This window comes from Engystomops pustulosus, chromosome 1 (genome assembly GCF_040894005.1).
Source record: "Engystomops pustulosus chromosome 1, aEngPut4.maternal, whole genome shotgun sequence".
Lineage (NCBI taxonomy): Eukaryota > Metazoa > Chordata > Amphibia > Anura > Leptodactylidae > Engystomops > Engystomops pustulosus.
In genome coordinates this window covers 110,217,423-110,277,682 of record NC_092411.1, presented here as the reverse complement: position 1 = coordinate 110,277,682, position 60,260 = coordinate 110,217,423, and the positions used below count along the sequence as shown (strand labels likewise).

The 60,260-nt window shown below is 41.8% G+C and overlaps 1 protein-coding gene across 1 annotated transcript; it reads right to left on the bottom strand.

The window, feature by feature from the left end:
- Positions 1 to 49,897: 49,897 nt before the first annotated feature.
- On the bottom strand, positions 49,898 to 59,190 carry ISCA1 (iron-sulfur cluster assembly 1). Its single transcript, XM_072150856.1, has 4 exons — positions 58,965 to 59,190; positions 58,116 to 58,169; positions 56,732 to 56,837; positions 49,898 to 51,133 (listed from the first exon to the last, which is right to left on the bottom strand). Exons 1-4 carry the CDS (start codon positions 59,043 to 59,045, stop codon positions 50,985 to 50,987), a joined length of 390 nt encoding a protein of 129 aa, XP_072006957.1. The 5' UTR covers positions 59,046 to 59,190; the 3' UTR covers positions 49,898 to 50,984.
- Positions 59,191 to 60,260: the final 1,070 nt, after the last annotated feature.

Sequence of the window (60,260 nt, the reverse complement as noted above, 5' to 3'; positions counted from 1 at the left end):
GGTGAGTGAAAAATGGAAGTGAAAAAACTAAAAAAGGCCAAGTCGTTAAGGGGTTAATACTTGTTAAAAGTTGAGCAATCCTGGTTTTCAGTTTTTGTATTTTGCAGCCTAGTTAAATAACGGAACAGCAAGTGCATTTGATAATATACACCACATATTGTGTATCACAATTAATGAACGTTTTTATCTTGTTGCTTTTTCTGCCTTCCTCCCCGAACTCAGACATTTTATTCGCTGCAAATATACAAACGTTACATCTATTGCCTCCACACTTGTAGAAACACTTCACTGATAACCATGTTTTCGTTTTAACCTGGGTATTAAAATTGCTAGGTGATAAAATGTTTCCCAAAGTTTCACCACATTTCACGCTTCTGTGACCAACCCTCATGACTTCACACAATATGGTATCTTGATTCAATACAGGAATATATTTTCGAATAAAGTTTTTATTTGTATTGAATTGTGCACTATAGGGGGTACTAAAGGTTGGAACATTGCTGCTTGTTTTATTGGAATTCATTGTATCCTTACTTTTTAACAGATTTTTTCTGTTCACTGTTTTAGCTCTTTCTTTTGCATTTTTTAATATTGATGGAGAATAGCCTCTTTTAATTAATTTTCTCTCTATCATGTCGGACTGTTTTCGAAATTCATTATCATCTGAACAAATGCCTCTAGCACGTAGGAACTCACCATAAAGGATTGCATATGTAGGGGTGGCAGCTAGAGGCAGAAAGGATAGAGTTACCTGCGAGGGGTTTGGAGAACATAGTGGTAATGACAGTACTGTGGAGTGATGACACCACCAAAAAATGTATACCTTTTTGGATTAATTCTTTTATTGTCCTTATATAACAAGATCCAATAAAAATAGATATATCTCCATTATTCACTTCCATTTTCAAACATCAGTGCAGTTATTATCCCATGGTTCATTATTGTAAATATTGGACAAATTGTCATTTTGCTAATGGGGCAGGGACTATTATAAGAATACAGCGTAAAAAATCCATAAACCAAGCCACTGAGATAACGAAGGTGACTTTTAGATGGGTGCAATACATGCGCATTATGTTTTGCTTTTTTTTTTTTTTTTTCAATTTCAAAAACTTTATTAACATTGCTTCATAAAACAATACATAATAAGAACAAACTTGATAATAGAAAAACATAATCAGCACATTCCATAGGCTGATTCCACATTCCATGATTGCTTACTAATACATATACCTTATGCATAAACAGCTGCAATCAATCTTACAAATCTCCCCCCCCCACACACACACACACACACACACACACTACCACCCTCCTACCCACCCCGCTGGAGATGGGGTAAGAAAAGAAAAAAAATAAATAAATAATACATGCACGTTACGTTCACAGTGCAATAACTGAACCTTCCGTAGTTCATAAGAAGTTGAGAATATCATAGGTACAGTATATATAATAAGGAGATAGTGTGAAATAAAACTTTTTTTCAATAATGTGTATGTGTTTTACTTGTTACATGCAACTTCTAATATAAACACCGAATGATCATCTTCTCCATCCTTACTTAAAAATAAACAATCAGGCTGCGTTCACACGTTGCAGTTAAAACAGCATCGCAATCAGCTTTGAGGTGGTTTTAGGTGCAGTTTTGTCAATTGAACAGGTGAAAGACATGAACTGAACGGGTGAATGACATTTGAGGAGCAGGTTTCCCCTTCAAAATCAAATTCATTCGTTCAGTTCATGCTTTTCATCTGTCGCTGCTGCGCTGAAGACCATCGGAATGCACTGAAGTTCACCGTCCTATCGTGGGTGAAGGTAAGCGCGTGTCGAGCGACACTTTTTTTAAAAAAAAATGTGGTGGTTTTTCCGAATCCGTCCTTTTTTATTTTATTTTTGCCGATGCGCCACAATCCGATCGCGTGCACCAAAATCCCGAGGCAATACAGGAAAAATCGGCGTAAACCGCAAATATTCGGGTAACACATCGGGAAAACGTGAATCGGACCCTTAGTAAATGACCCCCCAAAATGTTATCACAGCAAAGGGGGTTAATACACACATAGCGATGTCACAGTACAGGGGCTTAATTTAGAACAGTTAGACATGTCTTCTCCTTTAGGGCCAGAATCACCATAACATATGGCTGAAGAATTTTCCACCACATGCCTTTGGGTCCTGGCAGCACATGTCCCACACTTTGCAACTAAAAATACCACAGTTACTCACAGTATAATGTTACCCTGTGCTCATAAATTATATACATAACAAAACTGACAACAATGTGCCCCCCAGATATACCTTATAACAAAATCTCTCTGTGCCCCTTGCATATATGAAAGAATATATTGTGACTCCAACATATTACTTTACGGTTCCTGAGTAAATAATACTGTACCCCTAATTATATATGGTTTCCCCATGAAGTATTTTATAGTTTACCTACTAAGGTAGATCCAGTGGTAGGTTTCTTAAATCCAGTGTAGCCCAATCCTTGTTTTATTAAAAACTTTTGTCCCCTTGATTGTTCCAAAACTTTTCTCTAACATTTATGCAAATTTTCTTAAGAGGCTACTGGGGGTGGGGTGGCTGCCCTGTGGAGCGGGAGCTACAGCTTCTCCATGCCCCAGTAGCCTCTTTAGCTCCCCCTACCCACCTGTCTTTAGCATGCAGCAGCTGCACACACTCGTCTGAGAAGCAGAGTTCTGTGCATGCAGAGTATGTATTAATATGTATATTAACCCCTACTATGCTCCCACATATACCACCAGTAAAACAACTGGCACCATTGTACTTTATGCGTTGTATGTCCCCCAGCCACTCTTGACAATGAGCATGTCCCCCAGCCCCCTTGGCAACAAGCATGTCCTTCACATCCCCTTGGCAACAAGCATGTCCCCAACATCCCCTTGGCAACAAGCCTTTGTTTTTGTGTGTATGTTTGTATTTTTGTCTTCCAATCCTGTGTCTGCTGTGGATTCAGATTTGATGGACTCCATCGATAAGTGTACAAACGAGCACCTGACCATCTATGGATTATAGGCCCCTCGAAGGTACAATTTAGAGATGGCCTTAGCACCACCGATCAAAGAGTTCCGTGATCAAGGACAGCAGATACTGGTTCTTTACATTACTTTATTGAGCCCCCTGTAGTCAATGCAGCGGCAGAGAGATCCATCTTTCTTGACCACATAGTATAGGCCGACATGGCCGCAGTTTCAGGCAGGGACAGCGGGTAAACTCGACCTGATGGAGGTGATGTGCCCGGCAGAAGCTCTATAGGGCAATCGTATGGACGATGCGGTGGTAGGGTCTCCCATTGCTTTTCAGAGAAGACATCAGCATAGTCCAGATAAGCAGCGGGAAGACCCACCAGAAACTTGAGAGAAGAGGAAGAGGGCATAGTAGAGACTAGATGGAGAGCCATGAGACAGTGAGACTTCCATTCAGGACCCCAGCAAAGAACCTTCCCAATCTGCCAATTGAGGACAGGTGTATGTCACTGCAACCACAGAAGTCCCAATAGGATGGAGAATGTGGAATGGGGAAGTACATAGAAGGAAAGTCTCTCCTTATGCAAGGGACCAACTTGCAAACATAGTGGTTCAGTGCGATACTGGATTGGGTCAGAGAGAATCTGGCCACTGACTGAAGAGATGACCAGGGGCTTCTCGAGGGGGATCACTGGGATGTGATTTTGTGAGACCAGGGCAAAATCCAGAAAGTTTCCTGCATACCCAGAGTCCAAGAAGGCACACACTTGAAACTGGCTACCGGTGCCAACACTGAGGAACACGGGAATGACCAGACGTGGAGAAGCTTTGCACACACCTAGGGATGCTTCTCTCAAGAACCCTGCTGGCGTTTCCCAAACATTGGGGGAAAACAGGACATGACCCAATGAAGTGCTCCAGACTGGCGCAATACAGGCAGAGGTTCCCCTGACTTCATTTGCAGCGATCTTGTGAGGAGAGTCTGGTTCTGTCCACCTGCATAGGCTCCTCCGCAGACGGTATGGCCGGAGGCTGGAGCAGCCTTTGGAAAGCATGAGCCAGGCGAGGTAGACGTCGTGGGCGGCCTTGAGGTTGCTCGTAACTCTCCATAAAACAGTGGCCAAGGTGATGAGACCACTCAGGGTAGACAGCAGTTCAGGAGCAGACAAAGCTTCCTTAACTTGAGGAGGTAGACCTTTCCTGAAGGTTGCAGACAGGGCTGCATCTTTCCAGGAGAGTTCAGAGGCCAGGGTAAGGAACTGGTTCTTCAAACACGGACTGGAATTCCGCCAGGAATGTCGTGTGAGTAGCCTTGACCGGGTTGTCTCTGCTCCACAGAGGAATAGCCCAGGCCGGAGATGCAAGGTCAAGTCCAATCCGGGGTCAGCAACGGGAGGTCCGGGCAGATGGGAATGGGAACACAGGAACGGACTGGAACACACAGGAGCATGGGAACAGGAATGCAGGAACATGGGATGAGGAACGCAGGAACACAGGAACAGGAACGCAGGAACACACAGAAGCACAGGAACAGGAACGCGGGAACACGAGAGCAGGAATACACAGGAACGCTGGAATACTCAGGAATATCGCAGGGGAGCTTTCTCAATGGCATAGGCTCAAAGATCCGGCAAGGGACACAAGAAGGGGCTGGAAATTTATCTGGGAAGGCGACAGGGCAGCACCAATTATCGGCGTGCTGGCCCCTTAAACCTTTGCGAGCTGCCGCACGCGCCTCCTATCAGACGGGGGCACGCGTGCCGAACTGCGGGAGCCGCAGAGACCCCTGCTGAAGTCATAAGAGGTGAGTTCTCCAGCGGACAGGCTTCAGGGGCACACGGAGGTACACGGGTGCGCCTGTGACACGGGATACCGGTTGCAGGGGCACCCGTGACACGGCTTAAGTGACACGGCTTAAAATGTACTTTTAAAAAAAATTTAAATAAAAATGCAGGCACACCCTGGTTAACCATTTTATATCTAAAAAAAATGCTGGTCATCGAATCCATTGAATCCGAAGTAGTCCACAGCAGGCACGGTCCTGGAAGACAAAAATACACACACAGAAAAACAAGTACCCTTTGCCAAGGGGATGTTGGGGACATATATGCAGAATCCATAAAATACATTGGTGGCAGTGGTTTCATTGGTTGTATATGTGGGAGCATAGCAGGGATTAATTTTTATATATATAGAATCCAATAAAATACATTGGTGGCAGTGGTTTCATTGGTGCTATATGTGCAAAGTACATAGCAGAAGTACATACTCACCTGTCCCGATCAAAGAATGCACTTACTATCGTTTCGTTTTATTGTTTTAACATGTATAATTTAACAAATTTAAATCGCACATTGTAAGGCTGTGGAAAATCCCCATGAGTGAAAAGATTGTGGGGTTCATATACTAAGGGCCCGAATCACATTTTTCAGGTGGCTTAACCGAATATTTCTGATTTGCGCCTATTTTCCCTGAATTGCCCCGGGGTTTTGGCGCACACGAGCGGATTGTGGCGCATCGGTGCCTGCAAGCACGCAACAGAAATCGGGGGACGTGGCCGTAAGAAATCCCGACGGATTCGGAAAAACCTCCGTATTTATAAAAAAAAGTGTGCTTACCTGCACCCAGCCTAGCTTGGTGAACTTCAGTGAACTACGACAGACTTAAGTGCAGCAGCGACACCTGGTGGACATCGGGCGCACTACCTTGAGTGAATCGCCGGAAGACCCGAATCCTCGACAGAGAACGCGCCGCTGGATCGCGACAGGACCGGGTAAGTAAATCTGCCCCTGTATATTTAAATTACGATAAGGTTAATGAAAATACATTGACAGGCATGTCATTATACTTTAAAGCTATTATATGGGCTTTTAATTGAGAACTAAATAAAGAATATGTTAAATTCAATTCAATGCATGTAAATATAGAATATTAATATAACAAATAGGATAAGCATAATTATAAATAAAATAGATGTTCCCCTAAAGAAGGGTAGAACATATTAAAAGCACACAATAAATTTAATTCAAGACAATGGGAGAACGTAAATTTAAAAAAAAAACATTTTTTAATATATATCCCTACATACAGATTTGTTAAGCTTAGTGTAAATTTACACCCTACACCCACACCCCTCTCCATTGCAAATATAAACCATTCGTCCTGTCCCTGCAGCTGAAAAACAACCCCATAGCAAGATGCTGCCACCACCATGTTTCACTGTTGGGTTTGTTTTTTTCAGGTAATGAGCAGTGAGTGGTTTTCTCCACACATACCGTTTAAAATTAACATAAAAAAGTTAAATCTTTGTCTTTTTAGACCATAGAATCATATTTTTCATAGTCGGGGAGTCCTTCATGTTTTTTTGGAAACTGCTTTCATATGTCTAACACTGAGGAGAGGTTTCTGTTGGCAGACTCTCCCATAATTTCAACAAATGGATATCTAACACTATAGGAGAAGAATTAGAAGAACTCTGGAGCTCCGGCTAGAAGAAAAATCATTTTCTTAAAAAATTGTTTTATCACTGAGACTTTGTGGACTGGTCTTGTTCCCTGAGTAGCTCCGTAGGGGCAAATCGTGCACCGCAACAACAATTGTTTTTCTTAATTAAAAAGTGAAGTGAGTAGAAACATTTCTAGGAGGATCCAAAGGAAGTGGGGGACATATGAGTTAATACTTAGGGTCTAAATACTTATGAACATAGGATATTTCAGTTTTTCTTGTATATTTTATTACCAAAAATATCTACATTTCTCCCTTTTTTTCTTCCAAGATGGGGTGCAGAGATTGCATTAATGACCCAAAAAAACTTTTTTTGATCTTGCCAATTGCCTGAAATGAATAAAAAAGTGTGAAGGATTTAAAGGATACTTTCTGTACCCACTTAATCATTCCTATTTAAGATGATAATCCCCCTTTATCTGCTGATTTTTTTATTCCTATTTAGAGGCCAAACTCTTTAATACAACTCTTTTAAATTATGAGTCACATTGCTTTTAAGAACAGCTGTAGTTATGTAATTTGCTTTTTCTGTGGGTGTAAATTACAGAAATCATAATGAGTATAGTAATTTTATGTTTTCCCCAAAAAGAAAATTCTCAAATCTCAATCCCCTAGTAATGTTTATACAATAAAGACAATTTTTAACCCTTTACTTTACAATTTTATTCAGTTTTATTGCTGATTTAGCTCCTATCATTCAGTGATGGTCAGTGCAAAATCCCAGAGTGTGGGGAGGGACTCTCTATGCAGACACATTGGGGCCGCAATTCCGTCTGGTTTTCCAAAGTTTTCGGGGATCGCGCCGTTGGGACAGGTATTTAGTAGGCGATTATGTGGCACGCAATTGGATTTAGCCGCAATCGTACCGATTTACATGCGACACAAATGGGGGGGGGGGGTCGGACGATCCGACGGATTCAGACAAACCGCGGGATTCAACTTAAAAATTGTGTAGCAAGCCACGAATTTCATGCACCGGGAGGAAGATGGTGAACTCCGCGGGATCTGAGCAGGGAAGCGACACATGCAGGATATCTGGCGCACGATCTTCTTGAATCGCGGCACAGTGAATTTTCGTCAGACAATGCACTTTCGGGATCTCTTCCGGACCAGGTAAGTAAATGTGCCCCATTAAGATCCATCTAGTTATGGGTGTTGACAATGTGGTTAGATTATCAGGGTAAAAGTTTATATACACTTTCATTTACCTTCTGAACATTGTACTAGTATCTGACACATAGAAAGAGAGATGAGACAGATCAGAGATGATGAGATCCATGCATCCATGCATATTACACACTGTCAGATCTGCTACATATGTGCTCTCACACTATGAAATCTCCTGTGCCTGCCTCCCCATTCCCCCGGATAACTTATTTGCCTGTAGCTTGCAGCTTCTCTCTCCTCATGATGTGTTGTTTGCTGGTAGTAAGTGAGTGTCTGTGTCAGTGAGTGTGCTGGATATTTGACTGAAGGGGGTGGGGCTAGAGTGCAGAGAGAGACAAATCTCAGCTGCACGGCCGTCACACAGAAATTCAAGATGGACTCCCTGACCATAAGTCAGAAGTTACAGGGTTGTGTCTACAGGCAACTGAAATTATGTACACCAGGACTGATAGAGACAAGTTTGACTTATATCTGTTAAATGTATTTTTGTTATATAACACATTCTCTTATTCATTTGTTATTATTTAAAACACTTGTCTTTGTGGGAAAACCCCTTTAAGGTTTGTATGTATTGTTGATATGTCAGGAATAGCATCCATGTCTGATTCAAACCCAGTGATTGGTATTCTAGTATTTTCCCAAATTTTTGTTTTCAGATGAGACAATGGGGCTTATTTACTAAGGGTCCGTTGGACGCATTTTCGTTGGGTTTCCCGACGATTTCCGTTTTGTGCCGAATCGCCCCGGAATTTTGGCACACGTGATCAGATTGTGCTGCATCGGCTTGCACGCAACAGAAATCGGGGGACGGGCTGTCGGGCAGCCCGACGGATTCAAACAAACCACAGAATTTAAAAAAGGAATTGTGTCGCAAGATTGAGCAATCACATGCACCAGGAAGAAGCAGGTGGACTCCAGCGGACCTCAGGGCGGAAGCGACGGATGCAGGAACTCGGGCGCACGAGCTTAGTGAATCGCGGCAGACCCGAGTCCTCGTCGGACAGCGCACCGTGGGACAGAGACAGGACCGGGTTAGTAAATGTGCCCCAATGTATGCTTAAGATTAAAAATCTTAACCAGGTTACTATTTTCTTTATTAACAATAGGCTGCCCATCTATGTAGGATGTTTCCAGGACTACTGTGTTTTCTTGTATTTGGGCGTCTTTGTTAGGGAGTCCTCTTGAGAGGAGTTTGCCCCTGGATCTGTGTTTACCTCCTGTACATCTTCTCTGTCTATTTCTTTTTTACCCCAATAGTAAACCATTTCTTTTATGTGTTGTCCTGAAAAAATAAATCAAATTATTGAATGATGGTTCAGTTGGAGTCTAGTCAGTTAAAATTATTTCTGATGAATGGACACTCAATTCTGTGCTGTTAGTACCCCATTAGTGCCCATTTTTTCCTTCCATTCTATTACGAAGAATTATTTATAACCGGACCCACTGTGGTTTACCGTTTATTTGGAGCTTTGGCAGCTGCAATATATCCACCACCAACCAGTGAACCAACAGGATCCTAGGCTACACCTAAGTGTGTTTGAAGTGTGTTACAAGTGGCAAGCAGGTGAGTAGACCCTTTTATGGTGTTTTGGGAAACATTCCATTAGTCCAACATTATCACCAGAGGTGCCGTCATCTGTTGTGGTTTTATTTTATACTACCTGGAAGGTGTTAATCTGCTTCACAACAAGCTAAAGGTGGTTTATTTAGTCAATTTCGGCTGACAGATTCACATCAATAAAGGATGTTTGAAATTCTATGATGTAGTCACTAGAAACCGGCTACCTTTTTACTCCATCGATATACACCAGAAGTTTATCTCAGTATGCATGTCCAAAACAAGTGACACATCTTTTGGCATTTTTGCTGTTTACCATCAGTTTAACATAATCAATATGGTGGAGGGTTCACTGCTGCCACTCAGCTTCCTCTTCTGGGTGCATGGAGTAAGTAGAAAATAAAATCGAGGGTTAGTGGATTAGTTTTCTTTCTTCTTTTATTATGAGAACGTAAATTCCCATAGCAAGGATGTTTTTTGGATGACACACAACCTTTCTCAAGTGGCCAATAGTATCTACCTTATTTAAATACATTTCCATATGTGTGACCCTTCTCTGGATTCCAATCACTTGATTCATCACATAATTTCATAGCATTGTTTACAGGTTATATTGAAGAATCAAACATAACTGTGTACCATAAAGCAAACACAAAATCAAATAAGTATATTGTTAGTATGCCAACGATATAATTAGTGATTTCAATATTGGTGGCATTCACGGAAGGGCCAAGGACTAACATTGATCTATTTATGGTATGTGATCGATCTGTGGAAATAACAGTAAATAACATTTTATTCAAATATCATCAAATATTGGTTGATTGGTATATATTACCCCTTTAACCTCTTAAATTCTAATGTTTGCAAAGTATGGATCCAGTATGCCTTATGGCGACGCAATATTTTCTTAATATCTCCAATCTTGGAGGTTATATTTCCTCAATTATTTGCAATTCTAACTGGGTGGTTGCCCTTTCTAAAATGAAAGGGAAAAGGAAACAATAGATTTTGACACCTAATAGTCAATTTGTTCCTGCTCATGTGATCTGGAACCATTAAATAATTCACATTTCTTGATTTACATATGAGGTAACCCTTTATGGTACAGGTTTTGCCTCTATCAGGATGATATTAAAAATTACAACATTGTGTAGCAACTTTAATCAAGTTGCTGCACTGTTCACAACTGGGGCATGGGATGTCCAGTTGTTTGGTCTGATAAAAATGGTTGGCATTGTACTCTTTTTTCCATTAATGGGTCAGCTTTTACAATTCTATTTACAAGTTTATGCCAATGTTTCCTTACTATTGTAATGAGGATACTGAATTCAAGGATGACAGGTAGGTCAGTGAACCCTAAAACTCTAGCCAACCCTTCCCCCAACAGCCCTCTGTGTGTCCCATGTGATATGCAACAATCACAGTTCCTTCCTGTACCAAAGTGAGGACACATAGCAAGACAAACAAACAAATAACACAAAAGGGAGGTTGACAATCCAGGTCACAAATGAGATGGTAAAGTAAGGAATTGAATACACAGGAGAATAGCCGAAGAAAGTAAGCTAAATATCAGAAAATACAGAAGTACAAACAAATAGCAAGCGAGTATAGACAACGAGCTAGCAGGAAAAGCTTTAAACAAGCAATGGGGGATAGTACACACAGGTTTTTCTATTTATAAGGGTACAATGTATGGTCTAGGTGAGAGGGGAAGGGCTCTTGAGTGAAAACCTTGAAAACCTTAACCTTTGCTAGCTCAGAGCAAAGATTGCAAAGAGCCTGCAGTCCATCAAATAGAGCAGTTCAGATGGCTGACTGAAAAGCACCAGATAGAATTCAGTGTCTTCCCAGCCTGACAGTATGAACTGCATAAGACACAGATGTTACAACTATATAATCATATTATCAGTGATACTGTGGTAGAAATGGAATGCTTTTCTCATTTTGCCCACCTTGACTCTAGATAGCCTCACTTTTTAAATCTTTCTGTCATTTCTTGTACTCCTAAATCACATAGCTAATTATCCGAGACTATCCTTTTGATGCATTAGATTTAGGGATTGTTTCTGTTATGATATGTTTCTGTTCCGGTTCATAGTTGGGGTTTGGCAAGACGACCTTTATGTATTGCTAGATTGCCAACCGAAAAACCGAAACGGAAACCTTAGGCCCACTCATCTCATCAAGGTGGATATGCATCAAAGTACAGAATGCTATTCCTATCAGTTTGATTTCTATATAAATTAGATGACAGGCTACCATCCTCTTTCTTCACAATGTTTGTATCTAGGCCCTTACGCTATGAAGTCCCGTTGTCACGACAATGCCGGGCCGAAAGTAGAAGACAAAGCCGCGGGGCTGGGCAGAAGAAGCCGAAGGAGAGTATAGACGTTTTTATTTTTTCATGCGGACATTGCTGTGAACATTACATTAAAGGGGGCCATCTGGGGTGGACATTTTATTAATGGGGGCCATCTGGGGTGGACATTTCATTAAAGAGGTGCATCTGTGGTGGACATTTCATTAAAAGGGGACATCTGCTGTGGACATTTCATTAAAAGGGAGCATCTGGAGTAGACATTTTATTAAAGGGGGCATCTGGAGTGGACATTTCATTAAAGGAGGCATCTGGGGTGGACATTCTATTAAAAGGGGCATGTACGGTGGACAGTTTATTTAAAGGGGCATGTGCGGTGTACATTTCATTAAAGGGTGCATGTGCCTCTGGGGGGGGGGGGGTCATTTGCAGGATATAGAGGCCAGGTCAGGGGTATCATTAAAATGTCTCCTTGACAAAGATTAATGGTGAATAGAAACATTGCTGCTTTTTTCATGTTTATGTGAATAAAGACCTTCCTCATTACATCGGATGCTGTGGCTTTTTCATATCTTATTAAAACATCTCCTACACTGTCTGGGAGATCTAGTCTGGACGGTTGTAGGGTGGAGGATTTCATGCAGTTAGGGAATGTGATTGGCTTTTCTAGATAGATGGGTTATAACAGCATGATTGAAGTTCATCACTTAAAGGACACCTGTCATCAGGTTTCTGTTACTATTTCTGCCACTACCTGTTGGAGCAGATCACAAGGATTCCATCCCAGCCTTCATCTAGTCAATGCATACATTAATCATTGCAAAATAATATTTTCTGTATTAGGTAAATGAGGCTACGCTCATGGAGAGACAAAGTGATGTTACCCTGTTACTACTCCTCTCTCCTCCCTCTGCTCATGTCTGTGTGTAATGTATAGTAAAGCATTGACAAGAATCTGACATGTTCTGCTAGAACATGGCTGCCTGGAGCAGTTGTATCTCCCCTATACACACAGAGGCTGCAGGGGGCATGGCCACCAGCACCAGGAAGCACATGGAGGAGACATTACACCATTATACCTCACATCATTATACAGGCTGTCAGTCATGTGTACAGGAGTATCTCATACACACACAGGCTGAAGGGGGAACCAGCACCAGGAAGCACATGGAGGAGACATTACACCATTATACCTCACATCATTATACAGGCTGTCAGTCATGTGTATAGTAGTATCTCTCACACACACAGGCTGCAGGAGGCACCAGCACCAGGAAGCACATGGAGGAGACATTACACCATTATACCTCACATCATTATACAGGCTGTCAGTCATGTGTATAGGAGTATCTCATACACAAACCGGCTTCAGGGGGCACCAGCACCAGGAAGCACATGGAGGAGCCATTACACCGTTATACCTCACATCATTATACAGGTCGTCAGTCAAGCACTGGGGGTGTGGCTGTGCCTCCCACTCATGAATAAGCTGGACAGCTGAATATGATAATGACTAATTGGACATCTCTCACATCATTTGCATACAGCTTTAGGACCTCATTGCTTAAGTTTACAGGCATGTAGAGGGACAATAAAGGGATGGAGACAATGCTTTCTAATGGCAGTTTATGAAAATATATTTAGTTTAGGGGGTTAATTTGCCTGACATTTTCTCTTTAATTACGTTTATGAACAGTACAAGATTAAGGATATAGAGGATAAAGAGTATATAGAGTAGTACTTAAGTCCTAACATCTGGGCACATGTTGGCTTGGACGCTGGGGGGGCCTTAGTCGTGTGAACAGCCTGGGGCCCATAGGACACTTAATCTGCCACTGTTACCATGGAATGTAGCTCGTGATGGAAATGGCCCCTCTCACATGCAAAATATGCAGAGTTGTGATACATAAACAATTTTTCAAAATATGACATGTATTCATTCACATATGAGGAGGCCACATTCGACCCCATTGCAGCGCTTCTGCAAGTTAAAGGAATTCTGAAGAAGGAAAAAATAATTTACAGAACTATTTGTAATGTTTCCAAAATTTGTTTTGCCACTCCAATGGATAAGTGCTATCTTGTAATAGCCATTTTATGGCTTTAATTCATTGGCGATTCTCAATGTGTACAGACTAACCACATTAATTGTTAGCTAGGTGTCAAAGGTGTCAGAAGCAGAAGACCCCTGAGGAAGCCACAGCAGGTGGCGATACGCATGGGGTGGTTATCCCCAGCTCCCTCTTGTGTGTATGTTTGCCGCACAGGTAATACTTGCTTATCTCTTGATTTAGGTTAGCAGTGTGGTACCATCTATTTATTTACTTTTGCTTGCATACACTCATGCTCTATACAAAAAATACCCCCTTTTTTGTGACTTTTTTTGCAATCCGCTTACATTATATACTGGTACCGCATTTTCCCTAGCCCAATGTGTAATCCCTTATAGGATAATATTGTTGTATCTTTTTGTGTTACATAAGGCTTTAGTCTCCAGGGGGAGCTGGTGGTCCCAGGATCACTAACACTATCACATGTTTGGTTTTCCTGTGGTAGATTATTCTGTGATTGTTCACATTTTTTAATGTTTTCTATTCTCTTCTTGTGTTGTGATGTTTTTTTTATATATATGAATAAAGAATGTATTGTCTTGGTCACTTGGCATGTATCCTTTCTTTGCCTTGAGGTGTCAGAAGCTGTTCTAATAATATTACCAAACTAAGTTTACTGAAGGCATATTGGCCTTTGTGGATTAAATAATGTCTTGTACACCTGTAGCAATATATAAAAGACAGGTGTGATTGGTGTGTGTTTTTGTTTTTAAGTTAACCACTTATTTATCAATTACTTTTGCAGTAAGACATTTACTTACAAATATATCAATAATCTTAGTTACTTCAGGGGTTGGGTCTTGTTTAATTAATTCAAATGTTTCATTGTCAAATAACTGTTGTACTATTTCCTTCTTAGATGCAGGTTTGTCCATAATGATAATTGAACGCATTGTACATTAACCACGTAACTTGTCGCTTTCCCATTAAAGATGACAGTACTATAAACCATACATTATAGTTGGCCCCATACAGGCAAAGACTTCAACATAAAGGGTTATTTAACATGTAAATCAAGAAATGTTAATTATTTAATAAAGTGCCCTTGTAGACAACTTTATGTTGGAGAGACAATCTAGCATGTAGTTGATCTCATGAACAGGCACATATCGACTATTAGGTCTATAATTTCCTAGCCCCTTCCATTATAAAAAAAAAAGTGCAACCATTCAATAGCTCAGTTCAAATTTCAAGTAATAGAGGAAATAGAACTTCCAAGATTAGGGTGATATTAAGAAAATATTGTCACCGTGATATACATATGCCTCCCAACCCTCCCGGATTTAGTTGGACAGTCCCATTTCATGTGGAATGAAAGTAACTCATGTGACTCAATGTCACATGAAACTAATAAGATATCATTGTCAATATGCAAACCATCAATCTTAATAATAGATTAGTGGCATCTTGGACATATGATGGAACGGATTTAACAATCATCTTGAGATAGTGATCAATTAGCTTACTGATAATTCTTTTACCAAATAGTCATATGTGATTTTCCTTCTTAAAACAATCAGAGCAATCCCCATATTTTACTGCTCATCCTTTTTTGTCTGTTCTGAAGCTGATTCAAGACCTGGGGAGTGGGGTGAATGGCCACCTGAGTCTCACTTAGTGCTAGGACCTTGGAGTGGGCAGATTCTAAATGGAAGCATAGAAGTAGAGCCATGTATGTGGTCTAAACATGCTGCAGGCCCAGGTCAAATTCAATGGCACCAGAAAAGTTCTGATCAATCCTAAGTTTGGAAAAGTCTAGAGATTTGACCCAGGAGAGAAACTCTAGGAACCTCCCAGGGGAAAGCAGAGTATTTTAAACAAAGGGGTTAAGTGCCCAGGTGAGACATGTGGGTATTTGTTTTCTTCTGGGTACACTCAACATCCTATTGGAGAAAATTTTTCTGTTTTGCGCCGATTTTCCCTGAATTGCCCCGGGTTTTTGGCGCACGTGATCGGATTGTGGCGCATCAGCGCCGGCGTGCACGTGACGGAAATCGGGGGCGTGGCCGAACGAAAACCCGACGGATTCAGAGAAACCGGTGCATTTTTTAAAAAAAAGTGTAGTTGGACACGCACTTACCTGCACTCGGCCCGGTTTGGTGTACTTCAGTGCATTCCGATGAACTTCAGCGCATCAGCGACACCTGGTGGACGTCGGAGGAACTGCCTTAGTGAATTGCTGGAAGACCCGAATCCTCCACACAGAATGCGCCGCTGGATCACGAATGGACCGCGTAAGTAAATCCGCCCCTATGTCTTCGTAGAATATTGGGTGTAGCACTAAATGCCATCTACTTGTAGACCTGTTATCCGAAAAACACCAGATACCAAGCTACAGGCTTCTCTGCAGTCCCATTGATGTTGTTCAAGTCCTGTAAGACAATTTTCAGGCAGCCTGGAAAGACACACTTAGTGTGTGAGTATATATTTTACATAAAAAGGAGATAGTTGTTTTCCTAAGTTTGTTCTGATTCGGACATGTCTGAATTCCTCAATGTATGATCATAGAGCAATGGTATTGTTGCCATCAAACATGGTCTGAGTCCCCAGCATGTTTGGACACCAAATATGTCTGCAGTTTTATGCTTCCATTTGTAGTTGTGTGTATCTCCCCACCCCAAGGCCCTAGGATTAATTAATTACCAAGATTTGTTGGTAGAGAGGATAATAATTATGAGGATTATCTACATACTTTTAGTCTCTGTATATCTCTGTCTATAGTGTATCACTATCTATAAGGAAAAACTATAGACATTAAAAGTGGCTATTGAACTCCTGAAACCTCTCACATGATGGTGCATTACTTTTGAGATCTCATTAAAGATAATAAAGACATAAAAATAGTTTCGGTACTTGTAATGGAGAGAATTGTGGAACACTTCATTGCAACGCACTGAATAGTGGGTAGAGACAATAAAGATTCCATTTTGTGGTTTTCGCTTTCCCTGAAGTATTAATGCACAACAAGTAATCTAAAAACACTTCATGTCCACTTCACCCTCTGTGCCAAGCATTAAAAGCATCATTAGTAAAATGTGAAGGTTGAACATTCGATTAGAAGCCCCATACTCTCTGCTGTAAACAGGATCTGGAGGATCAATCATTACTTGTTAGTCGGGAAGTATTGTGCCATGAATACTTGTCTGACCACTCATTAGTAGTGGGCAAATTTTAAATTTCTTCATATGTTTATAGGTCTAAGACAGAAAAATAATGATCCATCAAGAGAAATGCAACATGAGATATTATTTTCTGCTAGCAAACTTCACTTTACATAATATAATGTTTGATTATTCATGTGATATGCTTACCAATTCACAATTGTTGAAAGTGGTTTTATTGTTAATGCATTACTGTTCACATGCCCTGGGTTCTTCAGTGTAGGGCTCCAGGGTAAGTGATTTTATTGTTAAAATTTTTGTTTCTGTAAATAAACCCACAACATAATTCCACTATGTTAAATACATATGCAAACTGTCATGCCTTCTCAGGCATATATCTAAGTGGTTTTGCCAGCAGCTCTACCTACTGATAGGTTCTTGTATTGCAGCCTCATTTATTCTGCCTCATGTTTCTGTGCAGACTAACCTTTTCCTACTTAGGCTTCCTTACTTTCCCATCATGCCTTTCTCTAGCCTGGCGCCATGCCTCTTCAGCAGCCATCTTGCTCCATAGAAGCTGCACATACCAGGGGCGTCACTAGATCAAAAGATCCGAGGCTCGTGCCCCGGATCTTTTGGCTGGTGCCCTGGATCTCCCTGGGCCAGCAGGACATTTGTCCCACTGCCCGGGCATCCTCCTCTCTCTTATCATGATCCGTGTCCTGTGGACATCGATCGTACTGAGAACGAGTGCACAGTGTACACTGCTTTCCCTACAGGACCTGTGATGATGTCAGACCTGCAGGGGGAAGCAGTGCACAGAGCTGCACGAGTCAGGTGAGAGGGAGAACACAGGGGGATCTGTATGGGCTCATTACAGGAGGGCTTTGTGTGGGGAAATTAACCACTTCGCGACCGCCCGCCGTGTATTTACGGCGGCGGTCGGGTCACGCTGGATGGAGAGGGGTTTACGGGCTGAGCCCTCTCCATAGCCGGTAAGTCTTTGCTGCATATTGCCAGGTGTTTTCACAGCGATGGCTGCCGGCAACGCTGCCGGCAGCCTCAAAAAGATAGCGTCTCCATGGTAGCCTTGTGTCTTCCGAAGACACGAGGCTATTTAGTTTTAACCCCTTCATTACAATGTGCTGAATGAGGAGCACATTGTAATGAATGAGGAGGAAAATCCCCATATACTGCCATACTGTAGTATGGCAGTATATGATAGGATCGATCAGACAACCTAGGGTTAAAGTACCCTAGGGAGTCTGAAAAATAGTAAAAATAAAAATAAAAAAAAGTTTAAAAAAAAAAATTATAATAAAAAAACCTAAAATTTCAAATCACCCCCCTTTCCCTAGAACTGACATAAATATAAATAAACAGTAAAAATCATAAACACATTAGGTATCGACGCATCCGAAAATGTCCTATCTATCAAAATATGATAACGGTTTTTCAATGTGTTTAACCCCGTAACGGAAAATAGTGCCCAAAGTCGAAAATGGCACTTTTTTGCCATTTTGGAAAATATAAAAAAATCTATAAAAAGTGATCAAAAGGTCGTACAGTCCTAAAAATGATATCCTTGAAAATATTATCAAATTTCGCAAAAAATGACACCACCCACATCTCCGTACACCAAAGTATAAAAAAGCTATTAGCGCCAGAAGTTGGCTAAATAATTTTTGTACAGGAGGTTTTAATTTTTGTAAATGTATGAAATGTATTTGGTATCCCCTTAATCGTACCGACCCAAAGAATAAAGTAGACATGTCATGTTGGGCGCTCAGTGAAAGACGTAATATCCAAGCCCACAAGAAAATGGCGCAAATGTGTTTTTTCACCATTTTCACTGCATTTGGAATTTTTTTCCCGCTTCCGAGTACATGGCGTGGAATATTTAATACCATCACTATGAAGTGCAATTTGTTACGCAGAAAACAAGCCATCACACAGCTCTTTACGTGTAAAAATAAAAAAGTTATAGATTTTTGAAGGTGGGGAGTGAAAAATGGACATGAAAAAACAGGAAAGGTCCCGGTCCTTAACCGGTTAAAGGAGGGCTGTGTGTGGGGAAATTACAGGAGGATTATATGTGGGGAAATTACAGGAGGATTGTGTGTGGGGAAATTACAGGATGACATTACAGGGTTGCCGTGTGTGGGGACATTACAAGGGGGATGTGTGTGGGGACCTTACTGGGGGACATTACTGGAGGACATTACAGGGGTGTTGTGTGTGGGGACATTACTGGGGAAATTACAGGGGTGCTGTGTGTGGGGACATTACTGGGGGACATTACAGGGGTGCTGTGTGTGGGGACATTAATGGGGACATTACTGGGGGTCATTACAGGGTTGCTGTGTGTGGGGACATTACTGGGGACGTAGTAGACCGGCACAGCATGAAGACCGTCACATGGGTACGATGCAAAAATGTCTTCTTTATTGGTTTAAAACGTCACACAACACGGGAAACAAATGGGTTAACGCGTTTCGACGGACACCGTCTTAATCATAACCTATCTAACATGTCAAACCAGCCGCCTTTTATATTGATCAGCTGAGTGGTGGAAGAGAGGTAACTCCCTCTTTACCTGACGTCACTCGGTCCGGGTCGCGCCTCGGAATCACATAATCAAGACTCCTCCTCCTAAGTCACATGATCGGGAGCGCGGCTCGGAACCGTGCGATGGAGGTAAGTGAACAATCAATTAAAACACTTAGAAATATATAAAATAGACACTATACAAGTACCTAATACTGTTTTTGTGTACAACAATTGTATTGATTAGGCACAAAAGTGGAAATGTACTATTGGGAACAGAACTAGAACTAGACTGAAACTAGAACACCGTGATGCGTCTCAACATTGGACATGTACTTCATGACACATCATGTACACAATGGGGGTCATTTACTAAGGGCCCGATTCGCGTTTTCCCGACGTGTTACCCGAATATTTCCGATTTGCGCCGCTTGTACATGAATTGCCCGGGGTTTTTGGCGCACGCGATCGGATTGTGGCGCATCGGGGCCGGCATGCGCGCGACAGAAATCGGGGGGGCGTGGCCGAGCGAAAACCCGACGTATTCGGAAAAACCGCCGCATTTAAAAACCGAAAATGTGTCGCTTGGGGAGCGCTCACCTTCACCTTCTATGGGATGGTGCATTCCGGGGCGTTAAGATTATTTTCGGCGCTGCAGCGCCACCTGGTGGACGGCGGAGGAACTACCATCTTAAATCCCAGCCGGACCCGAATCCTGTGCAGAGAACGCGCCGCTGGATCGCGAATGGGCCGGGTAAGTAAATGTGCCCCAATGCCTGTTATAGTGCTGATACTTGGTGAAAAAAGAGGGAGATTCAAAATGCAACAACAATTAGTGACGTGTAACTTATTACGCAAATAGAATGTCATATGGAATAGGAAGTAGTATAATATATAATGTGTAATGTACAATGCGTATGACATGGAGTATCTTAATACGTTAGTATAATATCTTTTAATGTCTTTTATTCATGCCTTGTGGAGTTCTAGTTTCCATTACAAAAATCCAATAACTCTCTCTATTTATTAGTTTCCTCTTAATATTACCCCCTCTTATTGGATATGAAACCTTCTCAAAAACAGTCCATGAAAAATGACACGTAGATTTGTTATGTGTTTCTCTAAAGTGTCTAGAAGCCGCTGATATACCAACTGATTCGTTGGTGATGTCTGACAAATGGCAGCGTATCCTGACTTTGAGAGGACCTGTGGTATGTCCTATAATATATTGAATATTACAACTTGTGCATTTGATAGAATAAATGGCATTGCATGTGTTGCAGTTAAGATATGATTGAATGGGATAACTTCTATTGGTGGTACTAGATGTTATATTTGTGTCTACCGTAACAAATCTACATGCCTTACATTGTGTGTGACCACATTTGTAGCAGCCTTTAGTATTAAGCCATGTCCCACCAGAATTCTGGCTTTTGAACAGGCTAGGTGAGAGAGCACTACCTAAAGTAGGAGCTCTCTTGGCTACACATTTGATGCCACTATCCAATATTGTGTATAAGCTCGGATCTTGTAATAAGATCGGAACAAATTTTTGGACTATTTTTGTAATTTCTTTATATTGTCTACTGTAGGCTGTAGAAAAGATAATAGGGGTCTTGGGCTTTTGTGTTGTGAGGATATCCTCTTCTCTCCTGTCCTTACCCTTATGTCCTTTATGTTTGTGTCTTTCTTGTCTAATAATAGATCCTGTTGTGATATATTCGAAATCTTATTCTCAGCATTCTCAATATTACCCTTTTGGTAACCTCTCTGATGGAGTCTAGCCCTAAGACTGTTTTTTTCTTTTTGAAAGTCATCATTATCAGAACAGTTTCTTCTTAAACGTATCAATTCCCCATATGGTATGTTCTGTATTACATGGGGGGGGGGGATGACAGGAGGATGCTAACAGGGTGGTGTTTCTCTCCATCTCCTTCCTATATGGTATACTTCTAACCCTATTGTCTTCTCCTATTAAAGTTACGTCTAAAAATGGGATAGAATTTCCCCCAAACATAGACGTAAATTTTAAATTCATGGGATTGTCATTAAGGTAACTTACAAAGTTAGCAAAGGATGTCTCTGACCCTTTCCATACCCACACCAGGTCGTCTATGTACCGACCAAACCATACTATGGACGCCTGGTGTGGGTTGGAAGATGAAAAAATGTATGCCTCTTCCCATTTTGACATATATATGTTTGCAAGGGAGGGGGAGAATTTGGCCCCCATAGGGGCCCCCTCCACTTGCAAATAGTATCTGCCATCGAAGTAAAAGAAATAGTTTTGTAGTAAAAAAAACAGTAGCAAGAACTATGTACTCTTTCAGTGTTGTACTGTAAGTACTGTATCTATCAAAATGCCTACGTAGGAACAACAAACCTAATTCGTGTGGTATAGATGAGTACAATGCGGTAACGTCACACGACTCCCAGTTGTATTCCTTTTGCCATTTGAAATTTTTTCATGATCTGTAATAGATGTTTTGTATCTCGTAAGAAAGATGGGGTGACTCTGGTGATGGGCTGAAGGAAATGATCTAACCATTCGCCCAGTCTCTCACCCACCCCCCGATCCCAGCCACAATAGGTCTTAAAGGTGGCGGGAAAACATTTTTATGAACTTTAGGGAGTGAATGAAAGACCGGCGTAATGGGGTCCTCTACATACAGGTAGTCTTTCTCTTTCTGTGTGATGACACCCAGTGTTAAACCCTCTTCCAGTATCTTGGATAAGCGTTTTTGCCTAAACTAGTTGGGTTGGACTCTAGGGTGCGATAGGTGTTACTGTCTTTCAAAATGTCCTCATTGAGGAGTTTGTAAAGGGCGGCATCCATAACTACTCTGGCCCCCCCTTTGTCCGCCGACCTGATGATCAAATCTGGCTCCTCTTTGAGTTGTTGTAGGGCCTCTCTCTCACCTTTAGTTAAATTCTGGTGCATGTGGTGTGGACCTTTCTCTTTAACCCTCTTATGTAGTGCTACAAGTTCTTTCTCCACTATATCTTGGAAATTATCCAGGACAGGAACCCGTGAGTTAATAGGATAGAAATCTGTATTAGAAATGTGATATTCACTATTAACTGAATTAACTTCACACTGTTCACAATTAAGAGACCTTAATGTTAATACATTGCCCTGTTCTTGAAAATTGCTCATATTTACATCAGATCTCATCAGGTCTGCTATATAATCATTGTATTTATTTTCAACGGATGCTGGATTCTCCGTTGACTCTTCTGTATTTACATATGGCACAATTAAATCACTAAAATGTCTCTTGACAGTAATGTTACGTGCTAATTTGTTAATTTGTTAATAGAGTATTAAATAAATTGAAGTCCACTGTGGGAGAGAACTTGAGACCTTTAGCCAATACTCTTAGTTGGTTATCAGAAAGGATCCTACTGGACAAATTTATGACAGACTCTGTTATTTGTCCTTCTTGGCCCGAGTTTTCACACCCATGTTTCCTGTGTTTACGTCCCGACCGTCTGATCCGTTTTTTGACGGTTTATTATATGATTTTTGGTTTTCTGCAGACTTAGACTTGTTTGTATTATCTCTGGTTTTCTGTCTTGCTCCGCTCAATTCTGCCTCCTTGTGAGAAGACATTTGGCTTGAGGACAGACTATCCATGGAGTCTTCTGTGTCTGAGAAACTCACTCGAGGATTATAATTTCTCTTATTGCTTCTTTTGTTACGTTTTTTTTTAGGATAGATCTTGGCGTGCTTGTATTGGCATATGCCCCTTGCTCCCGTCGTTTCCATACATAAACTTCATTGTTACGATAATCTATGATGTCACGTTCCAATTTTTTCCTTTTTATTGCAGTAATATTGTCCTCCAACATTTTAACTTTTTCCGCAATTGCTGATGTTTGTTGCAAATATGTTTGCTCCGGTAAACTTTTTTGAAGTGATTCACTCAAGTCGTTGATCTCCGTTTTGACATCTGACAGGATTATTTGTTCCTGTTCCACTATAAGTCGCATCCGTTTTAACGAACATTCACTCAAGGCTTCATGCCAATTCTCCAGAAAAGTTTTAGAGTACTCTGTGGTGGGTATTTTTTTTGATTCTTAACCCTCTGGGTATTATGTATTAAGTCTCGGCATCCCACCAAACACGAGCCTCCTTTTCACTTAGTTTCAAAAGTTTGTCCCAATGTACAAAATCAATGGACACAGAATCAGACTCTGTGGAGCCTGTATTAAAAATGGCTGCTGCTCTATTCCTCCTGGTATCGTTAGAGGAGGTATTCTGGCTCGCAGATTCTGTGTCCAATTCCTCGTGTTGTGACATCTTGTTATGCTTGAAAATATATGATCTGGGTGTTTACGGGGAGACTACGGCTCTCGGCTCAAATTTCACACACAAACATATAACACCTTCACTACAGCGTAGAAGAAAGTGAAGAAAAGCCGGCTCACCCAACCTTAGGATCATCAGGGCTGTACACTTTCAGTGGTGATCTTCTGGTGCACGGAGAGACTAATCTATAGCCGTATAGCACATGCAGGAAAAAGACGTAGTAGACCGGCACAGCATGAAGACCGTCACATGGGTACGATGCAAAAATGTGTTCTTTATTGGTTTAAAACGTCACACAACACGGGAAACAAATGGGTTAACGCGTTTCGACGGACACCGTCTTAATCATAACCTATCTAACATGTCAAACCATTACTGGGGACATTACAGGAGGGCTGTGTGTGTGGACATTACTTGGGACATTACAGGAGGGCTGTGTGTGGGGACATTACTGTGGACATTACAGGAGGGCTGTGTGTGGGGACAATACTGGAGGATATTACAGGGGTGCTGTGTGTGGGGCCATTAATGGGGACATTACATGGGTGCTGTGTGTGGGGACATTACTGGGGGACAATACAGGGGTGCTGTGTGTGGGGACATTACTGGGGGACTGTGTGTGGACATTAATGGGGACATTACTGGGGGACATTACAGGGGTGCTGTGTGTGGGGACATTACTGGGGGACTGTGTGTGGGGACATAACAGGGGGGGGGGGGCTGTCTGTGGGGACATTAATGGAGACATTACTGGGGGACATTACAGGAGGATTGTGTGTGGGGACATTACAGGATGACACTAGAAGGGGGCTAAGTTTGGGGACATTACAGGTGGACATTACAGGAGCGCTGTGTGTGGGGACATTACAGGGGTGCTGTGTGTGGGGACATTACTGGGGTACATTACAGGAGGGCTCCAGCTAATAAATAAATAAATAAAATCATGGGGAACATAAACTAATTAAATAAGACATTACAGAGTTAAAACATAAAGTCATACGGAACAATAGGAGTGAGGGCCCTGTTCACAAGAGCTTATAGTCTATGAGGATGAGGGGGTGACACAAGAGGTATAAGAGCTTGTATAATAAAGGATTATGCAGGACCATCAATTACTGTGAATGGGACATTATAAGACAGGGAGACTGTCTTATGTTAAACTCTCTACCTCCTTGACTTCATAAAACGATTTTACATCTAACTTCAAAGTTGGTTTTCTGGATGATGCCACCATGCCAAGCAGTGAAAGAAATATCAGCAAAATACAGTAAAATCGAGGCAGTGATATAGAGTTACAGTTAGGTCCATACATACTTTAACACTCACACAAATTTATTTTTTTACCTATATAGGAAAACATATTTACGTTATAGTGATATAGATATAACAGACATGGATATGAAGTCCAGACTTTCAGCTTTCATTTGACGGTATCCACTTTAAATTGGATGAAGGGTTTAAGAGGTTAAACTCCTTAAAAAGAACCTGCCATGCAAATTAACCAACCCCAAATAAATACTTAATTAATAACGATGGTTAAAAAGCATTGCTCATTTCCATGGCTGCTCTGTTAAATAATCAGTGTGTAAAAGTATATGCAATTCACCTGCCTGGTTGTCATCTGTAAAATTCAAGAAGACATTACATGTGTAAAATGTTATATGCTTGTTTTCAGAGGCAATGTTCACAATAATGTACATCTCTATGTTTATTTTATGGTTTTATAAATTGCATAATAACTGCAACATATTTCTGCTATTCTTTAGTTTTTAATCCCAGTAAAATCACAGTTAGGTGTTATGGTGCATGTCACAGGACTGAGTTCTGAGTTGTATTATATTAAATTAAACTGTCAAGCAGTAACCATATTTAGTAGCCTAACACAAATATTTTATAAAAAAATGATTCCTGCTTCATTGTTACTTAATTCATTTGTAGTACAGTCATGGCCATAAGTTTTGAGAATGACACAAATATTATATTTTCACATGATCTGTTGCCCTCTGGTTTTTATGTGTGTTTGTCAGATGTTTTTTATCACATACAGAAATACAAGTGCAATCATATTATGAGTAACAAAAGCTTTTATTGACAGTTAGAATGAGTTAATGCAGCAAGTCAGTATTTGCAGTGTTGACCCTTCTTCTTCAGGACCTCTGCAATTCTCCCTGGCAGCTCTCAATCAACTTCTGGACCAAATCCTGACTGACAGCAGTCCATTCTTGAACAATCAATGCTTGCATTTTGTCACAATTTGTTGGTTTTCGTTTGTCCACACGTCTATTGATGATTGACCACAAGTTCTCAATGGGATTAAGATCTGGGTAGTTTCCAGGCCATAGACCCAAAATCTCTATGTTTTGTTCCCTGAGCCATTTAGTTATCACCTTTGCTTTATGGCAAGGTGCTCCATCATGCTGGAAAAGGCATTGTTGATCACCAAACTGCTCCTGGATGGTTGGGAGAAGTTGCTCTTGGAGGCCATTCTGGTACCATTCTTTATTCATGGATGTGTTTTTAGGCAAGACTGTGAGAAAGCTGATTCCCTTGGCTGAGAAGCCGCCCCACACATGAATGGTTGCAGGATGCTTTACAGTTGGCATGAGACAAGACTGCCTCAGAAGCAATGCTGTTCTCATTCCTGCCAGGAGATCGGAGATAAGAGCTGTCTGATGTTTTGTGATTTGTGCCCATCACAGTTAAAACACACACCTCCCTACATACTTGTTAACCCTTTATGTTTCCCAGTTAACCCCTTCTGGCAGTTGTTACCTGCTGCTTTCTTCTAATGTTTTACTACAAAGCACATAAAGGGTTGACAAACAACCTAAAAGTTGTTTTGCATAATTTAAGGGGATAATTTGACAAAATAGGGGGATTTAAGCAGGTTTCTAATATATAAGCCTTTTCAAATCTCCTTGAAACATTATATGTAAATGTTCCTGAAAATTTATAAATGTACTATTCAATTTGTTAACCTTCTAACATCCGAAAATAATAAAACAATGTTAAAAAAAAAATTATACCAACATAAAGGGAACATATAGTAAATGTTATTTAGTAATTAATTTGGATGCCTCGACTTATTGTCTGCAAGGCAGAATTTTTTTTTTAAAAAGGCAAATTTTTCTAAATTTTTGGTAAATTTCTAATTTTTTCATATATAAACAAATTTCATTTACTTATCAAAATGGTGTTGCCCTCCTTGTTAAATGTACCTTGTGCCTTATTGTCCCAATCTAGGTGAATGAATTAGAAGTGATAGTGAGAAACAATAGTGTATAATTTGTACAATGCATCCCTCGTCAGATTACCAAGCCTGTTTGGTAGGTAAAAAGTAAACAAAAAGGGACATGCATCGCAAACTTTGAGTTTGAACCAACCAAACAAAAAAATACAACAACTCTTTATTATAGGACCATGGATATGTTGCCAATCCTGTACTTGGCCATTGAAAACAAGGAGATTGCTGCAAGACACTGCAGACGGAGGCAAAGGAGGTGAGCGAGGATCTTCCGAGCCAATTTTACGGATGAGGAGGTGTAACAGCAGTTTTGGCTAGATTGAGCTTCAATCCTAAGCCACTATGCGAAGCTTGAAGCTGCAATTCGGGCCAGAACAGGATGCTCACATGCTATGTCTAGACTCACCAAGATGATCATGGCCATCTATTGCATCCTTCCAGCACTGTATCGCTGAGCGTTTTGGTTTTTCTCAACTGAGCTTCAGCAGTTATTTCCATGTGGTAGTGGATAAGTTGTTTAAGGTATGTACTCAGTAAATCAACAATAAACAAATTAGTGGCTTCTATGGGAATTAAGTTTTTCTTAGTAAGTGTATCCAAAGTTGATAGAACATAAACTCACCGGCCACTTTATTAGGTACACCATGCTAGTAACGGGTTGGACCCCCTTTTGCCTTCAGAACTGCCTCAATTCTTCGTGGCATAGATTCAACAAGGTGCTGGAAGCATTCCTCAGAGATTTTGGTCCATATTGACATGATGACATCACACAGTTGCCGCAGATTTGTCGGCTGCACATCCATGATGCGAATCTCCCGTTCCACCACTTCCCAAAGATGCTCTATTGGATTGAGATCTGGTGACTGTGGAGGCCATTTGAGTACAGTGAACTCATTGTCATGTTCAAGAAACCAGTCTGAGATGATTCCAGCTTTATGACATGGCGCATTATCCTGCTGAAAGTAGCCATCAGATGTTGGGTACATTGTGGTCATAAAGGGATGGACATGGTCAGCAACAATACTCAGGAAGGCTGTGGCGTTGCAACGATGCTCAATTGGTACCAAGGGGCCCAGAGAGTGCCAAGAAAATATTCCCCACACCATGACACCACCACCAGCCTGAACCGTTAATACAAGGCAGGATGGATCCATGCTTTCATGTTGTTGACGCCAAATTCTGACCCTACCATCCGAATGTCGCAGCAGAAATCGAGACTCATCAGACCAGGCAACGTTTTTCCAATCTTCTTCTGTCCAATTTTGATGAGCTTGTGCAAATTGTAGCCTCAGTTTTCTGTTCTTAGCTGAAAGGAGTGGCACCCGGTGTGGTCTTCTGCTGCTGTAGCCCATCTGCCTCAAAGTTCGACGTACTGTGCGTTCAGAGATGCTCTTCTGCCTACCTTGGTTGTAACGGGTGGCAATTTGAGTCACTGTTGCCTTTCTATCAGCTCCAACCAGTCTGCCCATTCTCCTCTGACAAGGCATTTCCGCCCACAGAACTGCCGCTCACTGGATGTTTTTTCTTTTTTTGGACCACTCTCTGTAAACCCTAGAGATGGTTGTGCATGAAAATCCCAGTAGATCAGCAGTTTCTGAAATACTCAAACCATCCCTTCTGGCACCAACAACCATGTCACGTTCAAAGGCACTCAAATCACCTTTCTTCCCCATACTGATGTTTGGTTTGAACTGCAGGAGATTGTCTTGACCATGTGATTAGAAATTAAGTGTTAACGAGCAGTTGGACAGGTGTACCTAATAAAGTGGCCGGTGAGTGTACATGTTGAAACATGCCTTCAGTACATACTAGTGTTACATTTGTGTCAGTTTAACAAACAAAAAGGAACATTAAATTTGTACTTGTACTTGCTGGGGGATAAGTAACTTGTACACTTGCCAAAATATTTCTGTCGGTTTTTGAAAGTCAATATATCTACTCTCTGGACTACCCCTATGCAAAATACATTAGGCTATATTTTCGTCATATAGACAACATTTTTATAGTCTGGTCTAGCATTGAAACTGATTTCAGGAATTTTGTAAAGTATCTCAATGATGTAAATACAATGAACACATCCTTCACGTCACTATTTGGTGGAAAAGGGCTAGAATTTCTCAATGTTACACTTGAAATATATAGAACTCTAAGAACATCAGCATTTAGAAAAACAATAGCTACAAACTCATTGCTACATTATGGTAGCTTTTATCCCTCGTATACAAAAGAGGAGTCATCCTTCAGTAAATTCTTGTGCCTATAAAAGATTTAATAACAATGAAGTGATATTTAGAAGTTAGGCAGAAGAACACAAGACAAGATTAAAAGAGTGAGGTTACCCCTTTTGGGTTTTTGATGTGGCCTTTAACCCCTTAAGGACGCAGAGTTTTTTCGCTCATTTCTCGCTCTCCACCTTCAAAAATCCATAACTTTTTCATTTTTATGTGTACAGACCTGTGTGAGGGCTTATTTTGTGCGTAACAAATTTTACTTTCCTGTAATGTTATTTATTTTAACATGCCGTGTACTGCGAAGCTGGAAAAAAATTCCAAATGTGGAAAATTGAAAAAAACCTGCACGTGCGTCACGTCCTTGTGGGCTCAGTTTTTACGACTTTGACTGTGCGCTCCAAATAACACCTCTACTTTATTCTTTGGTTCGGTACGATTGCGGTGATAACAAATTTATACAGGTTTTATTGCGTTTTAATACATTTTCAAAAATTAAACGAATGTGTACAAATAAGAAAAATTTTTTTGCCATCTTCTGACGCTAAAAACTTTTTCATACGTTGGGGTACAGAGCTGTGTGAGGTGTTTTGTAAAATGAGCCAACATTTTCATTGCTACCATTTTGAGGACTGTGCGACATTTTGATAATTTTTTATTCAATTTTTTATGTGATGTAAAAAGGTGTAAAAGTCGCATTTCGGACATTTGGGCGCCATTTCCCATCTCGGAGGTCACTGTCGGCCATAACCGTTTTTATATTTTGATAGATCGGGCAGGGGGGTGATTTGAACTTTTAATATTTTATTAATTTTTTTCTTTTTACTATTTCTTAGACCATCTAGGGTACATTAACCCTAGCTGGTCATATTGATCCTACCATATACTGCAATACTTCTGTATTGCAATATATGGCATTTTTGCATGTTATTCGTTACAATGAGCCACTGGCTCATTGTAACGAATCTGCAGAAGCCATTTAGCCTCGGGTCAAACGAGGACCCGAGGCTACCGTGGCAACCGTTCGCCCCACGTTGATGTTCGGGGTAGTGACAATCGGAATAAAGATGGCGGCGCCTATGCGCCGCCGTCTTTTAAGTGCCGCCAGCGACTTTGCCGGCGGCAACGGAAGGGTTAATAGCCGTGGTTATTAGCGGTGGGGGTTTGCTGCAATATGCAATAACCCCCACCCTTGTATGAAGAGGACTCAGCCCGTAAGCCCTCTTCATACACTCCCTGCACCTCTGCGCCGTAGAGCTACGGCACAGAGCGTTAAGGGGTTAATAATGTATTAGAGACCCCTGTTATGGACGCCAAGAAAAATGCTCCAACAGTCAGGAAAAAAGAGAGGAGTATCTTGGGCTATGTCAGGCTTACTGTGTAATTGATCTTCTGTTTGTGAACACTTCAGCTGTTTAATTCTTTCAATTTAGAATCCAGCCCATTGGGTCTGCAGACTGAGAGCAGTAGGTAAGTCATATCTGTTTTTTGTTTTTTATCACTTACCTGATATGGTTCACCCTCCACCTGTCCATGATCCAAGCAGTAAGAGAAGGTTTTTCCAGAAAGTGTTATGAAAGGAGTCAAGAGGCCTTTAACCACTTAAGGACATGGACCTTTTTCGTTTTTGTGTTTTCATTTTTCACTCCCCACTTTCAAAAATCTATAATTTTTTTTTTCCATGTAAAGAGTTGTGTTAGGGCTTGTTTTCTGTGTAACAAATTGCAATTCATAGTGATGGTATTTATTATTCCATGCCATGTACTGGGAAGCAGAAAAGAAATTCTCAATGCGGTGAAAATTAAGAAAAAAAGCATTTACCCCATATTCTGGTGGGCTTGGATTTTACAGCTTTCACCAAGTGCCCCAAATGACATGTCTATTTTATTCTTTGTCTCGGTGTGATCACAGGGATACCAAATTTGTATACGTTTTATAAGGTGTGAGAAAGTGAGAGGTGTCATTTGGGAGAACCACTATCTTTCATACAGGCAGATGAAGGGTGTGTGGTAAAAGCCCTGGATTTGTCTGCAGTAACCCAATATACCTGCTGTGTATGGAGAGAGCTCAGATTGTGACCTCTCTCCATACACCATTCGCAGCACCAAGACGATATACTCAGTCCTGGGTCGCGAAGGTGTTAAATCTCTGCTTTGCCGCCAGTATGGTGCTCTCAGCCACCTGCACAGACCTCTGCTCACTACTGTGTGTATTGCTCTTTGTGTATTAGGACCGGATAATGACTGCTGCTGTTTGCCTTTATCCCTCTTATCTATTGGCTCTCCGACCTCCTTGCAATATGTGTATTAGGAACGGGTAATGGCTGCTCCTATTTGCCTTTATCCCTCCTATCTATCGGCTCTCTGGCCTCCTTGCTCTGTGTGTATTAGGACTGGGTAATGGCTGGTCCTGTTTTGCCTTTATCCCTCCTATCTATTGTGTCTCTGGCCTCCTTGCTCGGGTAATGGCTGCTCCTGTTTTGCTTTTATTCCTCCCTTTTCTTCTGATAAAAAGATGTCTATTGATAGCCCTGGGGATCATTATCTCTTCAATAAAGATAATCTAATGGAGCTTATTAAAGCTGTTAAAAAGACAGTAGAATTAGATAAAGATGCTGAGCACAAAACAAAAGGTGAAAGGCTGTATTACTTTCCTACTTACAAGGAGAGGGTGTTTCCTAGTCATGCAGTCCTACAAGATTGGCTGCAGAAATATTGGAATAAACCTGAAAGAAAGCCTGATCTGGGCTCCAGGTTCAGGTATACAAATACAAACTGGATCAGTCCTTCTCTAAGGATTGGGACTCAGTCCCTAAAGTGGACCTCCCAGTAATTAAGCTAGCTGGTAAAGCAGTCTTTCCATCTGAAGACACCTCTTTGCTTAAAGACCATTTGGATCGCAAGATGGACTCACTCTTGAAGAAGATATATATCTGTAGCATCATGCAAGACAATTTTATCATCACTTCCGGTGGACAGTGCTCTACACATTTGGCTAAGCCAGTTATCCAGAGACCTGGAAGAAGGGACCTCCAGAGACCAAATCTTGGCATCTCTCCCCATTATAAAGTCAGCCACTGAATTCCCTGCAGACTCTGATCTAGACTCTCTGAACTTTCTGGCCCTGTCAAACGCTTCCAGTAGAGCGTTGAAGTTGTGGGAAGGAGACCAGCAGTCTAAAAATAACTTCTGTGCTTTACCATTTCAACCAGAATCTCTGTTTGGACCCCAGTTGACAGGTATCCTGGAATCCTTGGGTGAAGAAAAGGGTGCAAATTTCACAGATCCTGAGAAGAAAGCATCTGGGTCACCCCAAATATCCAGAGGGGTTATGCCCTGGTGTTCAAAGAATTTACTACCAATCATTTTCTAGTCAATTCACAGGTCAATCAAGTGGTCTCTACAAGTAAGAAGAAAGCTCTAGAGCCAGTACCACTGCATCAGAAATGTCTAGGAGTATATTCTCTGGTTTTTCCGATGCCCAAAACGAGGGGGCAAGTGTAAACTAGTGGTCGATCTCACCTTTCTAAACAGGTTCTTGGCAAAAAAAGACCTTAAATATAAAAAGCATTTGCTCGGTAATGAACATTCTAGAAAAAAAGGACTTTCTAGTGACAATCGATCTTTCAGCATAACAGTTTCCTGGTAAGCTACAAAAAATCTCATCTAACACCAACTCAGAACTTAGAGTTTCTGGGGTTTATGATAGATGCCCAGTCTCTTCAAATGAAGCTGTCTCCAGAGAGGATTGCCTACATACGGAGATCGGTCACTCATCTAATGGCTCACCCAAAAGTTTCCATCAGGTTGGCTATGAGAACCCTGGGTTTATTCACCTCCTAAATAGGCCAAGGTTCACAAGAGGATCCTGCAGTACAATTTTCTTCAAGCCTGGGATCGCAATCTCCAGAATCTCGGTAAAATGTTCAGGATTTCTTCTCTCACTGTTCAAGACCTACGCTGGTGGAAAGCTCCTCGAGTTCTTCAGAGAGGAGTGAATCTGACACCTCTTCCCATAAAGATCCTCACTTGCCTCGTCTTGGGGCTGGTTTACGCATGTAGAAAACAAGTGCTTCCAAGTGAACTCCACAAGATCCGTCTCTCTTTTCAGACTTCAGGGAATTGAAAGCCGTCAGGCTTGTACTATTTCATTTTCAGCCAAGTCTCCAAGATTGCAAGATGCAGGTTCAGTCAGACAACCTGGCCACAGTATTCTTTGTGAACAAACAACGTGGAACCAGGAGCAGGGCTATGTCCTCAGAATGCAGGCACCTGATGAACTGAGTGGAAAGTTGTGCCCTTGGCCAATCAGAAGTTCACATAAGGGGTCCTTAAATCTGGCAGTAGATGTTCTCAGCATTAACAAACTTCATCCGGCAGACTGGGCCCTGAATACCAATGTTTTCTAAAAAAAAAAACTGTGAGATGGGGAGTTCCAGACTTAGATGGGAAAACAACAGAGGAGAACACGAAAGTTTCTCACTTCTGCTCAATTTACAGTTCCAGAAAGGCTCTGGTGGTCGACGGTCCATCTGTGAGCTGGAAACACAGGTTAATCTGTGTCTTTCCCCCTCTTCCACTTTTATACCCCGGATCCTGAAGAAGATTCAAGAGGAAGGAATAGAAGTGATGGCAATCCTTCCGTTTTGGCCCCGCAGGGCTTAGTTCACATGTGCATTCTCTCTTTCGAAAGGCAGATATTGGAGACTAACTCGCTTTCCAGATCTTCTCCAGCAGAAGGGACTGTTCCATCCCAACCTGAAAATGTTACACCTCATGGCCTGGAGGCTGACAGGCAGATCTTCAGGATTGTCTCAAGAGGTCAATAATACTCATGCTGTGGCCAAACGACCAACAAGAATATATAACAGAGTATGGTCTACCTTCACTTCCTGATGCGACAAGAACTCTTTTTCTATGGATACCATTTCATCAATTCTACGCAGGTGGACATGCCGGTGGGCGGGCAGGGAATCGTGGAGGGAGGCAGGGGATCGAGGAGCGGGTGGTTGGATAGGTGGATGTGGAGGCAGGTGGGCGTCAGGATATGGCAGCAGGCGGGCAGACATGTCGGTGGGCGGGAAGGGGATTGTGGAGGGGGCGGGCGGGCAGGAAGACTTGCTGGTGGGTGGGCAAAGGATTGTGGAGGCGGGCAGGCGTTCGGTAGGATGATATGCCGGCAGGTGGGCAAGGGCACGTGCCATCGGGGAGGATTTGTTGTTGACTGTCGGAGGGGGGGTGGAGAGTGGGTTAGGGCGTTACTGCTGTGCTGTTCACAGGCAGGGGAGGGGAGAACAGCACTAAATTTTGGGTTCACGGCCATTCTCGGCCCCCTAGCAGCATGGGCCCCGTAACAACCGCTATGGCTGCTACGGCTGCTGTTAAGCGAGGTGATTGCCTGGCTTTCCGCACCATGCCAGGATTCTTACCTAAGGTATCTTCTTCACGAATCACAGGCTCACAGGCTGAGCCTTCTCCATAGCCGCTAGCAACGTTTGCGGGTGTTATCCCATCAATTGTTGCCGGAAAGCCGGTAGGTTCTTGGTGGAGATTGACGCTCCCCGTGACTTCATTGTGGGCGGCGATCGTTTGCCATGACTTCCGAAGACCCGAGGCTGTCTCATTTTAACCATGTAGTATGGCAATATATGGTAGGATCGATCAGACAACCTAGGGTTAAAGTACCCTAGGGGGTCTGAAAAGTAGTAAAAATAAAAAAAAGTAAAAAGAAAATTTTATAATAAAAAAACCTGAAAATTCAAATCCCCCCTTTCCCTAGAACTGATAAAAATATAAAAAAAAAAGTAAAAATCATAAACACATTAGGCTTCGCTGCGTCCAAAAATGCCAGATATATCACAATATAATGATGGTTTTTCACTGCGTTTAACCTCATAACACAAAATAGCACTCAAAGTCGAAAATGGCACTTTTTTGCCTTTTTGAAAAATATAAAAAATTCTATAAAAACTGATGAAAAGGCCGTAAAGTCCCAAAAACTGAAGCATTCAAAACATCATCAAAAGTCGGAAAAAAATGACACCACCTACAGCTCTGCACACTGAAGTATGAAAAAGTTATTAGCGCCAGAAGATGGCAAAATAAAACAAAACATTTTTATACAAGAGGTTTTTATTTTTGTAAATGTATGAAAACATTATAAAACCTATACAAATTTGTTATCTCCGTGATTGTACCGACCAAAAGAATAAAGAAGGCATGTCCTTTGGGGCACACAGTAAAGCCATAAAATCCAAGCCCACAAGAAAACATTCTTGCGTTTTTTCACCATTTTCACTGAATTAGGAATTTTTTTCCCGCTTCCCAGTGCATAGCATAAAATATTAAATGCCATCACTAGGAATTGCAATTTGTGACACAGAAAACAAGCCCTCACACAGCCCTTTACATGTAAAAATAAAAAAGTTATAGATTTTTTAAGGTGGGAAGTGAAAAATGGAAATGAAAAAACATCGGAGGTTTCCGATAACACTAGCAATGTAACACTGCTGCATCTGTTTTAGCACTAGGAGCTGCTTACTGTAGTACTTGAGAAAGCTACGTCAAAATGTGGATACAGTCATGGCCAAGTTTTAAGAATGATAATTTTTACTAAATCTACTGCAGGTTTTATAATGGTAATTTGCATATTCTCCAGAATGTTATAATGTCAATATTTGCCCAGAAAAATTTATTTTATTTTGATGTCACGCCGCTTATATCGATTTTCCGTATTTTCAGAATTGACTATTTTGGGGATAAATACCGTTTTGAATGAAATTTTACATATTTAGCATCAAAACCCCCCTATATAATCAACCCATTTTCAAATCTGAACCAAACTATCAGAAACAGCTTTTAGGAAGATCGTTAACCCCTTGAGATCTTCATAGTAAATGAATAAAAATGGAGGTGAAATTTAGAATGGTCAAATTGTGCCGGTTATACGTTCATTTAACCCTAAAATTTACACATTTCCGAAAGATAAAAAGAGAACCCACCATAGAATTTGTTCTGCAATTTCTCCCAAGTACAGAGACCCCCCACATGTGGCCATTACTTGTTTTATGGGTGCACATCGAGGCGCAAAAGGGAAGAAGCTATAAAATGTAGGCTATAAAATTTTCGCTTTTTCATTATTGGGGCGATGTGACGGCATTATTTTGTGCAGGATGATATGCTTTTTCCAGTGTTGCCATTTTGGGGTTGGTATCACCTATTGTTGAAAATTTAGGAACTCGTTTTTAAGGGCAGGAGTAGAAAAGCATCAATTCTGTACTGGATTTTTTACTTTTTTTTTTTTCGTGTTCACCGTTTAGCCTAATAATCATTTAGTTTTACTAAATTTGTCAAATAAAACCCTAATGTGGGAAAAAATCTATAATTTTTGCATTGCCGTCTTCCAAGTGGCATAACATTTTTACTTTTTGGCTAGGGAGCTGGTTGATGGCTTGTTTTTTTGTGGGACATGTTGTATTTTGCACCAGTATCATTCTGGAGTACATATGTTTCTTTTGATCACTTTTTATAACAGTTTTTTTTAACGGTGCTCATCGTACGGGTTCAGTAATGATTTACTTTTATTCTATAGGTTGTTAAGGACGGAATGATACAATATATTGTGTTATATGTCTCTTTATATGTTATGGGGCTTATGGGCATTTTTATTGATTTATTACTTTATTTTTTATTGAATAACATTTTTTTTTTACTTTTTCACTTTTTACACCATGGGACATGAACAAGCAATCATCTGATTGCTTGTTCATGAGAATAATCTGCAATACTGATGTATTGCAGAGTATTAGCAGTGTCAGCCTATGCACATGCATTGGCTGCCACTGTGCCTTTAAGATGACGTCACTGACGTCTTCTTTCAGGCACTGCCAGCAGGCACCTCTGGGGTCCTGATCGGACCCCAGAGTTGCCATAGCAGCGATCGGTGCCCCCGTAAACGGTGCGGGTACGCCGATCATGGGGGAAAGACTCCCCAAGGGCATGTTAAATGCTGCGGTCGCGCTGACCGCGGAATTTAACAGGTTACATATAGCCGACACCCCATATGTAACACTCGCGGTCGGAGTGGGCTCCGATCACGGGTGTTACACTGGGGTGCCAGCTATATGTTACAACCAGCACCCCTTGTTTGCCGATGCCGGTTCGGCTCAGATCTAGAGCCGAGCTGGCATCATCTCAGCTGCGGATATATCCACCGTTGAGCTCTAAGTCACTGCACTTAGCGGGTTAACACAGTGTTGTGGATGTTGACGAGGACAGGGCTGGAGATAAATCTGTCATGATTAAGTAAGAATCACACCACTGGACACTTTAAAAGGAGGCTGGTGCTTGGCATCATTGTTTCTCTTCTGTTAACCATGGTCATCTCTAAAGAACCTCCTGCAGTAATCATTGCACTGCACAAAACTGGCCTAACAGGGAAGAGTATCGCAGCTAGAAAGATTGCACCTCAGTCAGCAATTTATCGCATCATCAAGGAATTCAAGGAGAGAGGCTACATTGTTGCCAAAAAGGCTCCAGGGCTCCCAAAAAGGACCAGCAAGCGCCAGGACGGTCTCTTTCACTGTTTCAGCTTTGGGATTGGCCTACCGGCAGTGCAGAGCTTGCTCAGGAATGGCAGCAGGCAGGTGTGAGTGCATCTGCACGCACTGTGAGGCTCAGACTCTTAGAGCAAGGCCTGGTATCAAGGAGGGCAGCAAAGAAGCCACTTCTCTCCAGAAAAAACATCAGGGACAGACTGATATTCTGCAAAAGGTACAGGGAGTGGTCTGCTGAGGACTGGGGTAAAGTAATTTTCTCTGATGAATCCCCTTTCCAATTGTTTGGAACATCTGCAACCATTCATGTGTGGGGTTGCTTCTCAGCCAAGGGAATTGGCTCTCACACAGTTTTGCCTAAAAACACATCCATGAATAAAGAATGGTACCAGAATGTCCTCCAAGAGCAACTTCTCCCAACCGTCCAAGAGCAGTTTGGTGATCAACAATGCCTTTTCCAGCATGATGGAGCACCTTGGGATAAAGCAAAGGTGATAACTAAATGGCTCAGGGAACAAAACATAGAGTTTTTGGGTCCATGGCCTGGAAACTTTCCAGATCTTAATCCCATTGAGAACTTGTGGTCAATCACCAAGAGACGTGTGGACAAACAAAAACCAACAAATTGTGACAAAATGCAAGCATTGATTGTAAGAGAATGGACTGCTATCAGTCAGGATTTGGTCCAGAAGTTGATTGAAAGCATGCCATGGAGAATTGCAGAGGTCCTGAAGAAGAAGGGTCAACACTGCAAATATTGACTGCAAGCTAATTGTCAATAAAAGTTTTTGTTACTCATAATATGATTGCACTTGTATTTCTGTATGTGATAAATTCACTTGCACTTTTTCAACTACAAGTCTCATTGGATTTTTTATGAGTAGAGCACAACCCCTGAAGCCCCCAGTCTAAAGGGTTTAACTAATGTGTTTTTGGTCATTGCTCTCCAGAGCCATTAAGCAGTGCCGTCCATGTGTTTTTCTTGCATACAGCCTATTATAACTTTTCTTGATTTTCAGCTTAAGAATGTATATTTTGTTCATGTTTTTATTTGGAATTGTAAAGGCAGTGCTCCCAGTGGCTTTGAGTATATGGAAATGAATGCCATTATAAGAAATAAGCAATATTAGAGCCTGTTTTTAAGATAACAGCTTAATTGATGCTATTATGCCGTACATCTTTATTTTTGATCGCTTCTGCTTCCCTTTTTTATGCCCTTCATTACAGATAATGCCATAATGGCCTCTTAGACAAGGTTGTTAGAGATGTTGTGTGGGTTTTTTTTACACAATAATTAAGTACATGAGGGAAAGATGATTTTTTTGCGTTTTTATATTTTCAGACATTACTTAACTTTTTTAATATATGTGAACATGCTTCTGTAATGCAGTGCCTTATAACAGATTGATTTTAGTTCCAAAATAGTTTTATTAGGAATATAAAAGTAAACAAATTGGTACAACATGTCAGAATTCCCCTCATGTGGGGTATTACTATGAAGAGTATTTGTATTAGAGCTTTACCTGGGGGCAAACCATTAGGTTTATAAAGCAAAGCATTAGGTTAACTGTAATGAAAAGTACAATGGCAAAAGACCAATGAAACAAAGGCAGCGGTGGGGAGGGGGAGGGTTTGGAGTTCCAACTGTCAGTAGGCTGGCAAAATACAGGCAGTAAAAGGTGCATGCCTTTCCAGGTACTGGGTAATTGGTTGATGCCAGAAATATTAATGCAACGGTATTCCAGAGTTGCAGACACAGCAAGGATCACAATATCAGAGCACATGACATACTTGGCAATTTAAAGGAGATCTACCACTTAATTTAACCCTTACAAAGTGCCACCAGTGCTTTATAGAGGTTAAAATGGTCAATATCTGTATTGTCCCGGGTGCTCCTACGACCCATGCCCCGGGTCGCAGGCGCACCTGTGTGCCTTCCTGTGCCCCTGGAGCCCGGCTGCAGCCTCACTTATCTTCCCTCAATCCAGCGGCAGTCTCCACGTTTTGGTGAGTGTGTTCCCACCTCCTATAGTGCGCAAGCCCACTCTGTGAGATTTAAAGGGCAGCGCACCAGTGATTGGCGCTGGCCGGCCGCCTCCCCTGATAAATTGCCAGCCCCTTCCTGTGTCCCCTACCTTCTGCTTTCTCCCTGACTCCGATCCCCTGCCACCTGTCCAAACCATCTGCTTGACCACAACTCAGTCTCTGCTTTACGATTCTGTACCTCCCCTGGGCCATCACCACTAGCAAGGTTATGTCTGTGGAGTGACATGGCAATATCCTGTCGCAGCAAGTCCAACCCGCTCTGGTGAAAACCGGGTGCCATTTAGACTCCACTCCCAGGTTTCGGCCTACGTCATCGCTCGCAGAGGTTCAGTGGGTCCACTACCCCCAATCCTGACAGTAAGATCCGGCCATGGATTCCACCAAGGTTTCACTACCTGGACTGGCTGATCTCACTACCATTGTCACACAGCAGTGTCAGCAGATTGCCGTGCAGGGCCAGCAACTTGGTCAGCTCACCACCATCCTGCAGCAAATGTTGGCTACCCAGCAGCAGCGCGAGCTCCCACTATCTACTGCTGAACCCAGACTGTGACTATCCATGCCCTCCAAGTATGATGGAAATGCCAAGTTATGCAGGGGATTCATAACACAATGCTCCTTGCACATTGAATTGATGTCTACGCAATTCGCCACAGAATGGTCTAAGATGGCTTTCATCATCAGTCTTCTCTCTTTGAAAGCCCTGGCATGGGCCACTGCCCTCTGGGACAGAAACGACCTGGTCACAGCTATTCTCACCGCATTCCTTGCTGAATTCCAGTCTGTCTTTGAGGGACCAGCTCGGGTGTCATCTGCAGAAACCACCCTGCTGAACTTGCGCCAATGGGACTTGTCTGTTGGTGGCTATGCGGTTCAATTTCCGGGGTTGCAGCACCTCACACACGTGCTCAACTGGCAGATGGGGAAGGTTCTTCGCTGGAGACAGGAATGCCAGTCAAGCTGTTTGTTCGTAACTCATCCTGTATCCACCACAACTTCTCCAGTTTCTTCCAAGACTCTGGTAGGTCTTCCGGCATCTTACTTGGACTCTGCTGACGTCTTCTTGGAGAAGCAAGCAGACTCTGCCACTACACTGTCCCTAGTGTTAAGGTAAACCTAGCTGATAGATCAAATCCTGTAATTTTACTTGTCTTATTTTCCTAAAGGTACTGTAACACAGAATACATTTTAAGATGGTAACAGCATCGTGGACCGCACCTAAAACTTCGAGGCTGAGGAATTTCAGGAATTCCCTATGGAGACGCAAGAGTGAGACAGCAGGAAAACTCTCCAATCCAGAGACTACACAATCTAGAAAGCCTGATATGTTATGATTCTACTTTTTATCCTGCTTTTCTATATAGACTTGTGAAACCAAATAAACTTGCACAGTGCTGATTTTGCCCAGGGCAGTAGCACGAGTGAGACTTGAACCAGCAGTTGTCTGAGTCATTCCTTACAATGTGCTTGCTTTAACTGATTTGAAACACACGACCAACGCACACTAAAAGAGGATATCATAAATGCTCCCCTAATACTACGACTGCACAATAAACCTGTTGCCGGGCACGTCTCCTCCTTGAGTGTATCCACTGTCAGTGCCTGAAACCGCGGCTATGTCGGCTTATGTGAAGGAGAATCTGCAAAAGGGGGTCATACGCAAGTCCTCTTTCCCTGCCAGTGCTGGATTCTTCTTTGTGGCCAAGAAGAATGGTTCACTCCATCCATGAATTGACTATTGTTGCTAGTATCTGGTCATGCCCTTTGGACTCTGTAATGCACCAGCCGTATTTCAAGAGTTCGTCGACTTGCTTTATACCTGTTGTTTACTACGGATCTTGAGTCCCACCAAGTCCATGTTCAACAAGTTCTCAGGCACCAAAAGAGTCTTCCTTTCCTCAGGTATATGATCTCTGACAAGGGACTACAGATGGATCCCACAAAGTTGTCTGTGGTACTTCAGTGGCCTCGTCCAGTAGGACTTTGTGCTATCTAGAGATTTCTGGGCTTTGCAGTTCATTCCACATTTTTGGTCAGAGGGAAACGGTTCTTTCTCGTCGACTGGAAGGGGTTTAGGCTGGAAGAGAGGTCTTGGGAGCCCAAGGACAACATCCTGGATCGTGGTCTTCTGCAGATGTTCACTCAGACCAATAAGTGGGGGAGGTGAAGGGGGGTTTCAGTTACAGGTGCTCCTGCGACTCATGTCCAGGGTCGCAGGCGCACTCATGTGCCTTCCTGTGCTCCTGGAGCCCGGCTGCAGCCTCACTTATTTTCCCTAACTCCAGAGGCGGTCCCCACGCTCCTGCGCACACGTTCCTGCCACCTGGGGCATGGACGCCAACTCTGTAAGATTTAAAGGGCCAACGTGCAGATGAATGGCGCTGGCCGTCCACCTGTTCTCATAATTAACCGGCCCCTTCCTGTGTCATTCCCCCCGGATCTTTATGCCTCTGAAAAAGTGTTCCTGACTTTTCCTGAAGTTATTCTGATTATCCGTTGTGACCCCGATTCCTGACTCCGATCCTGTGCCGTCTGTCCAGACCATCCACCTGACTACAACTCTGTCTGTCTTACGATTTTGTACCTCAACATGGCCACCACAGCAAGCAAGTTTGCGCCTGAGAAACGACCTGGTGGTATCTCGCCGCAGCAAGTTCAACCCGTTTTGCGGTGGGTTCTGGTGAAAACCTGGTGCCACTTAGACTCCGCTCCCAAGTGTTGTTTTACATTATTGCTCCAGGTGGTTCCGTGGGTCCAATACACCTGAGAGGTATACCTTCATCATAGTTAATAGTAAGCTGATTTCTTTAAAAAAAAAAAAAAAAAGTTTATGAGCAATATGTCTGCAAAATAAGTCAACTGAATGTCAGTCGCTAGCTTGTCCAAGCCCCTTTTGAGTGTCACTTGATTCTATTACCAAGCAACTGATCCACAAATCTTGACGGCACCTGTGTAGCATTTGTATTTTACTTGTTTCAATAAACTATATGAGGGCCCGAGCTGCAAACAAGGGTAAGAAAAGGACATGCTCTTAGTTTTTCTCTGTGGTTTCACAATTGGCTTCCTCCTGTTGGTCAGTGTACAAGTGAGACAAGTATTTTGGATGTGCTGCTCATTATAAAAAGCATTCTTATCCTGTGCCCCCAACTGATCAAGGTAAATGGAAGAAAAGCGAAATCTGCCGCATGTGAATATACATGTAATGGGGCTGTACAGAGGTTGAAAAACATGGTTGGTGCTGGTATTACTGCTCAGCATTATAGAAGTGAATGGCGTTGCCTACATATATATTTATACATATATACACTACATCCAGTAGGCTGGTCACAATCACAAATGTACAGAGGTGCACTCTCCAATCAGTAAAATCCAGACTTCAAAACGAATAAAACAAGGCAGCTCTCACCGATGTCTTCGTTCTTTATTTAGAGTTTCAGCATAACAGACAGTGTGTAAACCGGGGCAGGCGACGGGCCGTTTAGTGCTAAACGAGCACTAAACGGGTCTTGCCTTGCCGTCACACACACTTGGGGCATGCTTTATGTCTTGTGCACGCCCACCATGCTGTGTCGTCTAGGTAACAGTGTTACCCATAGTCAGTAGTGTGTTTTAAAGAAAGCATGTTTTTTCAACCTACAGAAAACCCCTCAACTCCTTGGCGCTCAAACATGTACTGCATAGAGGTTATGTGACAGAGCTGATATATTTTAGCTAGTCTCCAGAGATGAACCGGCATTGGTAATATTTTTAGCTTGTAAAGTTCGCCACTGAAAAAACTAAAAATGTGCAAGACAGGATACACACATGTTTCTGGAGGAAAAGGTAAAAAAAATGACACTCCAGAATGCCCCCTTTGAAGGAATTAGTGGTAAAATAGAGCATGATATGTTGTACTCCGCACAGTGTGTATATTTACTTTCACCATCTTCATTTGTGCAAAAATGATGTAACATTTATAGGTCAAAATGCTGTTTACTCATTGATAAAAACCGGGAGGGTTGTGGTTTCTAAGGGTCATTTTTTTTGCATTCCACTATACTCGCACCACATAAGTTCCCCAAATGTTACATGGCAACCAAAAACAAAACTGTCTAAATGTATTCCAAAGCTAAATAGTGTTCCTTTCTTTCTGTGACCTGCTGGGTCCCCAAATTTCAATTTATGTTAACATATTTTACATAGTTATATAATTTATGTTGTTGAAAAAAGACACATGTCCATCAAGTTCAACCAAGGAACGGAAGGGATTGGATAAGGAAGGGATTTAAGGGAAAACAATTCTATATTATAACATAACCATCAATGTTATTTAGATGTAAAAATGATGCAGGCCCTTCTTGAAGCGCTCTGCTATCCCTACTGTGACCAGTGCCTCAGGAAGGCTATTCCACAGATTGACAGTTCATACAGTAAAGAAGCCCTTTCACCGATTTGACAGTGTAGTACTCAGGGTAACCAACATCATGTACATATTGGCAAAGACAGTGTCCTATTTAGTTACTGGAACAAAGATTTGGACTTTCTGGTTTTTGTACGCCATGCCGCTTTTGAGTAATCTTTGCTGTGCTAGTATAGTGGACTTCCCTGGGAGTTGATCCCATTTTGCAAACTGCACTGTTATGGAAATAATCAAGGGATCACTTGACGCTATAGTACCATTCTCATAGGTTATATTTTTACTACATTTTAGAGCCTCTAAAATTGCCCACCACTGCAGTGAAAATTACCAAATTAGGCCTCATGAACACATGGTTATCATTCACTCCTCAGCCCTGTTAAATTTATAGACAAAAGATTAAGGTCACATGTAGGGCGTTTCAAAATTCTGGAAATACATCATAATAAAGAGTTGACTTTGCACAGTGGCATGACTTAAGCACTTAAATTACATATTTTTAGACAAATTGCAATCTTTACTTCGCACCATGAGTAATACATTTCTTTTTTTTAAGGCAACTGTGGGATTAAAGTGCTTGATATTCCCCAAAATAAATTCCTTGAGGGGTGTAATTTCTTAAAAGGTGTCACTTGCTGGGGGTTTATTTTTTATTTCACTTCAAGAGCCTTCACATTTGTCAGCCAGTGCTAGCATCAAATCAGAACTAAAATGCTCACAGTACTCTTTTACCTAGAAATATGACATGGCTCAGGAGTGAAAGTGTAGGGTCACATGTAGGGCATAAATAAAATCAAGAAACATGGCATAATAACTGGAAAGATTAAATTTCATAGTGGTGCCAGATGGGGAACAACATATGGGGCACTAAATGGTATAACTGTAGAAAAATTGCAATGTTTACTGTTTGCTGGCCATTGTGCATTACTTTATGTGGGAGATTTGGCCCAGTAGAGACCGTGGTAGCGGTGATTCGTGATGCATTCCAAGACAGTGACACCAAAGTTTTAGTCCAAAACAGGTCTCGCCTGTTTTTATTCCAGTAGCAGGGACAAAATAAAACAGCCTTCACATTCAGACATCAAACAAACAAAATCCTACCCGTCTGGGTGCTAACTAAACAGAGTTCCTCTAACTCACCACTAAAACAGAAGTCAGGGCTGTGTGCTCTCCAGCCTCTTTTCAGAGCCAACGCTCTCAGCTCTCCTCAGCAGCTTTATGCAGCCTGATTAGGCTGCTCCCACCACCTGTGTCCAAGCTGCTGGACAACACAACCTCAGCACTAAGGCCTTGCATAGTATGAAAAACCCAGGGGAAACATACCACCCATCCACAGTTAACCCCTTCAGTGTTTAGGAAAAAAAATGTAAGGTAAAAATATATACCCCTAAATAAATATATTAAGGATTGTAGTTTCCAAAATGGGGTTACTGTCCTGGCATCTCTGAGGCTCAGCAAATGTGATGCAGCACCTGGTAACTGTAAGAGCAAAATCTGCCCTCTAAAAATCCAAGTAGCACTCATTCCCTTCCAATCCCCGCCTTGTGCCCCTATAGCAATATATATGTGAGATATTGCCATATTCAGCAGTAATTGTGTAACAAACTGTGGAAAACAAATACATTTTCCATTCTTACTGGCAGAGGTTACAAAAAAAATGAATCACCTGTATGGCTAAAATGCTTTTTATAAATTCCCTAGAGGAGATTAGTTTCCAAAATGGGGTCACTGCACCACACAAGACTATTGCGTCAAGTTCATGGCACCGGCTCGTGGGGGTAACTGAAGCTTCCAGTTTTATTCCACATCCGATATTATCTACTGTGCCTCATATTGGGGGATCCAGTTGTTCCTATGGCAGCCCTATGGTATGATCAAGGATCCCAGGGATGTCTGGATATTCTAAAAACAGCAGCATAAGGCCCTGGAGATTAGGTCCTTAGCAGAGCGACCCTGTAAGCTGATCAATGCAAAGGGCATGGGTCTAGAGGCAGCCTTGGAACCCAGCATGGAGGATACAAAGTTCTTAATTTGATGGTAGGAAAAATCTGCTCAAGCCAGACAAGGGTGTTTATCTATTAACTTATCTAACAAGAGCAGCTTGCATGTGAGGAAATTCAACAGAGCCCTAACCTGAAAAGTACCGGCTTTCACCCAAGGTCTATCGCTATTAGGGAGGCTATCAGGGAGGTGCAACAAGAACAATATCAGGGTAAGCAGTGACTGCATAGTGGCCATTTGGAAACATATCCTCCGATAGTGCCAAATGTAAACTGCAAAGGGTCTAACAATGCTGCCCTGGAGTAATTGGGTGAGGGCCCCATATCAGGGTAGCCGGGTGGAGTGGTGCCAACCATAATTTCTCAAGCTCCGTCCATCTATTATACGCATGCATCATAGACCAGGAGGCGATTTGACAGGGGTGAGTTGCCAAGTAATAAAGCTTACCATCAGTTAGGGCTTGGAGGGCATGCAGATGTCCTTGGCCAAAGTCCTTAGACCTGCCTCTAATTGTAAACTTTACTTATAAGGGACTCTGTGCTGTAAAAGCTGGCACATATAGCATTTCTTAACCCCTTCACCAACACTTGTTTTCAGCTTATTAACCAGACATTTTTAGGATCTGACGTGTCACGATAATTGGTTATAACTTCAGAATGCTTTAACATATCTAGGTGATTTTGAGATTTTTTTTTTCTCATGACACATTGTACTTCATGTCAGTTGTAGAATTTAAGTGATCAGTATTGCAAAACTCAAAGTTTGAAATGTACTGCTTTCCAGGATGATCGGCAAACCACCCAAAAAGCTTGATAACGAACATGTCTGTTTTTAAGTTTCCTCTCATTTTCCTTGGATGAGAGGCTTAGAAATTTAGAATTTTTCTCATTCATTTTTCATGAAAATCGCCAAAACTCACGTTCTGAGGAACACCTCAGAAAGAAACTTTTTAATTTTTTTGGGGGAAAATAGCTTTATTTTTGGCCTAAATAAATGTTTTACAATGAGTTAAATGATGAAATGCTCTGCAATGTTTATTGCCCAATTTCTCCTGAGTGTACCGGTATCCCATATGTGGTGGTAAATAGCTGTACATGGCCGGGCATAGAATGAAAGCAGCAATGAAGCAATACAGAATTTGTATTATCACATTGTACGGACTATAAAACTCTTTGGTAATGCAAACACCTGAGATCTAATTGTATGTGGGGTGAGATACATTGTATAGATAATTAATTTTGTGGGTCTATAGCTTATTCAAAAAACTTTTTAGCTACCAGTATTTCAAGTGGGACAAACAAAATCATCAATTTTTATTTTGGATTGTTTTTTTTTAAATTTTATAATTTTTCCAGCCTTGGGCTTGAACAAGTTCCTCTGCAATGCACATGTATTTCTCTGTATAATGCAAGTAACTGAGTGTGAAGACGAGCCAGCAACCTCAGGGCACACGCTGGACCCTAGGACTGCAGCAGGAACATTACACTTATATGCTTGACCGTGGCGTGTAAGGGGTTAAGCACCCGGGATCTGAGGTTTTTCTAATCCCGGGTGTTAGTGCTGGGTCTGGGCTGTATGATACAGCCCGACACCTGCACTTGTAGGGCCCAATGTCCCGCAATCACCTTCTGATGCGCCAACACAGAAAGCCTGCACCTCAGAAGAAGTACCCTTAATGGACGCTGTAAAAACCTGATACAGCGGTCACTAAGGGCTTTTTAGCCAATAAAAGGAATCATTCCTTGAACACCCTTGTATATTTTGCACAATAGGATTTCACTTTATAGAATATTGTAGTTTTAAGAACACTGTCAAAAATGTAATCAATGGCAATTTGATAAATAAAATAATGGGATGTATCAAGATAGACATTTTGGGCAACAGTGTATGAAGAGAACAGCAACTAAGGTTATTAGGGGAATGGGAAGACAAGAACACAATAACAGATTACAAAACTTGGGGATATTAGGCTAAGAAAAAAAAGACGGCTAAGAGGAGAGCTCATTACTATGTATAAATAACTGAATGGGCAGTACAGGGATCTCTCCAAAGATCTTTTTATACTTAGGCCTGTGACTTGGACAAGAGGGCATAGACGCGATTCTACTATCGCCACAGACAGGGATTTTATACTGTAACCACAGTGAGCCTATAGATCTCTTATCTATCTTATCTTAACTATCTAACCTTTAATGCCGAGGCCCTTTTTTTTGCGTTTTCATTATTCACTCTCCACCTTCAAAAATGTATAATGTTTTCCATGTAGAGAGATGTATGAGGGCTTGTTTTCTGCATTAAAAAATGCAGTACATAGTGACAGTATGTAATATTCTATACTGTACTGAGGAGCGGGGAAAAAAAATCCAAATGCAGTAAAATTCTTTGGGTCGGTAGGATTACGGGGATACCAAATTTGTATAGGTTTTATAATGTTTTCATACATTTACAAGAGCTGAAACCTCCTGCACAAAAAGTTTCATACTTCGGTGCACGGAGCTGTTGGGGGTGTCATACTTTTGATGAAGTTTTCAATGCTTCCATTTTTAGGACTGTACAGCCTTTTGATAATTTTTTTTATTGAATTTTTTAATATTTTTCAAAAACGCAAAGTGTTATTTTTGACTCTGGGCAAGATTTTCTGTTATGGGGTTAAACGCAGTGAAAAACCAGTATATTTTGATAGATCAAGCATTTGTGGATGTGGCGATACCTAATGTGTTTATTTTTACTGTTTAGATTTATATGACTTCTATGGAAAGGTGGGCGATTAGAATTTTTAGTTTAGTTTAATTTTTTTTTTTTTTTTACACCATTTTTCAGACCCCTAGGGTACTGAAACCCTAGGTTGTCCAATCGATCCTACCATATACTGCCATACTACAGAATGGCAGTATATGGGGATTTTCCTTCACATTGTAATGAGTAGGTTAAAACGAGAGTCTCGGGTCTTCAGAAGACCCAAGGCTATCATGGCAACCGATCGCCTTTGCCCAGATATAGTCACGGGGAGGGACAATCTCCCAAGTGCCGCCATCTTTTTGAAGCCGCTGGGGCAATCGATGGGATATCGGGAAGTCTTTGCTGCATTACGCAGCAAAGACTTACCAGCTATGAAGAGGGCTCAGCCCATGAGCCCTCTCCATTCACGCACAGCTGATGTGCGCAAAGTTGGTAAGGGGTTAAGTAGCTAGCAGAGGTTTACTTTGCCCCCTAGGCTAACCTCCATTTCCCATGCTTTCTGGCTGCCATGGGAAACCATATAGTACAGCTACAGACACCAGAAAGCTTGTTGGGGGGGGGGGGGGGGGGGTTGTAGGACCTTAAGTGACGTCACAAGCATGTGACTCATCACATGCTTCAGATTGGCCAACTTGCTGTAGTTTGGCTTCACAACCTGGAAGTGCCCAACCACATCAGGAATAGCTGGTATCGTTGGAATTGTTACCAAAGACTTTCTCCAGCTGTACTAAAACTATTTTTGGCAATAACATTACAGTTACGCTTTAAGTAGTTTCTGCTGATCCATGAAATTATTCTCACCACAATATTAGCTGTTTGGAATTCTTTTTTTCCTACTTTTGTCCAATTAGAATAAGGTTTGCAGGGTTTTTTTTTTTGCCTTCCTATATAATGTAGACTTAATAGGTTAAACTTGATGGACTTGTATCTTTCTTAACGGACCTTATTTACTTTGATACCATGAATTGGTTGCTATGAAAAACAGTTCCATTTTACATATGAACAATGGGAGAAATTTGTCAACAAAACCATTTGCAAGGGGTCAATTGTAACGATAAAGTAAACTTAAATACAGTAAATGATCATCAAATTCTTTATTTTTCAATCCAAATGTACAGAAAACACAGACTCTTTCAAGAGTTCCTTATAAACTACTGTTCAAGTTAAATAATCTATTTGTGCGTTTCAATAGTCCTTGAACAAAAACACATCAGTGCCAACCAACAGATTTAGTATAGTACACATATTATGTATATTCTAACATACCCCTTAATAAATAATGGGATAAATAATGAAAAGCAGGTAATCCGATAACTACTCATAGGAAGCATTGAGGATGACATTTACTTGGTGTGGATATACCCTTTTCTCGAGATGTCGATGAGAGCTTTCAACCTGTATAAAGCCAAGCTGTAGCAGCACATTTACGAGAAGGAAGGGAGATCATTGTGAAGGTTTTTATAAGCTTAGTGTAGCAATGTATGAAAGTGTCAGATCTTCATAAATGTTGTACCTCACATTAGGCCATACAAACTTATTACAGGTAACAAAGCCAGATGGCACTATACAAATATACCAGAAAACTCTGAATGATGCATTTTCCTGTAACACAAACAATGTCCATGATAGGGCATGTCAGGATATTGGATTGGGCATGTTTAACTCAACTTTTGTCTTACAACTATCCAACTACATTTAACCTGGTGTTCATGTGTCCTACTTGGAGAGGGGGTAATGTATATGGACAGCTTAAGACCATATGTATATTTTATATAGGCAGATAAAATTCCATAAACAAATCGAGTGCATTAAAAAGGCAAAAGATTTGCTATTTAGCGATATAGTACACCGGGACAGTAGATCATTTATTATGGAGCTTGACCATAATTCTGCAGGTCACCAAGCAGAGATAAAAGCTTCAAGAGCCTGCATTGCTAAGTGATGTACAAGCAGTATGAAAGATGGGAAACAAAAGGCAACCAGAAATAAATGATCCGTGTCACTTAAATGGAGTTTTTGAGTTCACAAAACAATCCAAAACTTTATTAGCTTAAATCAGCTAGCGACAATACACAAAGGCTGAAATGCATACAAAGTGCTTTAAAATGCTAGATCAGGTTGAAAAGCATTTTCTGGGATCTTGAGAGCAGGCTGAGTGCTTTTGTGTTAAATATTGAAGCTTTCTCCGCATCCACAGGTTCCTTTTATGTTTGGGTTATTAAATACAAACTCGCTGGAAAGTTTGTCTTCTACATAGTCCATTTCAGTTCCTAATAAAGTTAGCTGAGCCTTCTTCTCTATGAACACTCTTACTCCTGTTAGCAAATAAAAGGAAATGCTTTAAAAACAGCAGAAAGTCAAACATTTTTGTCAAATAAAGTTAAAATGCACAGTCTCAATAAAGAATATCTATATTTGTAGCTTCCTGGAGACTGCACATTACTTACCATTTTCTCTGCATGGTTTGCTCTAGCATCCATATAAAAGAAAGCATATTCCTAATAACTGCCACATATAAAATATCAGATAAAGCCAAAATTGGAAAAAAAAAACCCCAAAAACCCTACACAGTAGAATAGTTATTTTAAAAAAAAACGGCAAAAGAAACATTTACTCAACAACACAAAAAGTCCCCCCATAAAAATGTCCATTTTCTTACTACATCTGGAACCACGTATATAAATAAGCAATCCTGGACAACCCCCTGAACTCCCAACTATATATTTCTGCTCCTGACTCCATAAGCTATCCTTTGTTGGCTGCAGACAAAGACGACTTGACAGACAGAAAACCCTCAAATATGGGGGGCATGTCCATTATAGTGCAAAGACACTCGTTTGTGAGCTCCACTGCATACCTCTCCTAATCCACCTGCATATGCGTGCCTGGGATGGGGAAACCCACCATAAGAGCTCCGTCCAAAACCCCTCAACACCTTGGCTAGACCATGAAAGAAATTGGACACCTTTGCCAGCTCTCTGGGCTCCATAAGCTTCATGTCAGCCCCACCTGCCACATGGAGCCAAGATGGCAGACCCCACAAACTGCGCCATCACCTTCTGGCAAGCCTGGGTGCTCCACCTCCTCATCTAACCCAGAGGATTTCTCCAGGCGAACCAAATCCACTTTCACTGCTTACCACTACCGCGGGAGCCCTCTTTACAGGTGGATGCTATCCCCAATGCGGAGAGCGGCATGCCGGAGCCCTCACCTCCTGCTGCAATGGCTGCACTGGTGTGAGTCTGACTCCCACCCCTCATCTGCAGTACCCTTCGTACCATGGCGTTCCAGCACAGGATGCACTGGCAGCAGCATTCTATATGGGCTTAGCAATCTTCGATAGGCCGGCCATCCCCACAGTGCCCCCCCCCCTGCATAATGGTGGCCACATCACCTTAATCAGGTGAAGCTGCGAGCAACCCAGGAAGGGCAACAGGGTAAAGAGGGAGCCACTAGTGAGAACAAGGTTGAAAAAAATAATAACAGACAACAACAACAATCACCAACTTTATCCATCAAATTCCGTGGGCAAGAAAAGGAGAAAAACACACACAAAAAACAAAACACTACAACCAAAGATTACTGCGCCTCGCGTGATAATGTTTAGTTTGCGGGTGAGTACTGAAAGGTGCTCACCTGGTAGCCACTTGTATGCATGCGTCAAAATGAATCCACTGAGGGGTTGAAGACCCTTCTAACCAGTGGGTAGCTTTCTTGCTGGTTACCTTAGCAGCGCCCAAGCTCTCCAATAACCGGTCGCCAAAGGAACCGTGGGTAGCAGTGTAAGAGAGAAGTGAAAGGTGGGACTTTACAGGTGCACCTGTAACCTATAATAGTGAGGTGTCCTCATCAACGACCAATGTGATTCATAATCAACATTTTTTTTTACTTAAAGATATAAAATCCAATATCCAACGATAACACGTTTAGGGATCAACCCTTCGTAAGACCAAAAAAGGAAGCGCTGTGCAAGCTGTATAACAAACAGCTGTTGATTGGTCCATTGCATCCTGCAAAATCCAGACCCAAACTCACCAACAACCAGAAATGTCATCTGCCAAATCCATTTATATACTAGCAAATCTTTCTTGGTTTCCTCAAATAAGCTAACCAGTGCATTATTTTACCTTCTTTAGATGCCTCTAATTAGTGCTCATGTTAGGGGTCAGCCGGAGCCCAACAGCCCCTCTCATGTCCCCAGTAGTTTGAGGACCTTGGACGAGACAGCTTGTCTGCCTGATACTTTACAATTTAAAAGCAACAGCTGCAGGGGGTAAGGGGGTTAAAAATTACCTTTGTTGTGTAAACATCACTAGGGGGGTTTATAATTTGAGAACTTTATTTCATTGGCAAACCCGTTTTAAGTGGCCACCTTGAATCTTGAAGGACTGAATTCCCCACCCAAGAAGGCACAGGTACTTCATCATTTTCACAGACACAAGGGAGCATTTTATAGTGGGGCAATCCTGCCGCAATGAGACAAACACTACAAATCTTGCCATTTTGCAAACAATCCCCAGTCCCGATCAAGTGGTACAGCTGTAACCATCTAAAAACATACAGTATTGGACTGTACTGTGGACCTCAACACTAGATACGTCCTTCTCACCAAGGATATTGGTGGTCGCATCTTCACCATTGTCAATGTATACGCCCCCAATCAGGAAAGGTCATCTATGCTAGAATTTTTAGATGAGATTCACCCCCAAGATCCAGGATTTCCGTGATACTGTGTGAAGATCTGAACCTGACGCTGGATAAGTGCCCCCCCCCCCCCAACAACTCCTCAGGTAAATCCAGTATTGCCTATTCTGCATTAAAGTAAAAAAGTGAAGCGTGCACACTTTCAGCTGCAACTTTGCAATTCTTGGAGACTCCAGTATTCCTTAGACAGAGATTATAGTTTCCTCTCGCCTCTACACAATATATATATAGCAGAATTGACAAAATCCTAGCTCAACACAACACCCTCCCCTGGTCATTTTCCACCTACATTGATAACATTTTGTTATCCAACCATACTGAATGCTGGCGAGGGCCCCGAGAGGACGCATCACTCAATCTTTCAAAAATGCCTAGAACCAAGTGGTTCATTACTCTCTGGACAGTGGCCGCATTCTTTCTACTCCGACCTATACCACCTATGAATGAGCAGAGAATCCATACACCCCCACCCCCTCTTTCCAGTTTACTCGGCTCCTGACAGCCACTCTGAGTGACAGAGATTCCTCTCATGCGGACACAGAACTGAAGGGCAGGGTCTCCTTCAGGGAGAGCCAACATTGGTTTAGGCCCAACCTTCACCACCAAGATCCTCTCCCTATATAATCCCTCAGATGCCCCCTCTCTTCACTCATTTATGTAGTGGTGATGGAGCACCTTCTGGGGCTATATGTAACAATCCAGACATCCCTGGGAATTATTATTGCTGCCGTACAGCAAGAACCCCACACTTTGTTGAATTTGGTTCTTCCTTTTCATGGTCTGAGGCCAAGGCTGTCAGGATAAGTTTAACAGGTTACCTCCACACGGAAAAGGTAAGGAGCACAGTAAGCCTTTCAGTATAGAGCTATTGCCTTTCTAGCAAAGAAAAGAACCAGTGATCTTGCCACAATTCCTCAGCAGTAGATATATTTCAGGATTTTATGAGATGGGAATACCAGTCACTTTGGACAACGAGACTCCGTCTTGCCAAAGAGTGAATTATCGGGCACAGCTGTAACATATGCCAAAAATCTGCATATGATCTAGTAACTATGACTCTAAGTCTTATCTGGGCTGGAAGTATCTATAAAATTTAGCCGGTGGGACGTCAAGAGGTCTTCAATTGTTCAGAAGACTGCAAAAGAAAGTTCTCAAATCAGAAAGATTCGTAATGCCAAATGCATCCCAAGACCATCAGCCAATTTATAGAATTCAGGCAAACTTTTGAGAGTGACTTAGCTCGATGTCAAACTGTACTTGCTAGTTTGTGAAATGGAAACAAACGGACAGGAAAGACTTTCAAGAACTGGTCAAAGATTTGCAATACTCAAACTGTGAGCTAAATGATGTTTGCCAGTTGATCTGAGAGAATCCATAGTCTAATAATTAAGCTGGCTTGTTGGTCAGTAAGTGTGGATATCTGCAAGAGCCAACCCCGCACAGGATCTTGGGGTGTTGGAAACGCAAGTTTTAGCTTGGCTCTAGTGTTGTCCAAAAAAAAGGAAGTCATGAAACCAATAAATTGTGTGAAAAACTGCATCAGTACTACAATCTCCATGTGTCGTAACACACATAAGAATTTGGGAAACCCTGCAATGGAAAGTGGCAAAGAACCCCAAGCTTTTAATTTCAACTTAAGGCACAGGTGTGAATTTATTTTATTTGTCACAAATCAATAGCTCTTGGGATGTGGAACAACATTACATATTATCTTAAAGTCAAGCAGTTTATTTGCCATCCTCCTCAGTTTAGCCTAGCCTGAAGTAGCAACTTCCCCTGGCTGTGCTCATAAGCCCTGGAAACAATCTTGTAAATAAATCTACACGCACAGGTGGGGAAGGGGGTGGTTATGTGATGTTGATGTGCTCTCTGTGTAGCAGAGCTGAGAGTGTTCAGTGCTGCGGATACAGAGGTCTCCTACACAGAATAGTGAGGTACAAGATCTTTGTCCCAAAGCTGCATAATGGTGATACAGGCTAACAAAGACAAATGCAATCACCAGGTAGTCTGCCTTTAAAGAATATATAGATTTAAGGGTTATCTTTACTTTTTAATACTATATTTTTCACGTTGTGACGGCCTTAGAATTTCTAGCCGAAATACAGATTTCTGGTTATTTCAGATATTATGATTAATTCAAATGAACATAGGACTATGAAGTATCTATATGTTTAGTTTCACATCTCCTAAATGTAATAGATAAAGATTTTCTGTTTGGGGCACACTTTTTGCCCACAAAGTAAATTTTTATGCATTTTTCTAAAATTATACACACCGAATCAAAATTGCATGAAGGTGTCTACGTCTATGAACTCTTTAATGCAATTTTGAAAATGAGACAAGTGTCTGCTTTTTTGTATGGTTTGCTGGGGTTTAGTATAATTCTTTATGCTAAAATTTTTAAAATTGCTGTGGTCAATAATGCGAAAACATTTCCAGAAATGCTTGGCAGGGAAAAGGTTAAAGTGAACATGTAAAGATGTAAAATTACAAGCTAGAGGGAAAGTTGCATCAGTGGAGATTAATATCCCTAGACATATCCATTACTTTAAATTAAAGAACAGAGTCTAGCTCCATCCCTGTAGGCGTAGCAGATAAAAGGGATAGGGAGGATGTGGACCAATTGATACATAGCCCCGAGAAGGTACCAAATTGGTCAATTTGCAGCATAGCTAACTGAAGAATAGGCAGAGGATCCAACAGAAATAACATCAGGTCATGAGCATAAAAGGTTATTCTCCCTATGTCACTTGGTTATTTCTTTGTAGTTTGAGTTTCTCTTCAACAATAGGGCCAATAGCAAATAAAAATGGCAATAGGGGGCACCCCTGGGAAGCATGAAAGGAATAGAAGGAGAGCCTTTCACTAATAATGAGACCCGTGGAGATTTATAAAGAATATCTAACCAAGAATAAAAAAATAAAAAAAAAATGTATCCAAACGAATCTGCTAAGTGCACATGTGTCTTAATATAGTGCATGTAGTTCTGGTTTCAACTGCATGTTCAAGAGGAGCCCGAATGACATTAATGAGAGCAAAGGTATGACATATTACGGTGTACAAAATTCCCATATATGGCATTGGGAAGGAATACCCCCACCCCTATGGACTATGGCATCAGAATTGTAGGGTTTATTTTGCCTTCCTTGGATAAACACAGAACCCGATTCACCCTTATCTACTATGCTCTGAATAACAAAATCGCTTACCATCTTGAATGACTTCTTCGTCTGAAAGCCCCTTAGACTTTACATATTCTAGATAGTAGGACAAACCATTGCAGCCTCTTGTTCGAACACCTACTTTGAGTCCAATCTGAAAGAAAGATATTGGGTGCCACCATTCATATAGTAAAATTCTATTCGTTCTGTTCCCAAGGGGTGTACCAACTACAGGGCCTTTTGGGGGTTTAAAACATAACATTTAAAGCATGTCATAAATATCATTTTACCTCTATTCTTCATTTTGCAATGATTTCACAAACATACGTATAGGTGCCCGCTTTTGTTTATACATACAGAGACAACATACACTGGACAATCCTGCCTTAATCCTGTTTGCTTGATCACGGTGACTATGGGAACCTGGTCACTACTAGAACAGCCCCCAGGTTCCCTTTAAAAAGAAAATGTAGAACAAAATGTTCAACCTGCAGGCAGCAAGTCAAAAGAGGGTGCCAAGCAGATCAATATAAAGTTGTGTAGGAAAAGAATGATTGGCTTTAGGAACCAACAAGCAAATCTAATAGGTGACTGATCACTATATATCAATATGTAAACTTTTACACACAACCAGTGCATACTGAGAACAGGAGAAATGGATAATACAACGGTGGCTTAGTGGTTAGCATTACAGCCTTGCAGTGCTGGGGACCTGGGTTCCCGCCCAGGGTCAACATCTGCAAAGAGTTTGTATGTTTTCTCTGTGTTTTGCGCGGGTTTCCCCTGCATCCTCCGCTTATCTCCCACACTCCAAAACATACTGGTAGGTTGATTAGATTGTGAGCCCCATTGGGGACAGGGACCAATTTGGCAAGCTCTGTGCAGCGCTATATAAAATAAAGAATTAGGCTACATTCACAATGCCGTTGCCCGCCCGTACCGGGCATCGGCAGTGCACGGGGAGAGGAGGAGGAGGTGAGATACATGGCACCGTATTACGGGTAAAGATAGGACAGGTCCTATCTTTTTCCCGGGTATGGTGCCGCACCGTACCGCTCCCTTAGGGCGCCGTGCACCCATTGCCGTTTATGGGTGACGTATATCGGCCGTATATACGCGCCCCATACTGTAGTGTGAATGTAGCCTTAACAAAGATATACATAAAAGGGTGTCTTTAAAGCTGCCGTTTTGTTAGGTGGGTCTCCTGGTACAGTGATCCCATGTACCATGGCAAACCTTGGTAGTTTGCTGTGATACAAGTAGGATTAATAGACATGTTTAAGACATGTAGGGCCACTTCAAGGAAATAAGGTATTGCAATTTTCCAACTGGAGAGAGTGCGATAGTAGACTGTAGACTCAATGAACTTTTATTACCTCCAAAGACATTGCAAAATGGGGTTTATAAACCAGTTGAGCAATTCCCTACTTACATGGTCAGGCTTCTCTTGTAACAGTGTCTTTACTTTGTTCACAGCGGAAGGAGTCTGTAGAAATATAGATGTAAAATAATTTTTTAGGCTTGGGACTCTCATAGCGAAAAACAGGTACAGTATGTCATTACTACTTATATGGCACATTCGACTTCAGTCTCACATAGTGGTGACAATACTGCACCTCCTCTGGTGGGGGCCTTAAAGGACATCTACCACCAGGATGAAAGACTGTATTCAAATAAGCCGGAGGGGCTTGGTGCCCCTGAGGTTCATTTGCATAGAATCCTTCATCCGGGTGGTAGATGCCCTTTAACGGCTCAGGAGAGTAAAAGGAAGAACAAAGGAGGATGTTTTCAGAACTTTATAACCCTCCTACTGAGTCGTCAAAAATAGTCCAATGGGAGAAAAAGAATGTCCCACCTGGTCTCCGACATGTATTAAAGGCAATGACATAACGTGACACCAGGACATCAGCATGTCACCAAGGAGACCTAAGGTGCTACAGGACAGCACCATATTCACCTCTATGATCCTCCAAGGTGCTACATTCCCTGCTGTCACTAGGGTCACTGACTGTGCCAATCTGCTACTCAATGTTGGAAAAAACCCCACAGATTATGTATTTCCAACTCCCCAAAGTTATGAAAACTTATGGGTCACTTCCTAAAGTGCCAGGATGTGCCCACAGGAACAGTGCAGAGGTGCCATACACCGACTTCACCTCACACAGAGCGTGCGCGGCGGGGCCAGACATGTTCACTGTGATAAGGACTTACACTTAGGGATCCCACGGGGATGACCAGGCCGCAGTCTCTCAGGACTCCCGAAGCACGTAGCATTACTCACCAGTGTAAGAGCCGCCCGGGTGGCCTGCAGCTTCCTCTTACTGACCGCCTTGATGGTCGCCCTCACAAGCGAGGTGGACATGATGTTTATGTTTTCGTCCTCTCCCCCATGAGCCGGAGGGGTCAGCGCTAACTGCAACAGTGCGACTACAAGTCAGCGGCTCCGCCCCGAGCTTCCTCCTGATTGGCTGCAGCTTGTGTATCCGGTGACAGGTAGAAACTGAGTCTGCGCGCTCTGACTACGCAGTGTCCTTGTTACACAACGTACTGAGGAGAATGGGGGGGCAGGCTGCCAATGGAAATAGCAAAGCCAGTTGTTTGCGATAAACGTATACAGGACGACATTATAGAGGGTGTGTTCACAGCGAATAAGAATAGACCTATCATGAATGAGTCAATTCCGGCTTTTTATGTGTGAATTCGCCAAAGCTGTAGCCATGAGGACGATCTCAATCAGTTTATTTGCCCCTGAGGGCGTATTCACAGGTTGCGTATTGATTGCGTTTGAAACTCGTTACAACAGCTGAGGAGAGGTGATTTGCCTAATTACATTACTATTTACGTTTGTTAACACATGCGTTAACATCACATTTACAATGCGTTTTGTAAACAGAATGTTAACAGTAAAGTAATTACTGTAATCACCTCTCCTCAGCTGTTGTAATGCGTTTCAAATGCAATGAAAACGCAGGCCGAAACGCAACATGTGAACGCGCCCTAAAGCCCCTACACAACTGACATATAACGTTCAAAAGTGAAAATAAGCACACAACCCTACATATAGCAAGCTCTGCTCTGCGTAATCTGCGAGCAGAGGCATCGATTGCAAAAGTTAACCTGTAAGGCCGGTGGCACATGTCGCGTTTTGAACCCGTTTTTGGCCCGGTTTTAAGCAATCCGTTGAAAAAACGCATGCGTTTTTGAATATGCATCAGTTTTTGACTGGTTTTTCCAATTCTCTTAATTAAAAAGGGTCAAAAACGGATGCGATTTCAATAAACACATGCATTTTTTTACAGACTGCTTGAAAACTGCCTAAAAAGTGTGCCGCTAGCCTTAAGTGTTTTGCTGTTAGGGTAAGACTGCTCCTCAGGGGGTCTCACTGAGGGAAACTACATTTATGGAGCAGACAGTGTCCTGGGTGAGAGGCCTGAGAAGTATTATCTTTTTGTCAGGCCACTGTGAAAATACCTTAGGCTGGTGCCACACGAAGCGCTTTGTCTGCGCTTGCAAACGCAGACAAAGCCGCGCCCACCAGGCCTCGCCCGATCGCATCTGCGTTTCTATGGAAACGTCT

Coding starts and splice junctions, on each gene's coding strand:
- ISCA1 (XM_072150856.1), bottom strand. CDS start 59,045: ATGTCCACCTCGCTTGTGAGGGCGACCATCAAGGCGGTCAGTAAGAGG. Junction 56,838..58,115: donor TACAAGAGAAGCCTGACCAT/GTAAGTAGGGAA, acceptor TCTTTCTTTCAG/ATTGGACTCAAAGTAGGTGT. Junction 51,134..56,731: donor CGAAGAAGTCATTCAAGATG/GTAAGCGATTTT, acceptor ATTTGCTAACAG/GAGTAAGAGTGTTCATAGAG.